Raw genomic sequence first — 60,948 nt, forward strand, 5'->3', positions numbered from 1 at the left:
TGGTATGTGGCTTGGGTTGTATATGATATTAATCATACCATTCTTATATTCAACATTTGTTTCATTTTGATGTGCAGGACGGAGGGTCTGGCAAGGAACAGTGTCTAGTCGCTCGAGTGGAACGTTGGCATGTACAAAAAAGAACCATTGACTGACAGTTGGAACAAAGTTGGGTCATAACGCCGCTCTTTGGGCAACATAGCACATTGCATGTCGTGTGATCGTATTAATTATCCCGGTTGGTGAAGAAAAATGGGACGTTAGTCGTGAAACCTCATTAGATTTGAAAAATGTTTACGATACGATCTATGACGTTACTGCCTACTGCCTAGCAATAGGTTCTTTTGACCAGGCCTAGAAAAAAATCGAAAGGTCAAACACCTTCAATATTTGTATCAAATGATTGTGACATGTTGGGTTATGTACGATTCTCGGATCGGTCTAAAAAAAATGTTATAGGCCAAGAAATGTCATGGATTTAGCACTGAAGTCAATATAGAGATAATCGCCAATCTGACTCCATATGGAGGCAGACCACCATTAATTTCCCCATTGACTTCAATGTTAATTCTGGCCTCTTTGCCCACCTCCATCTTTTCCCCAAGTTTTCGTTGGGCGGGATGCTTTTCACTACAGACAGAGGAACAAATGGTCATGTCTTTGCACTAAAATGTGTATGAGGTTGACCACCAAAATTTTGAGATACACAAACTTGAAGAAGCATACAACAGACATGTAACTAGTTGCCGTACATATCGCCGTAGCCAACCTGATAACCCTGTTATCCTTCCGCCTCAAAATCATGAATATTTACCAAAACCTGGCAGAAAATGTTAATTCAAACCCTCTTCGTCAATTCTAGACCAAAAAATCAACAAAAATGGGCATGCAAAAGGGGAGAAAAGAGAGAGAGAGAGAGAGAGAGAGAGAGAGAGAATTGCTATAAATAGACGAACTACAATTCAAATCAAATCAAATCTTTATTCAGTATTTAAGGCCTCTGGCCCATAGTGCAGTATAATAAAATATATCAACTATATATATAAAACATAATTATATTACAACAGATGACTAGTTCTTATGCTGTTAGCCTTAAATATATATCCTGCTACATTATTTACAATGTTTATATCTGACATAGCTTTTATATACAAATAAGTACTAGTGTCATTACAATAGGATGAGTCGATCCATGGCATAAGTTGTGATCTAAGGTCTGTATACATTTGACAAGATACAATGAAATGAATTTCATCTTCGATAGTCGAGCAGGCGAGATTATCCAGACAATATTTACATATTCTGTCAGATCTATCTATATTATGCCATCTTCCAGTTTCTATTGCTAAGTTGCGGTTTCCACATCTAAATCTGGTTAGTGATATTCGATATTTATTATTATAAATCGCGGACAAATATTTCTCAGGTTCGAGTATGGACTTAAAATGGCTGTACTGTTCAAGTTTAGAATTGGAAGATACATCTTGTGGCCACTGTTGTGAACAGCAATCTACTAATCTTTGCTTGAAGCTTTGTAGAAACATCTGAACATTTCCAACGTATTGTAGATCCCAGACGAACCCGTACCGTATCCATATTTATATAATATTAATTTGATGTTTGTAGCCCACGTGACTCTGCCATTATTATCCAATTTTACAAGCATATTATAACAAGTTTTCGGAAATCTATTATTTGACATATATAACAGCTTAAACCAGTATTTAATACATTTAAACAAATAATTCACTAACAATGGGGTTCTACCTAGCTCACCATATACGGCTGCATTACAAGTACTCGAGTTTACATTTAGTATTGATTTACAAAATCGAGTTTGTAGTATTTCTGACGCATCACGGCGTGTATGTCCCCATATTTCCGAGTCATAGCATACAATTGGAACTATCATTCTATCGAAAAGAAACAATTTTTTTTCTCTACGTATGAAACAGAAGCATATTTGTAGCTTTTCTGGCTTGCTGTACAAGAGTATTTATAGCCAAAGACCGGCATAATTTGGGACTGAACATGATACCTAGATATATATTTATAAGAGGACACGGTGTCGATTTTGATGCCGTCAAATCGCCACTGTTTATTTGCTTTCACAATGCCACCCCTCCTAAATACTACAACTTTAGTTTTGTTTAAGTTTACTTTCATGCCGAAATTTTTGCAGAAGTCATTTATACAATCCATTTGTGACTATAGCCTGGGCACCGTATCCGCTATACACGAAATATCATCAGCATACATTAAAGATACAATATTATCTATACTGGATCAACAAAAATTCCTTTACAATTGTAATTATCTAACATTTCTTTTAACTCGTTGAGGTAAAGTACAAACAGTAGCGGGCTTATCATGCAGCCCTGTCGGGTTCCTACTGTACAATCAAAATAATCTGAAAGTCTCATTTTGCTGGTATAGACACATGATCTAAGATTTGAGTACATCGATCTTATGACTCGAAAGACATTTCCTCTGATTTCATTTTTGTATAATACATATAATATAAAATGATGCTGGACGGTGTCGAAAGCTTTAGAGAAATCTACAAATAGACAGTACATACGACCTCCCTTTTTTGTAAGGTATTTTTGTATAAGGAATTGGAGGGTAAAGATTTCATCCACTGTGCTATAACCCTTTCTAAAACCACCTTGGCATTCACAGTAGTTTTGATTAACCTCACACCATAGGGTTAGACGACTGTTAATGATTTTTGTGAAAAGCTTACTTATTGATGACACAAGCGAAATCCCCCTATAGTTATTTGGGTCCATAGGCTTATCCTTTTTGTGGACTGGATGAATGATGGCATCCCCCCAGCTCTTTGGAAAAGTCCCACTACTTAAAATTTGATTGAAAATGACATGCAGATAAGGCAGTATTACATCGATTGAATTTTTAATTATCTCATTAACAATTCCATCCGGCCCAGGTGCTTTTGAATTTGGTAAACTGTTGACTGCTGAAAGGATTTCTTTTATGCTTATTTATATATCTAGAGTATCATCTGATTCATTGTTTTGGTCCTTACAATCATTCACAAGGTCGAACACGTCTTTCTCAAAATCATCGTCTGTCTCGAATTTATTATTTAACAGGTCTTTAAAGAAAGTGAACCACTGAGTCGCTGGTATGGTTTGTACGACCCTTTCTTTTCTCAAACATCTGTTGACTTTCTGCCAAAGGTTTGTTGTGTTGTCTGATCGGTTAAGAAGAAATTTCGACCGGATCCTTGCCGCCGCTCGTTTCCTTGTATCACAGTGCAGTTTAAATTTACTTCGGCACTTTTTATATTTCAACAAATCTTCATTCTCCTTGCTGTTCCGAAACAATTCCAATAGCTTATATTTTTCTATTTTTCGTTTTTCACATTGACTGTCCCACCAGATCGGCTGAGTCTCTCTCAATCTTGTACAGTTAGGTCGCATGATCATGCTTTCGGCCGCATCTTGCAATATAGAGGTTAACAAAGAGACAGAATTGTCAATATCACATTGATTAGTGAGTATCTCTAGATCGTGGAATTTGGTTTGCGTTTCCGTGCAGGTTAAGTTTTCGACAAATTTTCCTGTATTGGATGATTTTCATTCGATCCTTGTCCAATTCGTTTGGTTTAATTTTTCATTTATTCCCAATATATTATCCATAGGGCATTTAATTTTACACAGCGTTGGGAAGTGGTCAGATTCATCCCGAGTGAGTACTTCGAAGTTTTGAACTAAATTATAAATACCATTCGAAACTATCACATAGTCTATTACACTGTTACCATTATGTCCAATATAGTGAATTCTCCATGAGTATCACCATGTATTCTACCATTTAACATATGAACACTAAAGGTGCGACATAAATTTAGAAGAGATTTACCGTATCTATTGATGGTAGTGTCTTTTGAATTCCGTTTGATTGAGAATTCGTCTGCTATAATTATAATCATCTTGACAGGGGAGGTATTTTGTGCTGTCATCAGTAATAAAGTCTTGCATTAAGGTCACCTGCTATTATAAGGTCAACATCGTCAGAAAATTCTGACTTTAAGAGACATAAATTGTTTTCAATATTTATGATACCATCGGATTCTCTGGAATTATTTTTTTTCGAAGCATTTTCTGGAGGGACATACAGAAAACAAAATATAGTTTGCTTGCTTACAATTGGACCTGCATTAACAGTGAAATATATACCATCAGTAAATTCTGAATGAATTCTCGTGAAGTTAGGTGATAGAGACTTTCGAATAAATACAATAATTCCACCCGATGGTCTCCCTTTAACCGAATAGTTTCTAATTAAGGAAAAGGCTTCATGATCAGGTAACACTGAGTTGAATTCACATAATGATCTACACCGTGGGTACCGAGATGGTGAAATTTAATGGTGGTCTGCCTTCATCTATTTATGTAGAGTTATGTCCCTTGCCATTTACTCTTACGGACCGGAGTTATAAATATGATGTTATATAATTCAGGAACATGGATAATATGTAAACGTTGTAAAACAATACAAATTCGTTTTGTCGTCACTTTTTAGTTTGTTACCTATTATATCAGATATGAACATTAAGGAAAAACCTGGCTCATCTCATATTAAATCTAATTAAATTAAGACAATATCTCGTATTGTTTTAACGCCATAACGGTAAATAAATTCAGTTATCCATGATTTGGTCCTCATTCTGTCTGTTTTGCAACTTGGTTACAGCGCGGGAAAGCTGGTTTGTTCGCCGTACCGTACCTACTGTCAAAACATAACAGTAATTTTTATAGTAATTAGAAATTAAACACATTTCAGTATTTTTGGTTTAAAAATGCCATCGCCTAGAAACAAGAAGAGAAAACAAAAAGAAGATCTAGTAATAGTTTCAGTAAGAAATTGTTGAATAATTAAATTAGACTAGGCCTATACTTTTTAATATTAATTATATTATATATTATGTAATTATGATATGCCATAATTATATAGGCCTAATATGGTCTTCTTTAAAATTAAAACTTGTCAAAAGACAATGTTTGCAATTTTACATATAATTATGATAGACCTGGCTAATATAGACACATTCCAAATTAAAGTAATCTTTGAAGAATTATGAATTGACGCAAAAAAAAAGGAAAACATTACTTACATATAGGCTAGTCTATCATTGCAAAGTAGAAAGCAATAACAGATACATATTTGATTTTCACATTGAAGTTGAAAAGTTGTTAAATGAGACCGTAAGGGGATATCTGTTCGGAACGAACTATTCATAACAGAGCCTTGTCTAAGGATTTGATTGGGCGCTGCAATGTCGGAGTCAAACGAAGCCCGACCGGCGAGCACCAAGACCCCCCCCCTTAGAAAATTTTGAAAATTGACTACCTTAGACTCGATTTCTGAGCACTTGAAAAATAATTTCGGAGATTTGATACACTTATAGTTTTGGCATCTTGTTAAACCATGGATTGATTAATACCCTGTAAAAGCGAGGTCAAAACAGTGCTGCGGCTGACCCGCAGACAGAAATATACCCATAAAACAATTAGAAAGACGTTTTTGTTAACCTACGCACCATGGTATAGTATTGGCACATGGGAAAAACCTTGTCAGCGATTTTCAAAACGTTGATGTTGCCGCCCAGTCTTCAACTTTTGGGCTCAGTAGGCAGCACAGTTTGACCAGTGCGCGGCGGCGGCGCCGCCTAGTCACCATGTTAAACAAGGCTCTGATTCATAAAAAGAATTGATTGTATCATGAGATAAAAAAAGCAAGAAAAATAGAAAAATCAGTGCATTATCTCTTGTTTTTATTAACTCTCTTTTTATTTTGACCGATAATTATAGTTTATTCAGGTAGTTATGTTATTATTATTTTGAAAGTTTAACTTATGGCAATCAGACGATCTTTATTTATCCAACTGCATTCATATTCATTTCTCACCTAACCTATCTACTATTAGATTTTTATACGCCCACATTTTCATGTGGAGGTGTATTGTCGTCGCCCCTGTTCGGCCTTCCATCCGTCCGTCCACAATTGTTTGTGGACACTCTACAGGTCACAATTCTTATCCGATTTTGACGAAACTTGAAATATAGGTTTACATGTATCTCCAAAAGATCTCGGCTGCTTTCGATATCGGCATGTATCGGATAGAAACTTCATGGATTATGGCCCCTGTTTGTACGAAAAATCACGTTTTTATCTTGTGGACCCAATAGAGGTCCCAATTTTTATCCGATTTTGTTGTAACTTGAAATGTAAGTTTATAACACAAAGATCTCAGTTCCTTTCGATATTCGCGCATATCGAATTGTAATTTCCTGAATTATGGCCCTTGATTGTAGGAAAAATCACTTTCTTGTTAGCTTGTTCTCTATCCATCTCTCGAAAATGTGGCCGTATCCTGTCTGGCAGCCGCTGGTTTGTTAATAAGGTCATTAAAAAATTTATCTCTTTGGATCTGTGTACTTCTGGTCAGATTTGTGCAAAATGGGGATTGCAAACCGGACAATCTGTCTTAGTTGTAAATTTATGTACAAAAGTAAAACAAAAACTGGTTTATGTGAAATCCTAACATGAGAAGTGGTAGATCTATAATAAGGAGTTTTGGAAAGATTAAGCATAAACAACACCAATCACTACTTATAAGCCGTTGCTACTATTCATCAAGGCCTGAATCAGGCATTCTAAAATTTCTCTGAAATACTGCATACACGAAAAGAAAATTACAAAAAGACAATGTAATCAACAGTCAATTCTTTATATGGGCCCACATTTTCTTCACTCTGTAATTCGGTCTGTCAACAATTGGGTTGTGAACATGTTCAAGGCTAGAGTTTTTGTCAGATTCTTTTTAAATTTGGTGTGAAGCATTGTGGTCATGAGAGACCGAAGTATGAACCCTTTCGATATTCAGTTTTCCGTGACTTTTTGTTGTGGAGTTAGGCCCATGCCCCTTTTTATGAAAACCTTGTGAATGCAATAGAGGCTATAGTTTTCGTTAGATTCAAATTTGGTGGGAAGCACTGTGGTCATGAGAGAACGAACTCTATCAATTTTCAGCATTCTGCAACTTTTTATTCTGGAGTTTTCCCCACTTGGCAGAAAACCTTGTGAATGCGATAAATTCTTTTCAAATTTAGTATTAAGCATGGAGGTCACGAGAGAATGAACCCTTTCCATTGTGAATGCCATATAATGGCTGCATGGGGTCATGAGAGCATGAACAATATCGATTTTCGGATTTCCACAACTTTCCTTTCAAGTCCAGAGCGGGGGTTGGGTTGTCTAGTGGTTTAACACTGCGCGTGAAACGATAAGATCTGTCATTGAGTCAAGTGGCATGGTTTAGATTCCCCGTTTGTGGGTTTTCATCAGGTCCTCTCAGTTTCCTCCCACTGCTAAAGATGTGGATGTTAGACTCTATTTCTCGCTCTCTCTCTCTTTTCTTTCCAGAATTATCCTCCCTTTGCCAAAAACCTTGTGAACTTGATATAAGCCGTCGGTCCGGTGTCCACAATTGCTTGTGGACGCTCTATAGGCTAAAGTTAATATCCCATTGACTTTAAATTTATACACAGGGTCATGAGACAAAAGCCTGTTGATTTTCAGCGATTTTCAATAATTACTGTCGGAGTTATGGCCCTTGATCACTTCAAAAAATCTTGTGGACGCTCTAGAGGTCAAAGTTAATATCTGATTAACTAACTTTAGATTTATACACAGCGTTTAAGGTCATGAGACAAAGAAGCCTATTGATTTTCAACGATTTTCGATAATTACTGTCAGAGTTATGGCCCTTGATCACTTTGAAAAATCTTGTGGACGCTCTAGAGGCTAAAATTAATATCCGATTGACTTTAAATTTATACGCAGTGTTTAAGGTCATGAGACGAAGAATCCTATTGATTTTCAGCAATTTCCGATAATTACTGCCAGAGTTATGGCCCTTGATCACTTTGAAAAATCTTGTGGACACTCTAGAGGCTAAAGTTAATATCCGATTGGCTTTAAATTGATATACAGTGTTTAGGGCATGAGACGAAAAAGCTTTGATTTTCAAAGAATCTTTATGACTTGAACAGCTAAATCCATGATGTTAAAAGTTTTGTATACTAAACGTTAGCAATAGCACGGGGCAGAACTTTATAAAAACCAAACAAATTCTAATGGTTTTCTGATAATTACTTAATGAGTTGTTACTCTTAATCAGATTTTAATGTATTATAAATGTTTCATTACCGAAAAAAGTAAAAATATGTGACAACTCTTGTTGACTGCTCGGACGATATAGCTGCTGTGGGCGTATGTTTCGTTGCCTGGCAACCTATCTTTAACAGATTGGCTTGTGAACACGATAGAGACTATAGTTTTCGACGGATTCTTTTCAGATTTAGTGTGAAGCATTGTGGTTAATTATGAGAGGACAAACCCTATCGATATTCAGCGATCCGCATCTTTTTGTTCCTGAGTTATGCCCCCTTTTCCAAAAAAAAAAGAAATGGCTTGTGAACATGATAGAGGCTATAGTTATGAACAGATTCTTTTTATATGCCCACATTTTCACGTGAACGTATTTTACTGTTGCCCCTTTCAGTCCACAATTTGTTTGTGGACAGTCTACAGGTTACAATTTTTATCCAATTTTGGTATAGTATTGGCACATGGGAAAAACCTTGTCAGCGATTTTCAAAACGTTGATGTTGCCGCCCAGTCTTCAACTTTTGGGCTCAGTAGGCAGCACAGTTTGACCAGTGCGCGGCGGCGGCGCCGCCTAGTCACCATGTTAAACAAGGCTCTGATTCATAAAAAGAATTGATTGTATCATGAGATAAAAAAAGCAAGAAAAATAGAAAAATCAGTGCATTATCTCTTGTTTTTATTAACTCTCTTTTTATTTTGACCGATAATTATAGTTTATTCAGGTAGTTATGTTATTATTATTTTGAAAGTTTAACTTATGGCAATCAGACGATCTTTATTTATCCAACTGCATTCATATTCATTTCTCACCTAACCTATCTACTATTAGATTTTTATACGCCCACATTTTCATGTGGAGGTGTATTGTCGTCGCCCCTGTTCGGCCTTCCATCCGTCCGTCCACAATTGTTTGTGGACACTCTACAGGTCACAATTCTTATCCGATTTTGACGAAACTTGAAATATAGGTTTACATGTATCTCCAAAAGATCTCGGCTGCTTTCGATATCGGCATGTATCGGATAGAAACTTCATGGATTATGGCCCCTGTTTGTACGAAAAATCACGTTTTTATCTTGTGGACCCAATAGAGGTCCCAATTTTTATCCGATTTTGTTGTAACTTGAAATGTAAGTTTATAACACAAAGATCTCAGTTCCTTTCGATATTCGCGCATATCGAATTGTAATTTCCTGAATTATGGCCCTTGATTGTAGGAAAAATCACTTTCTTGTTAGCTTGTTCTCTATCCATCTCTCGAAAATGTGGCCGTATCCTGTCTGGCAGCCGCTGGTTTGTTAATAAGGTCATTAAAAAATTTATCTCTTTGGATCTGTGTACTTCTGGTCAGATTTGTGCAAAATGGGGATTGCAAACCGGACAATCTGTCTTAGTTGTAAATTTATGTACAAAAGTAAAACAAAAACTGGTTTATGTGAAATCCTAACATGAGAAGTGGTAGATCTATAATAAGGAGTTTTGGAAAGATTAAGCATAAACAACACCAATCACTACTTATAAGCCGTTGCTACTATTCATCAAGGCCTGAATCAGGCATTCTAAAATTTCTCTGAAATACTGCATACACGAAAAGAAAATTACAAAAAGACAATGTAATCAACAGTCAATTCTTTATATGGGCCCACATTTTCTTCACTCTGTAATTCGGTCTGTCAACAATTGGGTTGTGAACATGTTCAAGGCTAGAGTTTTTGTCAGATTCTTTTTAAATTTGGTGTGAAGCATTGTGGTCATGAGAGACCGAAGTATGAACCCTTTCGATATTCAGTTTTCCGTGACTTTTTGTTGTGGAGTTAGGCCCATGCCCCTTTTTATGAAAACCTTGTGAATGCAATAGAGGCTATAGTTTTCGTTAGATTCAAATTTGGTGGGAAGCACTGTGGTCATGAGAGAACGAACTCTATCAATTTTCAGCATTCTGCAACTTTTTATTCTGGAGTTTTCCCCACTTGGCAGAAAACCTTGTGAATGCGATAAATTCTTTTCAAATTTAGTATTAAGCATGGAGGTCACGAGAGAATGAACCCTTTCCATTGTGAATGCCATATAATGGCTGCATGGGGTCATGAGAGCATGAACAATATCGATTTTCGGATTTCCACAACTTTCCTTTCAAGTCCAGAGCGGGGGTTGGGTTGTCTAGTGGTTTAACACTGCGCGTGAAACGATAAGATCTGTCATTGAGTCAAGTGGCATGGTTTAGATTCCCCGTTTGTGGGTTTTCATCAGGTCCTCTCAGTTTCCTCCCACTGCTAAAGATGTGGATGTTAGACTCTATTTCTCGCTCTCTCTCTCTTTTCTTTCCAGAATTATCCTCCCTTTGCCAAAAACCTTGTGAACTTGATATAAGCCGTCGGTCCGGTGTCCACAATTGCTTGTGGACGCTCTATAGGCTAAAGTTAATATCCCATTGACTTTAAATTTATACACAGGGTCATGAGACAAAAGCCTGTTGATTTTCAGCGATTTTCAATAATTACTGTCGGAGTTATGGCCCTTGATCACTTCAAAAAATCTTGTGGACGCTCTAGAGGTCAAAGTTAATATCTGATTAACTAACTTTAGATTTATACACAGCGTTTAAGGTCATGAGACAAAGAAGCCTATTGATTTTCAACGATTTTCGATAATTACTGTCAGAGTTATGGCCCTTGATCACTTTGAAAAATCTTGTGGACGCTCTAGAGGCTAAAATTAATATCCGATTGACTTTAAATTTATACGCAGTGTTTAAGGTCATGAGACGAAGAATCCTATTGATTTTCAGCAATTTCCGATAATTACTGCCAGAGTTATGGCCCTTGATCACTTTGAAAAATCTTGTGGACACTCTAGAGGCTAAAGTTAATATCCGATTGGCTTTAAATTGATATACAGTGTTTAGGGCATGAGACGAAAAAGCTTTGATTTTCAAAGAATCTTTATGACTTGAACAGCTAAATCCATGATGTTAAAAGTTTTGTATACTAAACGTTAGCAATAGCACGGGGCAGAACTTTATAAAAACCAAACAAATTCTAATGGTTTTCTGATAATTACTTAATGAGTTGTTACTCTTAATCAGATTTTAATGTATTATAAATGTTTCATTACCGAAAAAAGTAAAAATATGTGACAACTCTTGTTGACTGCTCGGACGATATAGCTGCTGTGGGCGTATGTTTCGTTGCCTGGCAACCTATCTTTAACAGATTGGCTTGTGAACACGATAGAGACTATAGTTTTCGACGGATTCTTTTCAGATTTAGTGTGAAGCATTGTGGTTAATTATGAGAGGACAAACCCTATCGATATTCAGCGATCCGCATCTTTTTGTTCCTGAGTTATGCCCCCTTTTCCAAAAAAAAAAGAAATGGCTTGTGAACATGATAGAGGCTATAGTTATGAACAGATTCTTTTTATATGCCCACATTTTCACGTGAACGTATTTTACTGTTGCCCCTTTCAGTCCACAATTTGTTTGTGGACAGTCTACAGGTTACAATTTTTATCCAATTTTGACAACTTGAAATATAGGTTTATCTCCCAAAGATCTAGGATCCTTTTGATATTGGCATGAATTATTGACAATTTTTATGAAACTTTAAATGTATGTTTAAAACTCAAAGATTTCAGTTCCTTTCGATATTCACACACATCAGACTGTGACTTCATGTATTATGACCTCTGATTGCACGAAAAATCGTGTATTTAGCTTGTGATCGCTCAAGAGGTTACAATTTCGAATATATCACCATTAGACCATGATGATTGTAGAGTTTGCATTTCGTAAAAATCTGACCAAAACTGTCGGACAAAATGTCCGCTCTCTGTACACAAATAGTGTAAAAGTAAGTAATATCACGGTTGTGGACCCTCTAGAGGTCACAATTTTGATTAAATTTGAAACATATATTTATATGTCGATATGCGTCATTCCGCGACTTTCCTTTCTTGGGTTATTCCCCTTTTGCCAAAAAACATGTGAATGCGATAAAGGCTGTAGATTTTAACAGATTTTTTGTCAAATTTGGTTTGAAGCAATGGGGTCATAATCCAAGTTTTCCTTTCGGATAAGCTACAGTTGTGGGCGTATTCCGCAGTTTGCGTGTCTATCTTTATGTATAGTTCGTTACAAACAGATATTGTCTCACAGTCTCGTATAACAACTTTTTGACTTTAACAGAATTATAGTGAGCTGGAAATCGGCTGTATCTACTATCTCTCTCTACTTCAATAGTATTAGTAAGGATAACTTGTGTTTTCCGTTTTTTACATCACTTTCTGATTCTTCAAATCTTTGTTAAGGATCAACTGTAGCAAAGAATTCTGTGTTGAAATTATATTTGGAATGTGTTTATTAGCCAGGTCTATCATATACATGTCTGTTATATTGGCTGATGCCAACATTGTCCTTTGATGTTAAGGCTGTGCACTGTTACTGCCACTTATTAAAGAAATGAATTGAAATGGGGTTAATGTCCTACTTTTCTTCACTGACTCTAATGAAGACAAACCACTTTTTTAAGGCCAAAATAGAGACATTCTTTACCATGCAACCTTTTCATTTCTTTTTTTTTTCTTTTTTTTTTTCAGAAAAAGATTAGATTTATAAAAAATGAGAATGATAAAAAAAAAATTGTATTAACCGAGCTTCCAGTTTCATCAACATCCGTCAAGGTATTCAAAGTTCTTTCTGACAAAAAAAAAATTGGTAGTCAAATATATGTCCACCTGAAAATATAAGCAATCACAGCAGGGAGTAAAACACACTGAGATGGTAAAAATATCCTTCCTTTCCCAATATCTAACAGACACTGTCAAAGAGGTGGGGGGGGGGTAGCTCGACGTCACAACTGATAAAGGAACATTGGGTTTCAACTCAGTCCGGTATTATTTATTCAACCTGTTCCATTGCATAAGTTATATTTATACTTATAGCACGGCTTTCATGAGATAACAGGTTTAACCACAGAGGCTGTAGGCCGAGGTATTAATAAACCTGTTAACTTGCTCAACATGTTCGTTGTTATTGCACAGAAAACCCACCCCACGTCTCTATATGATTTCTACTGAAACTAGCGTAAACCAGCAAAAATGTACAATAGCACTGAAAATGTATATTTATTAAGCCCCAGCCAGTCTACTACAGGGAAAACAATCTGCTTATTCAACGAAGTGAACAAAATAAGATTTTTGTCCATGTTACAATTACAGGAGAAGCTTTTATTTTGAAATTTCTTGTCCTTCAGATTAGGGAGTCCCCTTACATTCATTGATTGCACCACATTACACGCAAAACAAAACGAACAAGATAAACTCAAGATGCTAGTTTATTCCTTTAAACATTTAAATTTCACATTTCTTTTCTCATTACCGGTTTATTTTGTCTTTTACAATAAAGCTTAAGTTGGTCTCTATCTGAAAAAGTTTGACAAATGTATTCACACATTTCATTCTAGATATCCTGTTTCTTTTGTAGATTAATCCAAGTCCTAGAAAAACAGAATCCAATATAAAAGAAGAGAAGCCAGAATTGTGTGCATATGATGATGACAATGATCAGGAAGATGTGGGTTATATTTAATTTTGGTTAAGCTTCATTGTAGAGCTGGACGATATTGGTAAAATCAAACATCGCAATATTTCCCCAAAAACGACGATATATCGCGATATTTTAGTTTTATTATAAAAAGCTAACAATATATCGCGATATATCACAATACCCGGATATTTTACTCGTGCAATGTTTTTTAGGCTTTATTACTACTGTTCGATCAGCTTGAGCTTCGCAATGTTCCGCCATCTTTCAAAATGTTGAATAACATGTGGGTATGAGTAGACTCAAAGAACCAGACATAATTTCTCCTAGGTACACTACATCGGCGCGTAACTCTGGAGTTTGTCTAAATCTCGAATATCATGACGCAATTTAGTTTTATTTACAAATAACATTTTACTTTTATTTAAAGAAGCTAAGTCTCTAACTCAATATCATCCAAAATCTTCAACATTTAAAACACGAATTATTTGTCAATTTAAAACAACATTGATGCTGTGATCTTACCGTAAAAGATGGGCTTCTGATATCCAATATTTAAGACAAAATAAATATTTTCCATTGGTACACGAATCGTGTACCATAATGCGTTTCAGCCCCAGTTCTAGCAAGAGACTAGAGGAACGAGGCTAGACATATTGCACCAAACCAAACGGCGTATGTAGACTGGAATAACCAGATGCTAGGAATTTGCATTCGATTGAGCCTGCTGATTTGAAATTAGAGTAAAAACGGAAATGATTGAATGTAAATCAGTTTATATACATTCATATTACAGTATTATGAGTTGCGACCCACTTGTGTCAATTTCTAGGTCCCAAATATTAGCGATTTAGCTCCTTTAAATCGGCTTCAGTTTAAAAATTGGCAAAAAAAACCACCCAAACACACACACAAAATGATAGTTAAATAACAAATGGCATCATACATTAAATGATAATAACTGTTTCCCAACAGTGCCAATGATAAATCGACCGAAGACGGCGAAGAGAAGATATTACGCCATGACTTACTTGGCTGGTTATTCGAGTGTTGCACAGCATTAGCGACGGGTTTGACATTATAATGACAAATTCCAATGGCAAGAGGAGAATGCCTCTATAAATTAAATATTAATTTTTCAATTATAAATTTATTTATCAAGTTTAATAATCGAGAAAACTACTAGACTAGTCATGTATTTAGTCATCGATCGTGACGTAATGTCGTAAATTGTTCGATGTCAATCCCATCCCAAATGCAGCACATAATATCGTGTAAAATACCGGTATGTTGATAGAAAAACACACAATACGATATATCATTATACCATGATTTTTTAGGTGGTTTATAATTTATAAAATATCGGAATTCAAATTTTAATATCGCGATTTATCGAATTACCGAAAAAATATCGTCCAGCCCTACTTCATTGATAATTTTCTTGAATAGATAATTGTGCCCATCAGCTAGGCATAATATAGACATTGCTTCGATTGGTTGAGATGTACCAACCTGAGATTGCCCTAATGGGCGTAAAATGTTCTCAAAATCATCCAGAGTCTTTGATATTACAATCACAAATTATTGGTCCATTCCAATCAAAAGTGATATTGTTATTTTTCCGTAAAAATATGAACTACTAATATCAAATATTTAAGACACAGTCAACAATTTTAAAACCAGTATATGCCAGGGTGTACTCAATGCTCTGTAATAAGGCAGCTTGATAAACAAAGCTAAACATCAGTGTGGGTGTAAAATGTCAAACTGTACTTCCGATGTAGACTGACGTGAGTGACTGCCATTCAATTTGGACTGATTAGATTTGAAATTCCGACATCGTACAGGATCGATAGAATATGCCGGATCACACAGCATGTGCGAATACTCAATTGTCGCAATACCGGAAGTATTATACTGGAAGTATTGTTGTACCTTTGTCCACGCCCTTAAACCACTTTTGCGTCATTCTGTTGATGTCTTCAAACTTAGCGTATCAGTAAATTTGTTTCTTATGGCTGTTGAAGTTATCGGCAAACTTCTATTTGAATTCATCTTTTCGCTTTAAAATGTTGGATACTGTAAGTACGGCCATCTGAATACTTAACGGCTGTGTAGGTCGTGGAACTTTCTCAAAATCTGCTATAATGTCAAATCCGTATGGGCACGCACGCTTTGCAGGACGATCACACATTATCAATTCAATTTGAGAAACTCAAATCAAATACCAAGCGCTCTCTTACAAGAGATTATAAAATAATCAAAGTAATCAACAAAGACCGACACATGTTTTATGCTCGCAGATAATTGATTGGTGATTACTTGTCGGTTAACACCCACTGATTGAAGGCCGAATTATCCAGTGTTAATTGAACGCAAATGATGTCGTAATTCGGAATATTCAGAATCTCAACTACTTAAAACTTTTTTGGTTAAAGTAATAAGGAAATAAATTGGGACATGAAAATGATGATGGATTTCACAGAATGCCATAGTAGTCTGATATCGGAAGTGACAGAGTCTACTGTAAAAGTTTAAAAAAATGAATGAAAATCAGTTTATACATATACATGTACTCATATTACATTTTTGGTTCCAAAGAACAGAGACTTAGCTCCTTTAATGAGCATGGATGTTGTTTTTTATACTCATTGGTTTTATATTACATGTATATGCTCACCCTCTGAAATCTGGGCTCGAAAAATCTGAATGGTTAGATGATCCAGTTTCATTGGATATTTTCCAAGATGGTTTGAATGTAAGAATTGAAAATTCTTTATTTTTTCTATAGGAAAATGATTATGAATTAATTCGAAAGAAGAATATTGAAGACAATGTGAAATTCCTCTCACAAATTGGTGTATTTGAGGTAAGGCTAAGAAGAAAACAAAATACGCAAGTATAGGGACAGTATACAGTAGGTCATTATTATGTTTGTAGGGAGGGAAGGAGAAAGCTCCATAAGATAAAGTTGATTGGGTAACTGTGTAACTAGAGGTTTTGGCCAATTAGTTATAGCACACATAAATTGTTTATATTTTTACATTTGTTGCATATTTGATTTGGAAATAAAAATAATTCATACCCTAAACTAATTGTAAATTAAATTATAGATATTTTAAATCTGGCATTTGAAAGGATATTTTTAGTGGTAGGGTATCATTATATTGTTAGGTTGTTTCTTGGTGGGAGATAATTGTGCCAAAACAGTGCATTAATCAGAATAGATGTAACCTTATTTTTTTTTCATTTTTCAGGCCAAACAGCAGCTTAACAACTTGGTTAAAAAACCAAAAAGAGAGGCATCACAAAGAGGCTTAAAAAAGTATGTTATCAAGGAAATATAAATTTGGCATCATGTGTACAATGTCTGAATTGTTGTTCAGCCTGGTTTCTTAAAGATGCATTATGTAAGATTTAGATAAAGAGCTGACAGTTCTCGCTATAATACATGTACTTAAAAAATAGATAAAAAAAAGGGAATACATTGTATGTTGAAAATTACTTCATTCTGAATAGAGTTAATGTCGTTGGCAGAACAGTGTAGCCTTATTGTCATGGCTACCATTGTTACAATAATAAACAAAGTAGCGATTATCCATTTTTAAATTAAATCATTAACTGCCAATCGTATTTAAATCTGTTGAAAATCAAAATCATCCGAAGTTCTAGAGAGTGGGTATGGCATGTAAATAAATGTCTAATTAATGATTTATATAACATTTGAGGCCAATCGAAAGATTTGTATAAGGTAGATTTAGCTCTTAAATAATGATCTTTAAGAAAGATTCTCTAAACTGTATAGGGGGAGTGAGTGGCCTAATGGTTTAAAGTGAGCACGTTAAATCACAAGGTCTGTAATTAAGTCAAGTGGCTTGGTTTCAACTCCCAGCTTGTCCACAACCAGGAGTAGTGTCTCTTGTCCAACCTTGTTGATTTTCTCTGGGTCCTCCGGTTTCCTCCGTCTGCTAAAGACCCCTATGCGCATGCGAATTATTGATATATAATTGAACCGTATGTCCCGAAATGACCTAGTTTGTATCGAGTGGACGTAAAACTCCATTTTTCTCTCTTTCTAAACTATGGCTGTCTCTTAGTACTAAACTGATGCATAATTTATGTGAATATTGAATTCATTATTTGCATAGTCTAAGGATTATTGGCATATATATAACACTTAAATGTCTTAATCTTTTGCATTTCTAAATTATATTTGTTTGTTACAGAAGTGTTCTTTAATTTTTCAGGAAGAAAATAGATGCAATTCCATTAGTAAGGCGAAAGAGTTTGCGTTTGGCTAGGATTGATCCACAAGGCAATAATTTACCCAATCCTATAATTGAAGCTGATACAACCAATAAGCAGGTTTGTTTTATATTCCATGTTAAAATCATTGTTGTCGTTTGTTGATGATCTAACAAAAAAAATGTTTTTTATCCTCTTATTATGTTTTTAATTCCTTATTTTCTATTCTTCCTCTGTGTCTTTTTTTCTCGCTTCTGTCTTCTATTGTCTTTATCTCATTCTTTCTTGCTTCTGGGGGGAATGGAAAGCCAAATGGTTAGCGTGTGTGCGCTGTATCATAAAGTCTGTCATTGAGTCAACTCCCATTCCTAAAGACCCCTACGCGCAATTAAATTATTGAAATTAAATTAAACATATTAATCTCAAAATGACCTATTTTGTGTCGAGTGTTGGTGGACGTTGAACCACATTTCTCTCTCTCCCGTCTTGCTTCTCTCTACTATTGTCTTTATCCCTTTCTTTCTCACTTCTGTTAACTATTGTCTTTATCATTTGTGTCTGACGTTTGACATACTTGGCATACATGTCTATTGTCTTTATCCTTTCTGTCTGACGTATATGTCTATTGTCTTTATCCTTTCTGTCTGACGTACATGTCTAATAGTGTCTTTTTCCTTTCTGTCTGACGTTTGACATACATGTCTATTGTCTTTATCTTTTCTGACTCGTACGTCTATTGTTTCTGTCTGATGTACATGTCTATTGTCTTTATCCTTTCTGTACGACTCACATGTCTGTTGTCTTTATCCTGTCTTACTTTCCTATTATCTCTGTCCTTTAACTCTTGCTATTATCTGACTTTTCTTCTTTTCTTTGGTCTGCTTTATTACAGGTTTCTACACACAGAAATGAAAGACAGGAATATAAATACAATGTTGCTAAACGGCGCTATTATAGCACACATAGCCATTATAATCTTCGGCGTTTATTATCTTAATTGTAAACCTTTTCTGCAGACTTAATCTTTTATAGTATGTTTTAGTTGTACTTTATCAGTAACAAACTTATTTGTGTGAGGAAGGATATCAATGTATTTCTGAATGTATACTCATATATCTGTAGTAAACTATTAATATCTGTTCATACATTATTCACTTAAAGCTACTTATCCTCATTTAAGGGATTTTGAATCCCTTTCAAGCTACTGTTGAAACTTTAAAAGGAAAATCCATGCAAAAATATCTCCATTCCTTGAATCCCTTTCAAGTTACTGTTGAAACTTTAAAAGGAATATCCATGCAAAAATATCTCCATTCCTTTTCCTATTTATAAAGAAATTGTGCATTGAAAATTTTGAAACATTAAATATCCTCTGCAAATTATATAAACAAGCCTGATATACCGGTACATGTAAGTGTTGTGTAAAATCTTTTGATTGTGACTCTTTTCAACTCTTTTCAATCCGATTGTTTTAATTCAATGATCTGTTAAACCCTTTGAACCCTGGCATATATACTGTAAATGACCCTCCCTCTGGCCCAAATGAATCATAACAGGGTATCGCCAAGGGAAGCTGGGGAAAGTCCTCTCTACACACAACACACAATTCAGTGTGGAATTCCCAATGCATCATGCATGGCCAGAAAAACAGCCAGCCGGGATATAGACGTTATTATTCTGGTCGTATGTTGTACTGTAATCAACAATTTCAGTATGTTTTAATGGTACCATAGTCAGTTGGATTTTTTTCTGAGGTAATTTGATTAAAACATTCGGTAGTTTCATCTGACAGCAGTTAATAGAAAATCATCAATAATATTAACTTTCATATTGAAGAATACTGAAAACTGGTAAGAGATTCTATACATAGGTTAAAGATGCCTTCCCATATTACAAAGTGTTCGATTATAATTATACATGATAAACTTTGCCTAGAAATAGAAACAGATTCTAACTAATGGGTGTTTTTCAGGGAATCCAGTATTTTTCTAGTAAAATTGTGTCTCAACTTTCTATATACCAAATTTGCCATACTTCTAGTTCTATTGGAAAGAACATACTTATAAATAGTTTTCGTGGGAATGTATCTTTAAACATTTCATGCTACTGGGCCCTTATTCACGAAAACTTAAACTAAGATACAATCGAAATTTGAAGAAATACTGCAATTCGATTGGCTGACCAGTAAAATCAATTTGCATATATCCAATGAAGTTGCAGTATTTCTTAAAATTTTGGTTGTAACTTAGTTTAAGTTTTCGTGAATAAGGGCCCGGGAGTTAAAATTTGTTACAAACTTTTACATTATAAAATTGAACATTTTTAATTGTGTTATTATTTATCATTCAGATTTATGTTAATTTATTTCATGAAAAACTATAAAGTGGATAAATTTTCTATTAATTTGTTTTTCTTCTGTTTATTAACAGTCTTTCATACCACCAGAGTGTCCTGTAGACATGGTCAAAACACTTTTAGACCCTGAAGATAAAGACTATCATACTAAAATGACCTGTACAATGAAATCTACTATAAAATGTACCAAATCTGAGCTGTCAAGTTCTTTACAAAGGTAAAGCAGTGATATAATTTTACTATTAAAATAGTTATCCACCCTATTGATTATAGTCTTTCAAATAACGATTGGTTAGGCACTTGTATGGTCTAACGAATACTGTAGATTTTAAATGTGCATTATGTAAGAGCTAAATCTGTGTATTGTTGGTCTTTTTTTGACGAGTTATTTATTTATATGACAAGCCCATAATAAACTTTCTAGATCATTGGATGGCAGTGATATTGCATAGATAATAATTTAATGTTAAAATGGATAATTAAGACTTTATTTATTATCATAGCATTGGTACTTGAGAATCAAGACTATATTGTCAGAACTTCAAACACTTATCTATTTTGTATGAATGTCCAGCTCTAAATGTTAAATAATGCCTCTTTATTAAATATACATTATGCAAAAGCTAAATCTGCCTATTGCAGGTCTTTCTTGAGGCCTGAAATGTTTTCTAAATTATTAGTTATTCATTAACTAACTGATCCAGGCCATAATCAACTCTCGATGGCATAGGATTTCTCCGATAATAAATAGATTAGAACGGTTCAGCCACATTTCGATTTAATTTAAAAATGGAGGAGCAAGACTTAGCTTTGAACAGCCAGTATGGTGGTTGCAGTTATTGCACACATCTTGTCAAACATTCAAAGGCTAATGTCTTTGCTCCCCATAGAGTAATTTGAATAAAATTTTCAAATTATTCATTTTACATTGTCTATTTTCGAACTATTGTAGCAAGAATAGGTAGCTCTTTATCTAAGTCTTACATAATGTGACTCATGTCGCAGGAATTCTTTGTGTTTTCCGGTTTTCTTCCATTTTTGAAAGACTATTATGTTCAAAGAAATAGGGGAGAAAAATAAATGATATTTTTCCCAAAATATTTGTTTATTTTTCTCTCTGTCTTTCCAAAAACTTTTCACAAAATGCTTGACATCATCTGTAAAAGAATCACCAAATATATTTATTATTTTTTCAGTTATTTACAAGAGATCAGTAAGATATTTCTTGATGTTAAAGGAATTGCTAAAGTTGTCCCAACTAGAATTTTCTCACTTGCATTTCATCCAATCACAGAAAAGATATTAGTTGCTGCTGGTGGTAAATGGGGAGGTGTAGGATTATGGGATGTGGTATGTTTATTATTTTTGTAATGTGTGACTTATGACCGTGCCATAGTAGTAGGGGGCATAAGTACCCATATAATAACATTTTATGTCATTTTTGTGTATTGGACTTCTGGGCTTCTTAAATGTGAAATACACGCTGTGTTGTATTTACATGTTGATAGGAAACGCCAGTGGTCAAGGAAGATCACATAGTTTGATATTGTTGTCACTCTGTCCGTCTGCGCTTGCTTCTGAACGTGATAGAGTCTACATCCTTCAACTGATTTTAATGAAACTTGGTAAATTGTCTTATATTTTAGAGATCTTAGATGTAATCAAATTTCAAATAGATTTGTGATTTATTTACGAAGTGATTGATTTTCATCTGGCTAACAACATCAAAAAGGCAAAATTATTTAATTCACTCTCCTTACATATTCAAATAATTGTTTTTACAGTTTTACTATGAAAAAGCTAACACCCCAAACTGGTCCTTGTTCTAATGTTTCAATTTCCAAATTCTTCAAGTTGGTGTACCTGTTGTGTGTTGTTAATAGTTAATTTCTTTAACAACATGTCCAGATTATTTACATGTTCATCTAATATCTTTTAGCAATCGCAAGAAAACCAAGATGGGGTTGTAGCATATAAACCACATGTCAGTCCTGTAAACTGGGTTTCGTTTCATAAAGATTATCCAGCTTACATCTATTCTTCTTCATATGATGGATCTTTTAGATATGGTGATTTTGAAACTAGTAAATTTTATGAGGTAAATTGTTTGAATTAATTTATTGATGTATTTTGTTGTATGATATAATGCTGTGTGTTGTAAACAAGTATTTGTTGATGTTTCTAATTTAATGAAAATGACGTAATTTTGAACTTTTATGTTAGCTGGTCTTACAGGAATAAGTCTCATAGATAACCACTAAGGGCTTGTGTTTCCTTGCATGGAAAACTGTCTTTTAAGATATTTGTGCATTACACGGTTCTTGGAGAACTGGTTTTCTCTGATTTTCATATGTATGCCATGTTACTGATCTGTTCAGTGAGATTTCACCTTGACAGACATGTTATTATTTTTTTTATAGATTTATGCTGTACCTGATGATGAAAAAATATTATTAAGAAATGTAGATTTTATAACAGCTGATACTATGTTAGTATCACAGACTGACGGATGTGTAGCTCTTGTAGATAAAAGAACATCACGGTACTATACATTTAACATTACGTTATGTAGATTTAAACTTTACAATTATCATTATCTAAAATTAAAATTATCATGATTCAAACATTACATTTTTCATGATTTAAACATTAAAATTACCATGATTTAAACATAACAATTATCATGATTTAAACTTCACCTTTACCATGATTTAAACATTAAAATCACAATTGTCATGATTTAAACTTTACAATTATCATGATTTCATTTATCCACTTTATTTAAACTCTTTGGAAGGCTCAATCTTAAAAGGTATTTATTTAGCATAATATTAATTTTTTAGTACGAAGGCGGAGAGTATATACCCTGTATCAGATAAAGCACTACGGACTGTCAGTATGCATCCTAATGGTAATTACTTCTGTACCGGTTCACTAGATGCGTAAGTTTACAAATTACAATACTTGTAGCAATGAAAAAATATATTGTATAACCCCAGGTTTGTTTTTTTTCTCAGGAATTTTCCTCTGCAAAACAAAAATAAAGAATTGTGTTATTCACATTCAATCATAAGTAGGGCCTATATCATTCCATGGCCTGTATTAGTAGTTTGATTTGAAATATACTGTTGTCTTTCTTTTTCAGAGCGGTAAAACTATGGGATTTACGTCGAATTAAAGAAAAAAGTAATAAATGCGTTAGTGAAGTACGACATAGTAGAGTTGTTAATAGTGCTTATTTTTCACCTGTAACTGGAAGACATATATTATCTTTATCAGATGATAATACTATCAAGTAAGTGCTTTATTCACTACTTTCAGTATGCTTGCTCTTTAAGAAAACATGACACTTTTTCTGGAAGACCTGGTACCACTTCCTTTGTCTCGAACACCTAATATCTTTTTTATACGCTCACATTTTCATCTAAATGTATATTGTTGTGCCCCTATCCGTCTGTGGACACTCTACAGGTCACAGTTCTTATCCGATTTTGACTAAACTTGAAATATAGGTTTATCTGCGAAAGATCCCTGTTTATTTCAATATTGGCATGTATCGGATCGAAACTTCATGGATTATGGCCCCAGATTGTACGAAAAATCACGTTTTTAGCTTGTGGACACTCTAAGAGGTCACAATTTTCATCTGATTTTTTATGAAATTTAAAATGTTTGTTTATAACTCAAAAGATCTTGCTTCTTTTTGATATTTGCGCATATCGGATCGTAACTTCCTGAATTATGGCCTCTGGAGGTCACAATTATTATCTGATTTACAAAACTGTTTGAATATATCACAGTTACACCATAATGAAGGTTGAATTCAAATTTCGTGAAAATCGGACCAAAACTGACAGACAAAATGGCCGCCGCTTGTACGCTTATAGTGTAAAAATATGGTATATCAAGGTTGTGGACCCTGTAGAGGTAACAATTTTAATCTGATTTTGATGAAACTTGAAATACATGTTTATAACCCAAAGATCTTAGTTCCTGTCGATATTTGCACATATCGGATCAGAACTTCCTGAATTATGGCCCTTGATTGTATGAAAAATCATGTTTTTAGCTTGTGGTCCCTCCAGAGGTAACAATTTTTATCCGATTTTAAAAAAGCATTTGAATATATCACTGTTACACATCAATGAAGGTTGAGTTCAAATTATTTAAAAATCTAACCCAAACAGCCGGAATGGCTGCTCCTTGTACGCAAATAGTGTAAAAGTATGTAATACCAAGGTTATGGACTCTCTAGAAGTTATAATTTTTATCCAATTTTGATGAAACCTAAAGTATATCTTTATATCCCAAATATCTCAGACCATTTCGATATTCACACATTTCAGACCATAACTTCCTGGATTATGGTTTCTGAGTGTTGGAAAAATCGGTTTTTTTTTCCTTTTTAGCTTGTTCACTATCCATCTTTGCAAAATGTGGGCGTATCTTGCCTGGCAACCTCTGGTTCTCTTTATGGAAGACCTGAATTTTGATACCACTTTCTCTTGAACACCTAATACCTCTTTCTTGAACTTATTGCCCCCAAGGTTTCCAAAGAAACCAGGGGACTATTAAACTGGGTCTGTCTGTCCGTCCGTCTGTCTGTCTGTCACACTTTAGGGGACACAATAACTCACCTAATTGACCTAGGTGCTTAGTAGGTGAATGCCTTGATGGAGTTCGAATCTGATTGATCGAGACTTTGGAACACGATAACTCTCCTTCTAATTGAGGTAGAATGTTCAAACTTGGTGTAGGTGTTTATTAGATAAATGCCTTGACAGTGTGCAATCATGTGCATTTTCCACTAAGCACAGATAAGCAATTTGATTAGTTGAGACTTTGGAACACGATAACTTTGGTTCTAATTGGGTTAAAGTAATGAAACTCAGAGTGTAAATTCATTATACCAATACTTTGACTAAGGTCGATGATGAGATTTTTCTGCTTAGGCTAACTAGCAATAAGCAATTTGATTGGTCAAGACTTTGGAACATAACAACTCTGCTTTTAATTGAGGTAGAATGTTTAAATTTGGTGTAGATGTTCATTAAGTGAGTTCAATGATTAACATATTCGACTAAAGCTAAGCAGAGTTAAGCAATTTGATTGGTCGATACTGTGGAACAAGATAACTTTGACTCTTAACTGATAGAGAGTGATAAAACTTGGTGTATAGTTTAACTACTTAGTACTTCAAAACCATGACTGGGTTCGATCGTGAACATTTTCTTACAAAGACTAAGAAAAGGTAATCAGTTTGATTGCTCAATACTTTTGAAAAATATAAATGTGCAATTAATTAGAATGTGACATCTGTTTATTTTGGGATTTTGGCGGGGGACATCAGCCTCACTGTTATATCTCTTTCTGGAACGCATGATACAACATACTTTTTATACGCCCACATTTTCATGTGGACGTTAATTGTCGTCGACCCTGTCCGTCCGTACGTCCACAATTGTTTGTGAACAGTCTACAGGTCACAATTTTTATCCGATTTGGTTTAAACTTGAAATGTATGCTTATAACCCAAAGATCTCGGTTCCTTTCGAAGTTCGCGCATATCGGACCTAACTTCCTGAATTATGGCCCCTGATTGTTCGAAAAATCGCGTTTTCAGCTGGTGGACCCTATAGAGGTCATAATTTTTATCCGATTTAAAAAAACATTATTATATTAAGGATGACTAAGTTCGAATTTCGTGAAAATCGGCCCAAAACTGACAGACAAAATGGCCACCCTTCGTTCTCAAATAGCGTAAAAATATGGTATATCAAGGTTGTGGACCCTATAGAGGTCACAATTTCTATCCGATTTTGTTGAAACTTTAAATGTAAGTTTATAACCCAAAGATCTGGTTCCTTTTGATATTCGCGCATATCAGACCGTAACTTCCTGAATTATGGCCCCTGATTGTTCGAAAAATCGCGAAGTAGTTGATTATAGGTTTGTCATGTTAATAAAATTAATGTTTAAATAATAATTTGAGGCAGATCAAGCTCTTAATTAAATAATGCATCTACGTGTATAATACAATACAATAATCTACATAGATTAGTTAGATGATAGACTAATCAACATCGTTGATTATATAAATTGTGGCTTAATTATAAAAAGCATAGAATCAGTTGTATGCTATTATTTTCAGTATTTATGATGTGAACAAGAATCAAGAGATGACATTAAGAAAAGGAATCAGGTAAAACTCATTGTTTGTGTGATGTTACGAGTAAATGTGACCCATGACCGCAAAATCAGTCACAAGTCATTGTTTTGGTGCATGCCACACCCCTTGGGACAGAGCCAAGCCCAATTTTTATGTGTGTCTTGTGTTTCGGCTACAGTCCACAATTCTTAACAGATCCTTTTGAAACTTTGCATAGCAATTCCTTATGTCCTAAGGATGACCCCTATTGTTTTTTGGTGATTGCCCAACCCCCGGGGGCAGAGCCACACATATTTTTCTGTGTGTTTCGCCTACAGTCCGCAATTCTTAACAGATCCTTTTGAAACTTTGCATAGCGATTCCTTATGTCCTAAGGATGACCCCTATTGTTTTTTGATGATTGCCCGATCCCCGGGGGCAGAGCCACACATATTTTTCTGTGTGTCTCTGTGTGTTGCCTACAGGCCACGATTCTTAATGGATCGTCTTGGAACTTGGGATATAAATTCCTTATAGCCTAAGGGCGACAACTGCATGTCCCGACCCCCAGGAATAGAGCCATGCCCAATTTTTGTGTTTATTGTATACAGGCCGCAATTCTGAATGGATCAGATTGGTACTTGGCATATGTATTCTGAATGGATCAACTTGGTACTTGGCATATGTATTCTTTATAGTATGGGCGGCAACTATTGATTTTGGTACATGCCCCGACCCCCAGGGGGAGAGCTACACCCAATTTTTGCCACCCACTTTTTGTTAGTTTTTATCTGTAAATACTCTACAGGTTGCAATAATTAACAGATTTTGTTCAAATTCAGCATACCAATCATTTCACTAACAGGGTGCAGTGGTACCTATTTATATTGTTCCATATCCAACACCCAGGGGCATAGCCATGCCCAGTTTTTGTATTTATCATCTACAGGCTACAATTCTGAATGGATCATCTTGTCCCGCTTCCCTGGCCGGTGTCACACCCACATTTTTGTTAACCCAACAAACCCATCGCCTAGCATTCTTTGCCTCTTGTCATATTACAGCCATTTCATATTTCATTCTCTTCATTTTAAAGCAGGAATTTAGACGTATATTGCAGCATTAGCGATGCTCTCGTTCTCAGTACTTAAATAGATCAGATCTGCCGGTTCGCGAGCTACGTGACAATTTGACAGTTCTTATTTCATAATGGTTAATTTAGAGAATGAAATATTTAGCTAATATTATTTCAGTCATAATAATCATACTGGAAGATGGTTAACTAAGTTTCGAGCTGTATGGCATCCTAGTAGAGAAGATGTATTTGTTGTTGGTAGCATGGTTAGACCTAGAAGGGTAAATTGATTTTATTTTATGTTGACTTGTAATCAGAACGGTCTTGGCTCAAATTGCGTACTCATAGATGTTTAAACTACCAAATTTTATTCTAAAAATATTAACAATATGTTCAGCCCTATTTCTGTAGTTTATGTTGAATAAAATCCATTATAATATATAGTCTGCTGTATTTAAGATGACTTTTGGTTTGCGAAAAGTCCTCTAATATGCATCTGTTACCCATACTATCTGGCCTTAAAGGAATTAATGAATGTGGTTCTAGAAAATAATGAAACCCACCTTATCCATTCTGGGTAGCTTATTGTAAATTGAACATGTAATACATTTATGTCACTGATTCACATTTTGAGGGATTGTTCATCCCTCTAATTATAATATTGTGATGGTTGAATCTCAAAAAAGAAATATTAATATTAGTCCCAAAATTTGTTTAATTCCATTCAGTAATTACAAAAATATGATCAATTCAAGGTTTCCCAACATTTTGCATGAGGATATTAGGTATTGTCTAAAAAATGAAAATGACAATAGGTGCTTTATATATCATTGTTTTATTACACTGTATGCGATAAATTAGAATGTCTTGAAGAATAATTAAGAGAGTAATTTAGTGTATCTTGTATGTTTTTCTTAAGAATTTTGTGGAAATAATAAAACCCAGTAGATATTACATTGAAATTGTAAGAGAAATGTGATTTTGGGGTATGGTTTACCCAATATCACCTAATACTAATTAAATACTACCATGTTTGCCCCATAACCTCTGCTACATTTGGGTTTGTAAATGTTTCTTGGTGACATTTTATAACTCATGGGTGGTAAAATGTATGAATAATTATATTTATATTAACCAAGTCCTATTGTTTATTTACAGATTGAGATGTTTTCTAATGAAGGTACATTAATAAAAACATTCCAGAATGAAGATTTGTTAGGATCTGTGTGTAGTATAAACACTATTCATCCAGTATATAATATACTAGCTGGTGCTAATTCTAGTGGAAGAGTTCATGTCTTCAAATAAATATTTGAGAAATTCAAAAACAAATTGAGTTGCTTTCAGCCAAATTGCTAACGAAAAAAAGACTATGATGTGAGGATTGTTAAAATAATGATGTGATGTTGTTAAAACAATGATGCGATGATTGTTAAAATAATGTTAGAGACTCTATGTATGATTTTAGTGCTATAGAATCCCTTGCAAACCACAATATTTTTGAAAGTTATATCTCTAATAGGAATATTTGTCCAAATATTGTTCAGTTCTGTTTAGTATCTACAAAGATATGAAACATTGAAAATCCCATTGATCTATGCTGCTCCCTATTTAACAAATTGGTAACCAAATTGATGAGTCTGTTTTAAATCCGATTGAATCCAAGCCAGGAGATTATCTAGGTTTGGTATTTTAATTTTGTTAAATAATCAGTCTGAATACTTATTAGCATGAGAAATTTGATATGATGATTTGACGATTGTTTAAATGATGATAATGAGGATTGTTAAAATGATGATATTAGAATTGTTAAAATCATGCTGTGCTATTGTTAAAATCATGCTGTGACAATTGTTGAAATGATGATGTGCCAATTGTTAAAATGATGATGTGAGGAATGTTAAAATGATAATGTTAGGAATGTAAAATGATATGAGGAATGTTAAAATGATGACATTATTGTGAGGAATGTTAAAATTATGATGAAATTATTGTGAGGAATGTTAAACATGCATTATGCAAGAGCAAAATCTGCTTATTACAAGTCTTTCTTTAGGCCTGAAATGTATCTAAATTATCAATTAGACATTAATTAACTTATCCAGACCATAATAAACTCTCGATGTCAAGGCTAGCCTACGATGTTGGCTGGATTAGATTCCTTTAGATATTAGATTTTAGATATTAGTTTACAATGAAACTTATGACAATATTAAATTGGAAAGAGATCATGTAATAAAACTGATTATCTAATAGCTGGTTCATTTCCATTCAAACAAATAGAACACAGTTAATAAACACCTTTATTCAGAAGATATTAGAAATCAACACTTGACACAGAAGACCGTCTTCATGAAAAATCAACAAAAAGTCATGTCTAAAGTAAGGTACAGTGAGTGGCAAAATTCCAAATAGGACATTGCAGATTTAATTCAAATTGATTTACCTGTATGTAAACAGGTATACGAGTTCTAATTCTTCCATTAAATTTTGTCTGTCAAGTTATTGACGTCTTTATTTTATATGGAAACTATCCATGCCACTGAAACAGTTTATTTAGTACAATAATCTCATTTATCACAATAATAGTCATATATGTATATACTTTATAATAAAGTGCAGTAAGCTGCTACAACTTGTATTTTATTATTATACATCCACACAGAAACATGGTTCACGAAACGAGGTTCACTTGTATGTCGCCAAAGTTTGTTTGTTTTCCCTTCACAATTTCTTGTGAATGCTCTATTCAAATTAGTGAGATAACAAAGCCTATCAAAGTTTCAATAATTCCCCTTATTGATTCACCCAGCTCAATACTTTTAACCCTGTAGCGACCAAACTGTTTATTCGCTTTGTATGAAATTTATATACATCCTTCCGAATAGTTAAGACAAAATAAGGGCTTCTAGAGTTATTACCATTGATCACCTTGTAGAATCTTGTAAATGATATATAGACACAGTTATCAATCGCCTTAAAAGTTATACATGTTTGGGTATTTTAGGTTAGTGAATCAAAGAAGTATGTCAAAATTTCACAATTTCCTGTCCCTTGTGAATGCAAACGTTATCTGATCTACTTGAAATCTATATGCATTATTTATGTGAAATTTATGCAATGTTTTAGTTATAAAACTAAGAATCATATTGATTTTCAACAATTTCTGATGATTGTTTACAGAGTTATTGCCCTTGAAGACTGAAGTTTACATATTGATTGGAAAACTAAACAGTACTGAAGTTCCTATGACTAGCTGCCTGTTTATTTTTAGCCATTTCTGATCTTTAGCCCTAGTTGGGAGCTGCGGTAGCTCAATGAGTAAGGTGTTGGCTCGCTAACCTAAAGGTAATCAGGATTTTTAGGCATGTTTTTCCCTTGTCAGTGGTGTAGGATGGAAAGGCAGGCAAGGGACAACGTATAGTTGTTTGGAGGGGATATGGTGTGCATGTAAAAAAAACCTCGACAAAATTTCCCTCATAGTATACTGCATGGTGTATACTATTAGCCCATTTCATTTTCATGTAGCCCTAGTTGACTTTCAGAATTCCTGTGGTGGCTTTTGAAGCTAAAAATATCATTTGATTGAAGTGAAATTTATAAGTTATCGATGTTAGTGCCAGGAACATCATGGATTATTGCTCTTCGTTATTATTATTAGTGATTTATTAATGTCCTAGTTCACAATGCAGCCTTTATAGCCTGTTTGGGTGACTTTGCAGCTGTGGTTGTGTGTTACACTTCGAGGATTATTGTTCCTAATTGTGGGCCCTGTAGAGGTCGAAATTTTTATCCTATTTTGGTGAAACGTGAAAGATATGTGTATATCCATCCCAAAGATCTCGGGTGGGTTCGATTTGGCACGTATCGGATCGTAACTTCCTGGATTATTGTCCTTGATTGTGCAAAAACAATTGCAATTTTTATTCAATTTAAAAACTGTTTAAATATAGGTTCCTTGGACAATAATCTCAAATGAATCTGAATTTCGTGAAACTCGGACCGAAACTCTCCGTCAAAATGGCCCCTCCCCATTACACAAATTGTGACAAATCATGTATTAAATACATAATATAATATAACAAGGTTGCGGGACCTCCAGATGGACTGTCCCGGAACGTCGTATAACGACAGGGTTCACAGAACGCTGATTATGGGGTTCGTCCTCATATGACCAGAATGGTTACCGCCAAATTTGAAAAAAAGATCTGTTAAAAATTATAGCCTCTATCACGTTCACAAGGTTTTCGGAAAAAGGGGCATAACTCCTGAAAAGAAAGTTGTGGAATGCTGATTATTGATAGGGATCGCCCTTTCATGGCCCCAATGCTTCACACCAAATTTGAAAAGAATCTGTTTAAACACAGATCCAATTCAGTTTCGTTTTTTGTCCCCTGCCTTTCGAAGTAGAAAGTATAAAAAAAAACGAAACGAAATATAGATCTGTATTTTAATCAGATTGATAAAAAAAAATTTGAAACAAATTTGAAGGTTCCTCAGTTTAACTTGTGTTTTGACATATCAATGAGACCCGGTCTGTAGATTATTTGTTGTAAACCTTCTTCTATCACTAAACGAAGAAACTATAACTATAATGATTAATTTCAGATCTGATGTACTCCATGCCCCGTAATAATATTACCAATATCAATTAAGTCTTAATATTATATAGCTTATGAATCTATATGAGTTTGTTTTGCTATTGAGGGCTTTTAATGTCAAATGGCTAATTTACCCCATCGGATGGAAAGGTAATTGAATATTATTATGTAACAAGAAACAAGTTACATTCCCACGAAAGTATTTATGTAGTGGGGAGAGCGGGGTACAGTGGGCATGATTTCTTATTTTTTAGTAAATTGACCAGAAGTGAAGTCCTACAGAGAATCAAACTATGTACTCAGTTGAAGCCAGTCATATGTTCGATTTAACAGTGCTGTTAAAAAGTTAATAAATTGAAACCATTTTTATGTAGATCATTGTAAAACCAAAATTTGTTTGGACCCAATGTGCCCCGTATGTGGGGTACACTGGGTCACACTATGGGACACAGTTGGCCATCAATTATGTTTTGGGTTTTTTTAAAATGTATAGTAAACACACCGAAACTCATCAGAACTATGAAAACTAATCTTTAGTTCAAAATATGAATTTGTTTTAAGACTTGAACACAGATACGCAGCTTAACATTGAATAAAAAATCCTTTTATGCAAACCATTCCTATGATTTGTAAGTCAGTAAAGATTCGTAACCTAGGACCAATATTTCCTTAAAGGCCCAATACCACTCTTGTAACTGAATAATATGTCCGAATCTTTATTCTAGTCAAGAAATTGTAATATTTTACAATATTCCAATTAATTGATGATACAAATTTCATCTTAACACACCTAATTTAAAAAATTGGAAAAAATCAACTAAATGATTTGAAAAGCCTTACGTAAACCTTTTCAAATGTGACTTGGATTTAAAAATATTTTCGAACCCTCTCGACAAGTAAAATAGGATGTAATGGATAATTAACACAACAGGTAGGACACTTAAACATCTAATACTTAGAATAAGGCTATTATTTATTTTCTGGAGTTGTCAAGCCAGCAGGAGTGTTATTATCTCTTTAAAACAGATCAAATATCCAGATTCTGTCTAAAATGGACAAATGATATTTGACTAAACTAGAAAAGGTTATGCTCAGTGTGCCCCTCTGAAATGTGCAACGTCATCAACCACGACTGAAAATCGGAAATGGCAGGAAGGCATGTGATAGTATTATTTCTAATGAGAGTCAATTACTATCTCCTTCACCTGGAATTTCAAATTTTTGGGCTCCAACAAAATCTGAAGTGGCCAAGCAGTTTAACCAGTCCACCAAAAATTCACTTTTGCGTCAGAAAAATGGTTAACGGCTGATATATATTAATCAGCTTACATGAATTTATTGAATTTAGGAGGACACATGTGGGCTATAAAGGGGAATTCCGTAGTGATGTCATAATTGAATTTTCCCTAAACAGTTAAACATTACAAAGCCTGGCTTACTGTGCCCCGCTTCCCCCTAGTTATTTTCAATCAAAGTATGGCATATTTGGTATATATTGAAAGTAGAGCCACTCACTAATTCTTTCTAGACAAATACTCAACAATCTGATTAAAATACAGATCTACATTTCGTTTCGGTTTTTTTTATTCTTTCGATGGCCTACACTACATGAAGATCTGACCGGTTGTAGCGATAGGTCGCGTTAGAGGTCATACGAGCGGCTTTTGACCCTATGACGGCAGACATTTGATTAATCAATCAGATTGAATCAGCCATAAGGCGCGCACATAAAAAAAAACGTTAAGAGTGTCACTAACTGGCAACCTGTCTGCTTGGGCGACGTTGGGAGCGCTCTGTATGTGTTGACCGAATGCTTAGCGGTTGTGATTTCCCCTTCCTTTTACGCAAGATGTGAAATATGCACAAAGTTTTGCAGCCTACAGAGGCCACAATTGAGAATGAAAAGATCTCTGGCGATTTTAATTTTGGTGCGAATCAGACCCCCTTTCCTGAAAACCTTGTGAACGTGCTAAAGGCTATACTTTTTATACGCCCACGTTGAAATGTGGTCGTATATTGCGTTGCCCCCGTCCGTACGTAAGTTTGTTGAACCTTGTCAACACTTTAACGACAAAGGTTATCGTCCGATCTGTATGAAATTTATATGCATCATTTAGATTAGTGAAACCACAAAGCCTATTGAATTTCAGCTATTTACAATAATTACTTCTAGAGTTATGGCCCCTGTTTCACTTTGGTCAACCATGTTAATGATCGATTGATGAAAGTTATCATCCGATATGTATAAAATTTATATGCATCATTTAAATTTGTGAAATTTCAGCCATTTTCGTCAATTATTTCTAGAGTTATGACCCTTGGCTTACTTTAGGAAACTTGTGAACGTTCGAATGACAAAAGTTATAACCCGATCTGTATGAAATATATGTGCATTATTTGAATTAGTAAAACGAAAAAGCCCTTCAAATTTCAACAATTTCTGTAAATTACTTCCAAAGTTAAGGTCCTTGTTTCAGTTTGTAGAACCCTGTGAACCCTCAAACGACGAAAATTATAATCTGATCTGTATGAAATTGTCTTGTAAATAAATGCCCCCAATTATCTACAAATGAATAAATATGCGACAACCCTTGTCCACCCGCTGGACGATTTAGCTGCTGTGGGCGTATGTTTCGTTGCCTGGCAACCTATCTTTAACAGATTTGATCAAATTTAATTTGAAAGATTGGAGTCATGAGAGAAAGAACCCCTATCAATAATGAGCGTTCCTCAACCTTTCATTCCAGTGCCATGCCTTCGTGGCGTATACTATAAAAACGAACCTCAGTCATTTTTCTCGCCCGTTTCCAATATATTTTATGCGCGTGAAATCACAAGGTCTGTCATGGTTTCAATTTCCCGCTTGAACGTGGCAAAGAGTAGGGTCACCTGTCCAACCTTGTAGATTAACTCCGGGTAGACCGATTTCCACCCGCTGCTATACAGCCCTACGTGCAAGCGATTTATAGAAATAAATATTGAATCACATGTTAGTCTCGAAATATTTAGCTTGTTTCGAGTAATTTTCTGAATTGAGAGCTTCGTATAAATTTTCTGAATTGAGAGTTTCGTATAGATTTTCTGAATTGTGACATTCTGCGCATATATATTATACAGATCGCCAAATTCAGAAAATTTCCTTTTTATCAGTACAGATTATTAAATATAGAAATTTTCTGAATATATCAATTCCCACCCAATCGAATTTTCCTGTTCTCCGTCCATCTCTTGAATGGCAACCGTGTGTTCAATTTTGTACAGTCAGCAGGTTATGCTGAAACTAGCATGCGTCTGCGAGTTGGGATGGGCGGGAAAACCTACTTCTTTGCTAATTATGGAAAGCCAAAAATGAATCTACTTTTAGCATATGTTTTACAATACATATACTATTCAAAAAAAGTAGGGGATATTTGATTTTGGGGGCATAATACTAAAATATGCAAATGACTACGAAAAAAGTCACTATAGAACCGAACAGAAGAAACATTTCCAGTTACATGTGACGCCCAAACGCACCAATAGCTACCGCATGGAATGCAGGTGATGCTTGGGATCATCATGGGGTCCAACCCAAGATTTGCACGACTCTGACTTTGAATGTTACAGTCATTGTGGCATTGAATTCCAGGGTGGAAACATCAGTTTAATTGTTTTAGTGACCAGAAAACAAATTTTGATATGCGTCGGCTTACCCAAAATGAAAGGTTACGTGCCCTTGGCATGCTACAGATCGGCACAACACAGGCGGTTGTGGCGCGGACGATGAATGTTTCTCAGTCTGTCATAAGCAGGCTATGGTCCAGATACCGTGATACACAATCTGTACAGGACAGACCATGCTCAGGTCGACCAAGGGCGACAACTCAAGCCCAGGATCGATTTATCCGTACCTTGGCCTTGAGAAATCGTGTCATCACAGCAAATCAGATCAGCGCTCGTCTTCAAACAGACACTGGTGTGAGAGTGAGTGGCCAGACGATTCGGAATCGACTGCATAGGGGTCACCTTCGCGCCCGACGTCCTCGCGTGATCCCTTGTTTGAGAGATCATCACATTCAGGCAAGACGTCGTTGGTGTAGGGATCGTCAACACTGGGATAATCGACGCTGGAGCAATGTGATGTTTTCAGATGAGTCAAGGTTCACTGTTGATTTTTTGGACAGACGTAGGAGGGTGTGGCGTCGTCGAAACGAGCGCTTCCAAGACGTTAACGTCATCAGACATGATCGATTTGGGGGTGGTTCTGTTATGATGTGGGGAGGCATCACTGTTGCTGGAAGAACGGCTTTACATGTTGTTGCAGGGCGTGTTACAGGCCAGTACTACCGGGACAACATCTTGGCAGTCCATGTTGTGCCGTTCGCACGAAGTCATGGCCGCCGTTTCATCTTCCAGGATGACAACGCAAGATGTCACAGGGCCAGGATCGTTACAGGTTACCTCCAACAACAGAACATCACCACATTACCTTGGCCAGCACTGAGTCCCGACCTCTCCCCCATCGAGCATGTCTGGGACATGCTTGGACAGAGGTTACGTCAACGTCAACAACGTCCTGCCAATGTCCAAGAACTTGCTGCTGCGTTGCAACAGGAATGGGACAATCTGGACCAAAATGACCTTAGACGTCTCATTAGGAGTATGCCACGTCGGATCAATGCTTGTTTGGCAAACAGAGGAGGATTTACCCGTTACTGACTTGGTTGTGATGCTGTGGTAACTTTGCTGTTTGACCCCGGGTATCATTTTACCCTTATAATGGTCAGTCTGTGCCTTACTTAGTCTAACGATCATTTGGAATAAATCGATGAATGTGAACTTCATTTCATTTTGTCATTTGTTTCTTCGTCAGTTTCATTAGGTGACTTTAATAACGCTTAAAAATCAAATATCCCCTACTTTTTTTGAATAGTATATATACATGGACTCACAAGACTTCGGCGTTATTTACTTTCCACTACAGTGCAATATATTTATCACAGATTTTTTTATAAAATCAACTGATTTGAATTTGGGGCTGGCATTAAAGGCAACCGAATTGTATTGCAGCATTATTAAAGCACCCACCTATCATTTTTTATATATATATCATTGTTTGGTGTAGCTGGCTCATAAATAGATAATACCCTACAATATTTGTTGAAGATAAGTCACCCATGGTTGACTTCATAAAATAGCTTAATCGATGTTACACATTATTTACAATTAATCTCTTTATACTTACATGTATTTATATACCTATACTGTTATATACTGATTAATCTTAATATAATAACATAACATCCACTTTACTACTTAAATGTGTGACTATAGTATTGACCCTTTAATAGCAGACATCGTCTAGAGGCATACACAACAGTCTTTTTCAGTTGATATTTAATTTCACGATAATAAATTTTTCAACGTAGTGACGTTTCTTTGCATTTCTCACCTTAGTCATACACGTGCACTCGTAAACAATTTTGCTTTTGTACCGTAGTATCGTCATTTTGAGTCCCATTTAAATCGATCTTTATCAAGTACGATGAAACTATGAATTTTAATAATAAAAAAACACTGCTCCACAGTCTGTGCCGTCATCGGGTAATGTCTGCTATTCTAAGGAATTGCGTTTATAAATTGATTAATGACCGAATGATATATAAATATTTAAAATCTAGTGTTGCCATTTTCATTATCATTAAGAAACTACTAATGCCAAAACACATTATAATATATAACCACATGTAGGTAAGGTGGGGCCATATAATGCCGCTTTAAGATCTGTGCTCAATACGAATAATGACTTAGATTGCTTGAAGAATATCATTATTCCCGGAAGAATACGGGCTTTACAGTCAGGTATCTCTTATTTAAAAATGGGCCTGGAAGGACATTTTGTATTGTATATGAATAGGCAAATTTTAGAAAATTTCAGGAGTCTTTGTATTGTTGTGTCACGACGGGATTTTAACCCATTAGATTTCATTCTTCGTTGATTGATCATTGGCACCTTTGTTTCGATTAACATCGTCTCAAACTGAAATTACATGTATTTGGAACCATGCATATGTAGGCTAGGCTTCAAAAGAGAGGAAAGATCAGGTTATTGATGATGATCGACTCCAATGGGCTTTACTACCCGTGTCATTAATCTTGTTATGTGGTTCAACCTGCTATAGTATGGAAAGAGGCTTTAAGTCGAAATGGATTATGTTTAATCCAAATCCCGTTTTGATCAAATCGTAACAGTTTATAATAGGATATCGTGTAAACATGGATAGATGAATATCAACGACTGTGTGGTATTACGGTGGTTTTTGGTTGTAGTCAGAAAGTCTCGTGGAGTATTGCCATATTTATTTACGACACTTATTCTTCGGTTGGTCCGTGATCACCTCAGTAGACCGTTATGTTCAGAGACATATGGCTTGGTCAAAATGCTATACGGATAATTTGATTCTTTTATCCCATCGTTATTCGTTTACAAAAATGTGAATTAATATAGCTGAAGATTTAATGTTCTATTTTCTGATTATGAAACTAATTCATGCTCGGATTCGTGTGATTTAATTAAGACTGAGTGGATTTGAAATTTGGCACTACCCACAGGGAATTCGTGGTTATTTTGTTATTCAAGAATTCATTTTCCAGCTGTTTAACAAAATTCAATAAACAATAGTGTTCTACTGAGCGTTTCCAGCCACCATTACAAGGATATTGTTGCAGGGATATTGAATATTATTAGAAGCACTTCACAGTGACTGGGAAGCTATAGCTTAATGCTGCAAATTGTGTCTTACACGAAGTAATGGTCCCTAAAGATGAGTAAACTAACTCGTTCAAACAGTAACTTAAACAACAAAAACAATTTGGCCAATGTATTTCTCAAGCAAAGACTGGCCCAGTTTGATCGTGAACAGAAATATAGTATTTATCACATAGAGAGGAATAAATCGAGTACCAATCATTTTCTTACACAAATAAAACAGTGTGATAATTTTATAACGACGGGATCACTAGAGTAAGTATAGATATATATTCGGAAATTTTTCCTTTCAAGGAATCAGACTTCTATATTAAGCGCGCAGCCGTGCTTCGTCATTATCGATCGTTTGGACTTTTCAATTGCGGATGTTTCACAATCGTTGGATTATTTTACAATCATCGTTGATGATGATCATAATATAAAAGCTAAATATATACCATTTTAATTGCCGGATATAAAATATCAGACTCGAGATAAACAAAGACAATTGTTGATTTTAATGAACCAAGTCTTCGAAATTACCAAGTTCTTAACACAGAAGTTTAACATTTAATTTGCTGAGATATTGGCCTTCAAACTCTTATTTGAAAACCAACTTCAAAAAATGTATTATCAACACATAGCTCTGAGACTGGTACGTTTCTTGGGTTTCTCTTGCAATGTCAGAGAGAAGAGCTTGCTGTATACATTTTCATTCAAGACTAACTTTCAACGAAAAGACCAGCCCCCCTTGTCGGCACTGTAGACGACATCGCTGTCAAGTGGAAACCGGGCTTGAATAAATCCCAAGATTTAATCTTCTTCTTTAGTTGAGATAGTTCAGAAATAAGAGTTTAAATTTCATAACATTATCTTTTAATGTGTCCCTTTTTCAGACTCCTGGGGAAAACTAAAGACAAAAAGGTTGAGGAAGAAGAAGAGTTTGAAGAAACTGAATGTATAGACGGCCCGGATAAACCGACACAGACAAAACCATGTAAAAAAACATCATGCAGTCCTGTTAAAATACCAGACTGTTTACCCATCCGACACCAACACAGAACACACAATATCTCAACCATTAAGTCAGAATGGATACGGGAGGGTTCTAGAAAAAAATTAAGCGATTTTGAACGCGGGGAAATGTTTCTAGCCAAGTTAAGGGAGAAGGAACGGTACCTTGCAAGTTTACAACAAACTACAAGTGACGAAGACGATGATTACAATCCATTGTTAAGAAATGCTAAGAGTGGAATCTCCAGGCTTCCTAATTTCAAAAAAGCCTCCAACAGACCCTTTTCCTCTGGTGATCGTACCAACCGATCGAGAAAGCCATCTGAGCATCTGACAAAGAAACTCGATTTCGAAAAGGAACCAAAAACCCAAATAGCTAAGGCTGCTGACGTTAAATTCCCTCGTGTTTCTGAGACAGGCCCAGGGCCCGGTGTGGCTTGGCAGGATGAAAGTCCTCGAGGAGAGGACATGATGCGGGTGTTTTTGAATATAAAGATGAAGCTAAAGCCGAAACCACTCCATTGCCGAATTGATGATTTCTATGGTAAATTAGATGAAATGAAGAAGAAACAAGACGAACGAATGAAGAGTTTACCGTATTATGAGAAGCGACGAAGATGGTTGTTATTAACACGTGGTAACGAAGATGGTTTGGGTTTGGAAGAGTCAGACTGTATTCATTGATTATCGAAAATGACTGACATTATCACAAACTTATATTGTTATCGTAATTTTGATTATTGCCCCTTTCCCCTTTCGCTCGATAATAGCCATTTTAAAGTTTACATTGATCTCTATTGATTTCACACCGACATTTGTTTCGTACAGGCCAGCCCATTAGGATGTGCTTATAACAACAACACTAAACCGGTATATTTTATTTTCTTTAGTAATATTTTATTTATCACCCAATAATACATTCTACAGTAGATATCGCTTGTGTGATATATTTCATAATCTACAGCGATATCTCCTTAGGAGATATCGTTTTACATGAATTTGATTGGTCAGTTGAAAAGGAACTACTTTTTTATTTTAAAAGAACAGTTCATTTCTTATTAAAAGTAACATTTTTTTTATTAAAAATGAACTATTGTTATTCAATTGACCTTGATGGAAACACTGGGTCAATACAAAGGACTTTGCAAAGGTTGAATTGCTGTCAAAAAATGATGTATCATTACGCCTTAAGTTTCAGTAAAAGTGAAATCTACAGCAAAGAATTATATTTATCTATTTGTGCATGTAAGAAAAGATTGGGTGATAAATAAAATCTCCTACTCGTCTTTTTTGATATCAAAAAAGACTGGTAGAAGATTCTCTATATAATGTGAACGATTTGGGTTGTTGTTCGTTTAAGGTTTTATAATAGTTTTTTAAAACTATTATAGAACCTTAAAACTATAAAAAAAAAACTTGCGAAATGTATAATACTGGCTGAAGATGAAAGAGTAATGGATATCTGTATCAATAATTTAAAATCTATAAGTTGTTCAGTATTAACCACGAAAATGATGTATTTATTAATTGTAGTTAATATTATGGAGAATAGATCGTTGTACATTATTTATTTATTAACGTATTTATACAGTATAATTACATGCCAGCATCATTTAATGTACTCCTTGTCACGTACAACCGGAAATTCGAAACCACGCCAGCTGACTCAATGATAGGCCTTATGATACAGAGCGTAGCGCGCACGTGCTAACCATTTGGCCATCCACCCCACCCCCCTCCTATATAGTTCAGTAAATTGTGGACTATAAGACGATTCTGTACGGGAACGATCGTAGCAAAAACGGATCACAACCGGTTAGTCCCGTCGAAGAGGAGGTTTCTTAGATTTCACCCATCTTGGTTTAACCATACGAACATTATCTTTGTATATTGTGACGTGCTGTCAATAAATAAATACTATACTAAACTAAAAATATTTGTTTTTGTGTTATGCAAGTGGATAGATATAATATATAGATATATAAATATAATCTTATCCACAATTTACATTGTGTGAGTAGGGGTCCCGGCCAGTGCACTGCTTTGACCAGGGGTCTATAATGCTGTTAAACGGCCCTTCGTGTAATTAACCAATCATTCGCCCGATTCTTGTTTTTGTCATGGAGAGATAACTTTAAAATTTAGCGTGGTACCAAATTTGATCTTGTATTGGGGACATTAGTTGTAGACTTTATTAGAACTATAAGATTGGATATTCACAAAAAGTTCTGTCAACTCTCACAAAACAGGCGGAATTAACATTCTCACAAAACAGGCGGAATTAACATGCAGGCCTCGAGATTCTGTCCCATTTCGTATCCTCTGGAAATTTAGCGTAATTAAAAGCGTAATTACATATTATACATTGCTATCTGAAATTGTTTCGCGCCTATGGCGCTCGATTCGATTATAACCCCATTCTTCCTCGCTCCTCTGTGGTCTTATATATTCTCCTCACTAACTTATTCACGGTTATAGTGAACGGCCCAGTTAGTAGTACCACTAGTACGTGGGGCAACATACTGTACAAATTTTCTGTTAACTCTCACAAAACAGGCGGAATTGACATTCAGATCTGAAGATTCTGTCCCACTGACTCCCATTTCTGATCCTCACGATTACAAGAATTTGCTCCCATCAATGACCTTAAAAGCCGGGATATTGACTCAAATTTTCATAATTTTCTCAGAGGTTTACAGTGTTTTGCAGTCTGGTGATTATCCATAGGAAATTTTTCTGCGTCGCCCTCTTGGATGCATTAGACAGGCGTACTGACAGGTTAGCAGACTTCAGCACTGGAGGACCTGTCCTTTTGGTTGAGATATAAATGGGTAGTTGTTGCTCAGATAGTTCCAAAGAAACCGTTTCTTCTTTTTGTTGACAGTTGATTTTCTCTCTGGTGCACATGAGAGAGTTTGTGGTTGAATAAGAACACCATTAACTCGATGCGATGTGCCTCCACCACTTAGTGTTTCTTCCTGCCTGTCAATGTTGTCAAAGGCGAGGACAGTTGGGATGCATGTGTGTGCCCATGAGGAAAGGGCGGGTTTGTTTTCATCTATACTGCTAATCTTTTTCACACATAAGGCTGTATCTATCTCCTGTAATCGTGTATAAGAACATGTGTGACCAAGGCGGTTCAATATCTTAATGAGTTCAACATTTCCGGTCAATGCCTTGATAGCCCATGGAAGGAGGATATGCTTCGGAGTTAGCACACGAGCATTTGTAACTGCACTAACGATGTCCTGACCGAAAGAGAGTGTCAACCGGTGGACTTTATCAAATAGTTGTTCAAATTGTTGACTGTGTTTGTATGTTTCAAGTTTGTCCTTCACATTTATATAGTCACAAGCAATGGCATCTGCTGAAAGGTTGTTTGGTATAATGTAAACATGGTTACTAGTACCAGCGGAAAAGAAGTGCAAAGTGTCACCAAATTCAGACTCAATGTTTCTACGGATATGCGTTTTAGTTGATGGTTTAATTTCATCTATGCCTTCATCCTGTAACAGGGAAACTAGCTTTGAAGTAAGGTCTCCCAGTGGGACAATACGGGGGTTTAAAAACAGATTGAGGCGGATATACCTGTACAACATTTGCAAAGCGTTAGCCTCTGCAATTTTATAGTCCTTGTTTTTCTCATTCACCGCAGAATCATTTGAGGTGTTTTGCGTTCCCACACTGGTGTATTTTTTGTAGCATGATGCATGGTAACAAGCTTCAGCTGCTACTATATCTCTCGAGGTAATTGCTAACATCTTTTTGTCATTTGTTTCGGTTGCGACAGCTCGAAGTGTCATGTCAGCCCGGAGTTCTATTGCTTGAATCAACGATTCTCGGGTTGATGTACCTTTTAAACATTTGTTCCTGCATTCACAGAAGACACATACTCTATCATATATACGAGTGGTTTCTGATGTGCCTTGACGTGATGATTTCCTTTGTGTTACAGATTCTTTCCCCTCGTCATCAGCCAGCTTCTTGAATCTTAACAGTTCTTTCTTGTGAGTGAACCTTGATCTGCATTCACGGTGGTAAAACACATTTGGTATATTATTAGTTGGATCGTCTACTTTTAAAGTCAAGATCGTGTCGAATAACCTAGTCTTTGCAGCGTCACAGAGTGTATGCCAGGAATCTGCATCTTTTGGTTTAACAAGTTCATCTGATGAAGCCTGCTCACCACAGATCAAACATGAGACCTGGTCAAGTTTCCGCCGTTTAGGAAAATCAGCCATGGTGACGACAGTTTGTAATCCAGAGCAGGATCTTGTCACAGCAAATTGGAAAATTCAACTGGTTCGTTTCTAGTTAGTGCGTTGCTAGGTGTGATGTCATAATAGATTATGATGTCATAGTTTGCTTCAGGTGACTATGACTACATAGAAACTTACCCTAGGAACGCAGCATCTGCATGAAAATCTCAACTTTACTTGAATTCTCCATGAGAGAAACTAAATATAGTGGAAATTCACAGATTGGGACGTTCATCATTGATTGAAAGTCTACTCAAGACTTGTGTTGAGTTTGCGGCCACCGCTGTACAGAGAGCGCTACTGAGCATACATTGATGTCACATTTATACCTTAAGGAGACTAAATACATAATTTGGCTAAAATTGCTCTGAGCATGATTCGGTAGTTAACTTACAAAATAAATATTGAAAACAAAATATCAAAAACGCTGTATTTTTAGAATAATCTGTTGATTTGGAAAACAATATGATTTATTCAACAACATGTATCATATACCAGCAGATGTAGAATTGTTTTATGAACATTTTGAGCCATATTCCATATCAATAGGCCAATCGGTTGTGGAGTTATGAGGATTTCCCTGACTTGCACCATTTCAAACAAAAAATGGCCAAGATGGCCGCCAAACTGACATTTGGCAAAGTGACCCGGAAGTCCATCAACCAAATTTGGACACTTTAGACACTAGGCTAACTGAAAATCATAGTTGAATCTATTCATCAAATTAGTAATGATACTCCAAAATCTGAGGTCTATCACATGGTCTATAAGAAGGCGCCAACACGCATACCAAGCCAAAATGCAACCCGAAAAGTAGAAAATAGGAAATAAACACACGCGCTATTAGCGACCTATCATTTTGGCTTGCTGTCGTACTGTCGACGTGCAATCAGGTCTCACACTGTCTTTCCTTTTTTTCCGTCAAAATGGATAATAATTTTTATACAAAAAAAAAATTGTTTATATTTTTTCCCCGCCAACTGGAATAATATTTTATCTGCCCAAAATGTCTGATAAAAAAACACCTTAGACTACAACAATTTAATTTATTATGTAGGCCTATTATAAAACAAATTTTCCGTACCGGTATATACAATATACAACAACTTACAAATCCGTCTTACATGGGGTTTGGGTGGTCTAGTGCGCGTGAAATCACAAGGTCTGTCATTGATTCAAGTTGTGTCTTTGATGGGGGGGGGGGGAGAGAGAGAGAGAGAGAGGGGGAGAGAAATGGGGTTTAACGTCCACTCGACACAAACTAGGTCATTTCGGGACTAACATATGGTTTAATTTTATTTCAATAATTCGCTTGCGCGTAGGGGTCTTTAGCAGACGGAGGAAACCAGAGGACCCGGAGAAAACCCACGAGGTTGGACAGGCGACCCTACTCCTTGTCACGTACAACCGTGGATTCGAAACCACGCCAGTTGACTCAATGACAGGCTTTATGATACAGCACGCACGTGCTAACCATTCGGCCATCCAACCCCCCTGGGGAGGGGGCTGATAAGGACAACTGTCTAGTTGTTCGGGTGGGACGAAAAACCGAGTTTCCTTGTACACATTGGCGTCTTCATTAACCCTGTACGGAGCAGAACAGTAGGTAGTTAAACCCCAATTTTATTTCACTTCATTTCTCTTTCTCTCTCTCATCGCCAATTTTTAAAATAAAATTGCACCATGCTAGTCTCTGGTTTGTCTCGAGTGGACGTTACCCCCCCCCCCTCTCTCTCTCTCTCTCCCTCTCTCTCTCTCTCTCTCCACAAAATACATTAGCACAGTTTTGAGGTGATCCACTAAGATCAGAATTTATTTTTGTTGTCTTTAGATATTTCCACATCTACTGAACGTATATATTCAGTCTCTACGTGCCATATGTGGAATGAAGCCACAGTAAATGAAATACAATTATCAATGCGCGTGTTCTAATGTGACCTTGAAAGTAGAGACTACTTCAACTTCCGAGGCGAAAAGTCGACAGCACGACAGCAAGCCAAAATCATAGGTCGCTAATATCGCCTTCAATACTAGACTTTATCATACAGACTATTTTGTTAACGCGAAATGCATGTATTTAAATGCGACCTGGCAAATTGGGACTACAGTCACTTCCGAGGCGAAACTCGAAAAGTCGCCAATACGACAGCAAACCAAAATGATAGGTCGCTAATAATTTCCTATTTTCTGTCGATTTGGCTTGTATAGCGTGCTGTCGCCTTTCATTTTATCGTAACTTCTACTTTTTGACTTTTCGACAGTACGACAGTAAGCCAAAATGATAGGTCGCTAATATCGCGTGTGTTTATTTCCTAATTCCTACTTTTCGAGTTGCATTTTGGCTTGGTAGGCGACAGTTGTCCTTGTCAGCCCCCCCCCCCCCCCCCGTCCTGCATCACTGACAAGGGGGAATCCGCCGGAAAATCTGGATGAACTTTCTCGGCCAATGCAGGGTTCGAACACCCGACCTCCACGTCCTGCATCACTGACAAGGGGGAATCCGCCGGAACATCTGGATGAACTTTCTCGACCAATGCAGGGATCGAACACCCGACCTCCAGGCTGGCTTAACATCCACTCGTTGCAAACTAAATCATTTCAATAATTCGTTTGCACGTAAAGGTCTTTAGCAGTGGATAGAAACTGGGGTATCCGGAGAAAACCCACAAGGTTGGACAAGCAATCCTACTCCCTTGTGGGGAATCGAAACCACACAACTTGAATCAATGTCAGACCTTGTGATTTCACGCGCACGTGTTAAACCACTAGACCACCCAATCCCCATGTATGTTGTTGTATATTGTATATATCGGTACGGGGAATTGTTTTATACTAGGCCTATATAATAAATTAAATTGTTGTAGCCTAAGATGTGTTTTTTTTATCAGACATTTTTGGCAGATAAAATATCCCAGTTTGCGGAAAAAAAAATATGAAGATTTTTTTTATATAAAAATTATTATCCATTTTGACGGAAAAGAATGAAATACAGCCCTGATTGCACGTATTCAAATGCGACCTGGAAAACTGAGACTACAACAACTTCCGAGGCGAAAAGACGCTAATAGCGTGTTGCGTTAATTTCCTAATTTCTACTTTTCGAGTTGGATTTTGGCTTGGTATGCGTGTTGGGGCCTTCTTACTGACATCAATAAATACAAAAATATGACTAAGTCGAAATTCGACAAGGCGGTATAGTATACAAGCCAAAATGCAAGTCGAAAATAAGAAATTAGGAAAAAACGAGGGGCGCTATTATCGCTGTGTGTTATTTCTTAATTTCCTATTTTCGAGTAGATTTAGGCTTGTATACCGTCTTGTCGCCTCGCATTTTGTCGTAACTTCTACTTTTCGACTTTTCGACTTTCGTGTTCTGAAGAAGCGAAAAGTAGAAATTATGAATGGTAGTTATAGGCTTCCATACTTATTTGTATTATTAAGACGAAAAATGTCTACTTTGTTGTCGCTTTTCATGTTAAACATGAAAGTCAAACAAATTTAGAATCTTGTTACTTCTACTTAGCAACCACCATTATGACGTTGTTTGGTGTCGCCACCGTGTGCTCAGTCCTACCTGATCGGCACCATTATGTTGATACCAACGACTCGCTCTTCGTCATGTTGAATTGTTTGGCGGTGTGTTGAAATTGAAAACAACATCGAACGTGACATGGTTTGCCAACCATATCACGTTCGATGTTGTTTTCAATATCAGCATCGATTCCCCGGTTCGGCGGTTGTGGCCTACGTCACAAGAAGTGGAGTCGCCTGTCCAACTTCGTGGGTTTTCTCCGGGTCCTCCGGTTTCCTCCCACTGTTAGGCCCTACTCTCAAGCGAATTATTGAAATCAAATTGAACCATATGTTAGTCACGAAATGGCCTAGTTTGTGTCGAGTGGTCGTTGAATCTCTCTCTCTCTCTCTCTCAATTTCAGCGCTCCGTTCATCAACCAGATGAAGAGCCGGCGTGGTTCCCCCTTATCAGTGATGCAAGACGGAGGACCTAACAAGGACAGCTGTCTAGTCTTTCAGATGGAATGATAAACCGAGGTCCCGTGTACGCATTGGCGTGCACGTAAAAGACCCCTTGGCAGTTGGAATTCGATATAAGAGTAGGCCGTAGTGTGGGCAAAATTTCTAGCATAGCACACTGTATGGCGTATACCCGTCTTCATTAGCCCAGTTCGGAGCAGAACAGTAGGACGTTAAATCCCATTTCATTTCCAGACGAAGAGCCAGTCGTTTATATCAACATAATGACCCCGACCAGGTGCGCAATCACCACATGAGCACGCAGTGGCGACACCAAACGACTTCATAATGATGGTTGCTAGGCAGAAGTGTAAAAATTCTAAATTCGTTGATGGCATCAATGAAGATGACGTTTTTCGTCTAAATAATAGAAATAAGATGAAATAGATTTAAAATTTACACTGAATAAATAAAGATGTTGGATTATACACTGTCTTAACTTAAAAATTACTTGAATAGAAGTTAGAAATTACATGAATGGAAGTTAAAAATTACATGAATAGAAGTTAGAAATTAGACGATAGCACGTTAGAATTTTGAATCTAAATCTAATATACCGTCTTAATTGAAATGTAATTTACCATTACATAATTTTTAAAATGTAATTTGACTGTGGGCGCTATTAACGCATCCAGGTGGGTGGGTGCGGGGGGGGGGGGGGGTAACGTCCTACTGTTCTGCTCCAACTGGGCTAACGGAGACGGATTGTACACGGTACTTCGGTTTGTCATTCGATCCAAACGACTCTATTTTGTCAATATTTCTATTGGTTCTTTCATGTATTCAGTACTAAGCTTGAATTTATGTGACATTATCCTGTGTCGCGGAACCAAAAAGAGAAAACTGTGACACTACGGTGTCGTTAAATAGATGAATTATGAATTAATTTCAAATTGTGTATACGGTCCGTGACACTAGGGTGACATTTATCTAGTCAGGACGTTCACGTTGTGCATATGATAAATTAACTTTTTACGATAACTATAGTTTATATATCGAATACAGCATCGATAATACAAAGGTTATATACAGGAAACTACACACACAGCTATGACATTAAATATAAGCTAAATATAAGTTCTCTATCCCCAGCTTGTGTTTACAAACATAGATTACCATTAACGTCATTCCCTGTACCTCTCGACCCCACCATTTCGTAGGACAAGTTTACTGACGGAACCCCACAACCAACATCATATGGCTCCCCTGCGACTTAACGGGTCGTTCTAATCCAAGTGGTGTCTAAATGATGTCCGAATGATGTCTATAACCGATTGACTTTAGATTTATACACAATGTTTAAGGTCATGGGATGTGGAATCCTATTGATTTTCAACGATTTCCGACAATTACTGCCAGAGTTATGGCCCTTGATCACTTTGAAAAATCTTTTGGGCGCTCTAGAGGCTAAAGTTAATACCCAATTGACAGTAAATTTATACACAGTGTTTATGCCCCTTGATGATCACTTTCTAAAATCTTGTGGACGCCCAAAAGGTTTAAGTTAATATCCGATTAAATCTAATTTTATACAAAGTGTTTAAGGTTATGAAAGGAAGTTGCCTATTGATTTGCAGCGATATCCAAAAATTGCTGCCAGAGTTATCGCTCTTGATTTCTTTGAAAATGTTGTGGACGCTCCAGAAGCTAAAATTTGTAACCGATTGACTTTAGATTTATACACAATGTTTAAAGTCATGAGACTAGGAAGTCTATTGATTTTCAGCGATTTCCGATAATTACTGCTAGAGTTATAGCCCTTGATCACTTTGAAAAATCTTTTGGACGCTCTAGAGGCTAAAGTTAATATCCGATTGACTTTAAATTTGTACACAGTGTTTATAACCCTTGATGATCACATTTAATCATTCGAAAATTTGGTATGTCTGGGGTGATTTTCATGTCGTTTAAATGTTATATATATAGTTAACGCTACGTATAATTTAGTCAGGCGGTGTATATTTGCTTTCATTGATGTGGTGTTCGTCCTCCACTAAATTTACATTGCTTAAAATTCGATTTGAACTGTAGGCCTATGGCTATGTGGATTACGACTCTTCAAAAAATAGGTGGAAATAGGGCATTAGTGGCCTAATGGTCTTAAACGTTGCCCCTGCAGATTGTCCGACGGATTTGTTTGTGAGTTCATTAAAATTATTGCACGTGGTAAGGAGTAGAAAATCCTGCACATCCTTGTTGCTGTCCTCGGTAAAGAAACCTATGCGAACGCAATTTATTAAAATGATGAACTGACATAATATGCTACTCAGTTGTCACGAGTGGACTATATTTCCTACCCTCTTTCCTGTTTTAAACGGCGAGGTCAGACGCTTATAAAATGACATGATAGGTTGTGACGTTTCGTATAAATTTTTTATTTACATTTAAAAAATAAATTATATATAAATATAACAAATAATGTTACTCAACGAGAATTTGAAATTTAAAACTTAATCAAAGTGACAACTAAAAAAATTAAGAGTTTATTTAAATCTGGAATGCTTCCACTGTTAAAGAAATCTGACTGGGAACACGCCACTGAAATAAAGAGATAAATACAATAAGTTAACAATTTAAATTCTCTTGCTTTCTTGAATTGTTTAATTTGGGCAAAATCTGATTAAACCATAAAATATGTTTTCTTTCAGGGGGGGGGCGGGGGGAGTGACTGAATGGTCTAGCGCATGCGCTTGGGTCTAGATCATAAGATCTGTTGTTGAGTTAAGTGGCATGGTTTCGATTTCCGCCTGTACGTTACAAGTAGTTCGTGGGTTTTCTCCAAGTCCTCTGGTTTTATCCTCCCAATGCTAAAGACCCCTACGCGCAAGCGAATTATTGAAATTAAAATGAACCATATGTTAGTCCCAAAATGACCTAGTCTGTGTCGAGTGGCCGTTAAACTCTCTCTCTCTCTCTCTCTACTCTCTCTCTCCTCTACTCTCTCTCTCTTTAATCAGCCTCATCACATTATGTTGGTTTATTGCATTGTTAACCATTTTGATCTTTCGCTTTCTTCTCTATTCTTCCAAGGTATTGTCGGGCTCACTTTGGAGTAAATGGATATTTTCACACTCTGTCCCACCCTTTCAGAAATTCTTCATAACCCCTACTTGGTTAGTAATATAATCATGTTAGTAAAATATCTAATTAGATTCTTACGTTGGGGTTCACATAATTTACAGGATTTGGGACATTCTGCTTTTACGAATTCGGAAATTCCTGTCAAGCTGCAATATCCAGCAGAAGCAAATATTGGACAAGCATCGCCAAAATCCATACACATTTTATTTAAATCTGAAAACCAAATAAAAACAGAAACTTAAAACAATAATATCGGGGGACTAGTTAAACCACATTTTATTTCATTAGTCTGACAATACTGAAGCCTTTCATCAAATCGTCAAAGAACAAATCTGACTAATAATATTTAGCAATTCGATTAAATATATTAAACTCAATATCATCCAAAGTCTTCGACATTGAAAACACATTGTTTAAAATTTGCGTTCTGTTGTTATATCTGTGGACATCAAATAATAACATTCATTTGTGATTTAATATTTCATACATATACATCAGGACACCGAACGCCATTTACATAAATGTTATTATTTGATGGCTACAGACATAACAACAGAACGCAAATTTCATAAGCATAATTCTCAATACTTAAATAAATCAGATTCGTCGGTTCGCCAGAAACGCGACGAATTATTTGTCAGTTTCAATCAACATTGATGTTGTGATCTTACTGGGAAAAGAGGAGCTTCTGATATCCAATATTTAAGACAAAATAAACATTTTGCCACTGGTACAAGACTCGTGTACCATAATGCGTTACATTTGTAACAAGGAACTGCAAGAATGCGGCTAGACAAATTCCACGAGTCATGTCAAACGGTGACGTCATATTCTTATTGGAGAGCATACGCAATAAATACTATCGGTGTAGACTGGAATAACCAGGTGCTAGAGATTATCATTCGATTGAGACTTCTGGCGTAGAAACGGAAACGATTGAATGTAAATCACTATTATATGCGTTGCAACCCATTTGTGTCAATTTCTAGATCCCAAATATTAGCGATTTAGTTCCTTTAAATATTATCTAACCAAATAGATTATTCAGAGGAAACAGATCGAGGCCTGTATAACAGTTTATGTCGATAAATTGAACGAGAACTTCCTATGCAGTTCGTGTATGTATGTATTAAATGAAATCACTCACCCTCATCACAAAGTTCACATGTTAATTTACAGTATAACGCCATTCTAGCTTTATCTCTTTGACACTGACCATCCTGTTTAAACGTACTGCAGGTTGTTATAACATCTCTACATACTGAAATAACAAAATGATGAAACTTCAATCTGTAACCGTTATTATCCGTGAGCATTTTTTTTTCTGTGAGGAAGAGGAGGAGGGCGGGGGGGACTGGAACAGTACAAGTTAGTAATTAGTCCATTAAGTATAGTCGATATGTTACAGTCAATTTATACAATCAGGCAATGTGTACAATGCCTTTGTAACCCTAACCCCACCCCAAACCTTACCCTAGCCCTAACCCTAAACCTAAACCTAACCCTAACCCGGCAATGTACACATTGACTGGTATATTTCAGGCATTGTACACATTGCCTGATTGTAGACCTTGACTGTCACAGATTATGGTTCGCGAATACATCATTTTGGGGAAGACCTATAAATAAATAAACACGTTTAATCAACCTATTAAGCCCGCCAAGAGCACAGACATCCAAAACGTCTCGGTTTTTTTTTTCTAAATGAGATAAATAAAGAAGTGAAATTGAGATCTGATTTTAATCAGATTAGATACTTTCAAATCATGTGAGGTTAAGGAGAGAACCCATAATTCCCGAGTATTGTTGGACTTTACTAACCTCTAGTTGGTGGTTGTGTTGTTATAACGGGTCGCCTTGTTGTTGTTATAACGGGTTGTCTTGTTGTTGTTGTTGTTGTTGTTGTTGTTATTGGACATTCTTCTATAGGTTTACCAGGACTACCAGGACAATAACATTTACAATGTTTACCAACATATCCTTCTCCAGGACATTGCTTTTCTTCAGGACATTTATCTAAAATGGATAAGAAGATTGAACTTAATGTGTCTTGCATCCGACATGTCAGTGTGTTGACATGGGTGGTAACAGACGATAAAATATCTCAATTGTCGTGTTTGTAATAAATAGTTCAAGCCATCAATTATGGGTAATGACGTATGATTGTTTCACTTCTATTGTGACGTTCAGTTATAGTTAACAAACCTGTGTTGTAGGACGTATAATATTGAATATATAGCGTATAAATTGAGTCAGCAAACAACAGACTTGCGATAATTATTCGACATACACCAAGAAGCTTTAATGACGCCCTTAAATTACAGTCATATTTACATCGAAAACAGAATTGTACGTTCTTTTAAAATAAATCACTGATTGTGATCAGAACGATTATCTCTTCAAGAAGTTGACATTTGATATGATATAAACTATACTAAATCATTGATATAATATAAACTACATGTATACCAACTCATTGGTATGATACAAACTAAACTAACTCGTTTGTATGATATAAATTATATTAACCCACTGATAATTGATATGCTTTGGAATGATATTAACTATACTAACTCATTGCGGCACAGCCATACATCAAATTAGCCAATTTAATATCTCGAAAACTTAAGCCGTCTCTTTGTCCAATTTTGTTTTGGTATGTTGGTTTTTTTGTTATGATTGTTCCTTCTCCAAAAGCCTGCAATAAATTATTTAAATGGTGTTTAGTAACCGAACTGGAAATACACAGGTTACAATTTTATGGAAAACAAATACTGTTATTACTGAGTCTAGTCGAAATGTCGCTCTGTAATAAACAGTAACTGTATTCCATAAAATTGTGACCTGTGTAAAGCCTGGAATAACATAAACGATTTTGAAACTACAGTAACAGTTTCATAAGAAAACGAAAAAATAGTGTTGTTTTTTTTAAACATATTTTATATCTATGATCCTAAAAGCATATCATAGACGAACCCAAGGGGTGGGTTTAACGTCCTATTTTCTGCACCAACCGGGATGACGAGGACGGAGCAAATGGACCTGGTGGAATGTCTACAGCTAATTTCTCCTGCATTATGGACATAAATTAATTTTAATTTCTTTTCCATTTTCGTTTACTGTTTGTTACTGTAATAAGTTTGCCTGTTTGTTACTGTAATAAGTTTGCCTGTTTGTTACTGTAATAAGTTTGCCTGATTGTTACTGTAATATCTTTGTATATGTGTTACTGTAACACGAGGTCTATTTGTTACTAATAACTTTGTATATTTGTTACTGTAATAAATGTAACACGCCTGTCTGTGTTACTGTAACACGTGTGTATATGTATTACTGTTAACACGTTCGTGTATTTGTTACTGTAACACTAGTGTATATGCGTTACTGTAACAAGTCTGTATAAGTTTCTCTATTTTTGTCTGCAATAAGTTAGATTATTTGTTGTTGTAATAAGTTTACAGCACATTGACTTATCAATTCGGTATTGCATTGTAAAGAACTATTTTTGTACTTACCCTTCCAGAGTAATGAATAATGCTGGTGTAGTCATATACCACATTAAAATCATTTATAATTCCGGCATCAACTTTGTCGTACTGTGGATGCTTGTTTAATGGAATCTGAGCATAGTTAATCGTAATATACTCATCTCTATCAGGACGAGCATGCTCATGAATCCAACCAATAGCATGACCAATTTCGTGCACAACAATTCCTCTCTAAATTAAAATAAATATAAATAAATATAAGAACAGCATCAACAATCCATAGTGGATCTGTGCTCTTCTCGTGTCATGATACCTTATAGTAATTATCATTACTAGGCCTATATCATGATAATAATTATCATTACTAGGCCTATATTATGATAATAATTATCATTACTAGGCCTATATTATGATAATAATGCATACGAGCGTACACCATTGTGTTACAAGACTACTTCACAAGTAATTTCAGTTGTTCACACCCAAAAAGTACAAAGGCTCTCTTACCCGACGACATTCCCTGCCTAAAGCTATAGGTTGTGGTCCACCAACTCGACCTAATCTAGAATAACATCTGAAATGTAGAAATATCTTTTATTATAACAGTCCATTTAACACGCCCTCCCCCCCCCCCCTCCTCTGCTCCTGTCTCCTATAGGCTATTCATCGAAATAACGTCGAATAAACACTGCCACTTAGTCACTCCACTCTGATCCTATCATGGGCTTCTGAATTTTATTAAATTCTCGTGTAAGTCCACAAACCTCACGGCAAACTTGATGATGTTTCCATCTTGCTCTCCCGACCCCCCCCCCCCCCCCCCAGGGTGCTCAGATTCCTCAACCCACCCTTGTATCGTGCAAGGGTGGTTCTAGTACCCTCCACCCTGAAAATGGCATTTATGGGCTTCTAGTTTTCGAAATTCCCTGGGTGAGCCCGTATCCATGGCATCTGGATCCGCCCTTGTCATGGTATATTATTCCAATAACTAACATGTCTTTAGTAGTGGGAGGAAAGCGGATATCCCCGAGAAAACACAAGATGTTGGGATGGCGGCCTCCTATTCAAAACCTGCATGGAGCATTGACGTTATCATCTACAGGGAAACCCCCACTAGCCGATTAATTTCTAGGATGTTTGTAGTTTGGAGTTGAGCAGATAGTAAGAGAGGTTATTTCCTATCAATAAATTGTACTCACCCATCACCATTTTTAAACACTATTCTATCAGGGTACCTATTTGCATCAGATGATTGAACTTGTTTAAATTCCAAGCACGTGTATGTCTCCCAATCTTTAAAGGCATCTTGAATCATTTCTATGTCTCGTCCAGCTAAATAAATAAAATTAAACGCACATTAAAAATGTATTCCCACTAAAATATTTAAAATATGGCGAGACACCCAATATCACCCATAAAAGTATGGTAATATGGAAAGTAGACACACCTTACTAGGAAAAATACTGGATTCCCTGGAAAACACCTATGTAGGACCACAACGTAAAATGGTCCCTCCCCCGCTGCCTGTTGGGATGACGTAAGGGGCGCTTTGGCTGGCGGTACAGAGACTTTGGGATTAAACGGCGGATAATCCAATAATTTACTTGCTCATCAATATTTATGGTAAATAGACAGCGAATAACGACAAATGGGTCCCCAGACTCAATCAAGCCATGTGACAATTCATCAATATATATATTTTACTCCCGTGCAGCTATCATAGTCATGTCTAGATAACCGTGACCATAAGCCTTAGTCTCATTTATCAATTGAAAAAAATAAGAAGGGGGTTTAACGTCCTACGTTTCTATACCGGCTAATGAAAACGGGTATACGCCATACAATGTGCTATGGTGGGAATGTAGCCCGGAAAGCGGAACTACGGCCTACGTTTTTTTACGTGCATGCCAATGTGTACACGGGATATGGCTTTTCGTCCCATCAGAACGAATGGACACTGTTCCCTGTCTGGCTCTCCATCCTGCACCTGTCCTTTATATCAGAATATGTGTCCAAGAGGCCACTTTGAGACAATGTAAATTGCTTACATATATTTATATCCTGGTGTTTCTGAAATCTTGGACCTTCCCTTTAAACCCAAAATACATGATTTAGTATTCTTAACCATTTATACTGTTCATCTAATATTCGTAGAAGCTTATTATTCATTTGTGTATATATTGGATAAAATAGTTTTATTATAAATATAGCCTATAGATAACAACTTCTTCGGCACAATTTAGCAATAAAGAATAATTATGAAACGTTTTACTTACTGAACTCGGACTCTGTGATCTCGTATGGAACCTTACTCTTAGGCCATCTGTACTGACCGTAACGTAAAGCTTTTCTCTTATTACGGGATGGATTAGTCCTGGAAGTGGAAATGTCCTGAATTTTATATTTATATATTATGAAAGACAAATCGTGACATAAAAGCCAATTGGATTGTTTTTGTTACAACCTAACAGTAATCAAGCAACAGTATTGAAGGCCCGTTTTGTTTGGGTTTTTTTCTTGTTGGTTTTTTTTTTTTGGGGGGGGGGAGGACCGACTTTTATTTACTAACGTAATCCGTAGTTACTCCCGTGTCTGATTTGAAATATATGATTAAAATATCTTTTAAGAACAGAGTTGAAATGAAACGAAATGGTGTTTAACGTCCTACTTTTCTGCACCGACTGGTCTAATGAAGTTTGCCCAGAAAGCGGCGCTACAACTTACTCTTTATAATATCGAATTTCAGCTGTCATGGGTTCTCTTACTTGCACGCCAACGTGTACACGGGAGCTCATAATTTTGTTCCATTGACAACGTAACGTGTACACGGGAGCTCGGAATTTCGTTCGATTGACACGAGTAGACACTGTCCTTGCCAGGCCCTGCACCATTGACAAGGGGAATACATCTTTGGAAATAATAGGAAACTTTCTCGACCAACACCGGGATCGAACCGGCGCCTTACCCATTGAACCACCGCGACTCCCTTAAGAATAATAATTAAACCTACTTATATCTTGCTAACTCAGTCATATTCAATAAAATATCTAATTCTACCATAGCCATCATTTTATTTTCTTCCATCATATGAAATAGATCTAACATCTCCACTACAAATACAAACATCATTAATTATTATATGTCAATTCTGTCTTTATGGAAATTACTGGGTTCAACTATCACGGGAAAGTTAAAGGGTAAAATTAAATGAACTTGAGTGCCTTTAGAAATTCTACTTATCACCAGGAAGTACTTATGTTCTATCTATACTGTATCAACTATTAAAATCCCAAATGTATCTTAAATATCCAAGCTACAGTAAACAAGTGATGAATAAATTAGAGACAATGATATAACAGAAATGTGTTCAAATTACTAAGAGTTACCTGAATTTCTGGTAGCCGCGGACATCAGAATCTCATCAATACTCTTACCGTCATTTTCATCATCTTCTGCTGCTGCAAGTATCTGTAAATAGATATAATTTCTGTACAGGACTCTATATAACCCATGTTGTTATACGGATCTTAATATTATTAATGTTAGGTTTAGTTTTAATTAAGAATCTCCTTAATCCTACTTGGCCATATTTGTCAGGCCCTCCGTCCTGCACCACTGGCAATAGGAAACCACGCCAGAAAATCTCGAATAACTTTCTCGGCCAACACCGGGTGCGAACCCGCGACCTGCAGGATAGCGAGTCAGCGTCTTACCGTCCTCGGTTACCCAGTGTACTCATTCCGTTCTACTCCACTATACCCTGGGTTAATCTATGGGGGAGACACGTTTTCAAGTTATCCGCCCTTGATGATTGTACTATTTTTATCGACCAATCCCAGACGTTCATATAGTAATATAGGGTCATAAGTTTTATTTAGAATCGTTCGTTCGCTCCCGGGACTTTATGTCCACGTGATATCGTAGACAAGTTATTGTGAATTTGTGTGTTAGTTGTATTTTACGTCCGCTTTCACCGAGGTGATATCGCAGATTTTTTTTTTCGTTCGTTCGTTTCTGGAGTTTTACGTCCACTTCCACCTAAGGTGATTTAGCAGACAAATTATCAAGTATAAGTTCAATAATAATAAACATAACAGAATGACAATAATAATAATAACAAACGTCAAACATATAGATGTTATACATATTTGAAATCAACAACACATACTGCAGATTTTGATAATACAATTAAATATAAATAAATTATAAATATATACATTATTTACATAAATCATTCAGTAAATTGGTATGAATATGATTATCTACCCTTATAAAAACGAAGGCGAAACGATTGGTTTGTAAACTGTTTTCTGATTGGTTCGTAGACTGTAGCTACATTCTAGGCCAGGGCAGATAATTTGAAATCGTGGAAACCCTATGGATTAACCCAGGGTATAGTGGAGTAGAACGGAATGAGTACACTGGGTAACCGAGGATGGCGTCTTACCCACTTAGCCACGGTGGCTCCCTCAAAATGAATGGTCTTTAATGAGTAGACATAAGAAGGCTAAAGGGTATTTTAAAGCAAAACCAATATGCTAATATGATAACGTTAACCCAAATATGAGCATTTTTGATTTTTCATTGTAGAAAGATATCCATAGATATTTTATTTTGGAGCCTTGACAGTCTACCCAAATGTATTTTCATTTTAATTTTGTTACGAAACACAGTATACCTTTGAAGTATATTCTGAAAAGCATTAAGATGTATAAATTATCTGATCTTTGTAAATTCTTAAGAACATTTAATACCCACAATCCAGCCCCATACTATTAATATCTGCCAGCTTGTGCTTGTGTTTTGGCCATTTGAAGTTTATATTAGTTCCTACTGATGACACGTTATCAACTTGTATGACTACAGACAGTGCTAAAGTGCACACTTGGCTAGGGCCGTTTATGGAATTCAATTTAATTTAATGATGTCTAATTTTACAAACACGGTTATCCTGTTTTCAAGAAATAATTTTGATAAAATAATATAGAAATCGACATACCTCAGCTGCGTATGAAATTAATAAGGTGGCTATAATCCATCTTAGGCTTTTTAGGCTTTTCATTTTTAAAGAGAGCTCGCTTGGTAAGACCGCTGTCGTCGTTTGAAATCAAGTCTTATTGCTCTGAATTAAATAGCTTATTAAACCGGAACAAAACTTGACCCGTTTTCCAGTTAATATACAGTAGAATCTGTATGAGCAGCCACTCCTATTCAGCGGGGGGGGGGGGGGATGGCTGAATGGTTAGCGTGCGCGCTGTATCATAAAGTCTGTCATTGAGTCGACTGGCGTGGTTTCGAATCCATGGTTGTACATGGCAAGGAGTAGGGTCGCCTGTCCAAACTTGTGAGTTTTCTCCGAGTCCTCCGGTTTCCTCCCACTGCTAAAGACCCCTACGCGCAAGCGAATTATTGAAATAAAATTAAACCATGTATTAGTCCCGAAATGACCTAGTTTGTGTCGAGTGGGCGTTAAACCCCATTTCTCTCTCTCTCCCCCCTATTCAGCGACATCTCCTTGTAAGCGGTCACAATAAATCCCCCCGTAAAAATTCTGTTTTTTCATCTCTTTATTCAACGGTCACTCCTCTAACGCGGCCAGCGGTCACTATTTTACTAATAAATTCAACAAAACATGGCCCATTCAACGGCCATTGTTGAATGATACCATCTTGTCGTTCTTTGTAACACCCCCGCTAATCCCGTGAGTAGTAGTTAATTAACTGGACCCCAACTGATCAGGTAAAAAGAAATGTAAAAATAACAATCAACCCGGGATTATCTATTAATTAATCTTTTGTTTTATTAAACGACTAATCTGATCATTGTTATTTATATACGTATCGCAATTATACAATAATTATGGCACCGACGCCTCGATCGCATTTGTACCATGTATTGTAACGTTTTATACTAGGGTTGGGACAATAATTCTCTTTTTCGTATGCTACTGTTCTGCAGGGGTGTTTCTGAGGCCAAATTGACTGAAAAATACAAAAATTGAAGAATTTTTGGTATCCCACCATTTTTTCGGTCGGAATGGGGCACATTTTCAAAATGGCCGCCAAAATGGGTCCAATATAGCCAAAAAATCGTATTTTTAAGCTATTACTTCGAATTAGTGCGATTTATTTTCCTAAATATAGACCTTTAATAGGATTTTCAACATATAAAACTTATAT

General features: G+C 36.0%; 2 protein-coding genes across 3 annotated transcripts; one reads left to right on the top strand and one right to left on the bottom strand.

Annotated features, from left to right (window-relative positions):
• Nucleotides 1-4,715: 4,715 nt before the first annotated feature.
• LOC126824570 (WD repeat-containing protein 76) lies at nt 4,716-30,190 on the top strand. The gene is made up of 15 exons (XM_050553811.2): nt 4,716-4,885; nt 12,799-12,882; nt 13,685-13,774; nt 16,536-16,613; nt 17,002-17,069; nt 17,992-18,109; nt 20,419-20,561; nt 21,541-21,694; nt 22,284-22,442; nt 22,765-22,886; nt 23,188-23,286; nt 23,490-23,639; nt 26,496-26,546; nt 27,746-27,848; nt 28,726-30,190. The coding sequence occupies exons 1-15, from the start codon at nt 4,829-4,831 to the stop codon at nt 28,873-28,875; spliced, it is 1,626 nt and encodes a 541-aa protein (XP_050409768.1). The 5' UTR covers nt 4,716-4,828; the 3' UTR covers nt 28,876-30,190.
• Nucleotides 30,191-50,551: 20,361 nt separating this feature from the next.
• On the bottom strand, nt 50,552-59,902 carry LOC126824712 (zinc metalloproteinase nas-13-like). Of its 2 annotated transcripts, XM_050554047.1 has the most exons (12): nt 59,769-59,902; nt 58,156-58,237; nt 57,780-57,879; nt 57,046-57,143; nt 55,969-56,101; nt 55,277-55,343; nt 54,797-55,000; nt 53,856-53,979; nt 53,103-53,297; nt 52,429-52,542; nt 51,360-51,494; nt 50,552-50,738 (listed from the first exon to the last, which is right to left on the bottom strand). In XM_050554047.1, exons 1-12 carry the CDS (start codon nt 59,829-59,831, stop codon nt 50,644-50,646), a joined length of 1,410 nt encoding a protein of 469 aa, XP_050410004.1. In that variant the 5' UTR covers nt 59,832-59,902; the 3' UTR covers nt 50,552-50,643. The 2 variants fall into 2 exon arrangements, with proteins under 2 accessions (XP_050410004.1, XP_050410005.1); XM_050554048.1 differs by lacking the exon at nt 54,797-55,000.
• Between the last annotated feature and the right edge of the window lie 1,046 nt (nt 59,903-60,948).

Source organism: Patella vulgata, chromosome 6 (genome assembly GCF_932274485.2).
Source record: "Patella vulgata chromosome 6, xgPatVulg1.2, whole genome shotgun sequence".
NCBI classification, from domain to species: Eukaryota; Metazoa; Mollusca; class Gastropoda; family Patellidae; genus Patella; species Patella vulgata.

Bases quoted from the DNA above. Each gene is read 5' to 3' on its own strand.
- LOC126824712 (XM_050554047.1), bottom strand. From the start codon at position 59,831: ATGAAAAGCCTAAAAAGCCTAAGATGGATTATAGCCACCTTATTAATT. The intron at 56,102-57,045 runs GTAAGTAAAACG...TTATTTATTTAG, and splicing joins GATCACAGAGTCCGAGTTCA to CTGGACGAGACATAGAAATG. The intron at 53,298-53,855 runs GTTAGTATAGTT...TATCCATTTTAG, and splicing joins GTATGGCTGTGCCGCAATGA to ATAAATGTCCTGAAGAAAAG.
- LOC126824570 (XM_050553811.2), top strand. From the start codon at position 4,829: ATGCCATCGCCTAGAAACAAGAAGAGAAAACAAAAAGAAGATCTAGTA. The intron at 13,775-16,535 runs GTGGGTTATATT...TTTTTTCTATAG, and splicing joins ATGACAATGATCAGGAAGAT to GAAAATGATTATGAATTAAT. The intron at 21,695-22,283 runs GTATGTTTATTA...AATATCTTTTAG, and splicing joins GTGTAGGATTATGGGATGTG to CAATCGCAAGAAAACCAAGA.